Consider the following 60948-nt stretch of genomic DNA (forward strand, 5'->3'; position numbering starts at 1 on the left):
TATTCCTCTCCCATAATAAACCCGTTCCGTCACGTTTTAAGTAGCCGTTCCCCTCCCGCTTTAACTCCATCCCTTATCTTCGGCTACCCCCGGAATGAAATCCTAGTCGAAGGAACCTCTCCTTGTACCTCGGGCACGCAGATGCTGGCAAACTTCTGCGAAAACTTCCCTGAACTCGTTCTAGTTTAACATCTTTCCAATAGCAAAGTGGCCGAACCTAGTTAAGGACTGAAGATTAATTATTGAGTTGGATTGTTTCTTACGTTGAGGCAACGGCGCCAGGGCGAGGAACAGCAACATCCTCTCTCCGGAATCCCTCTCTGTGTTGTGAGAGGCAGCGACTGGGGAGAAAACGCCGCATCAGGGCCGCGCCCCTTCCGGGCACATTGCTGCCTGCGTCACCAATCCGGAACACGGGAAATGCGGAAGGAGGTGGGTCAAAGACTCAAACGACATTTCCTTATCTACGCCCAGACCTGCTGAGTTCTTACAACAATGTGTGTGCGTGTGTGTGTGTGTGTTTGTGTGTGTGTGTGTGTGTGTGTGTATGCGTGTGTTGACTCGGCTGTACTGCATCCGGAGACTTTCATGTCTTTAGCGGCAAGTAAACTCAACCAGCTCCCTCACGAATTTATTTCCGTTTTTATTTACATTTACTGTAATTTATCATATATTTGAGTTATTGCACAACAAATTTTACGATACGTACCATTGGAAATATCCCGGTTTCCAGTTCTGATAATGATTCGCCAACCCTCCTCTTGAGATTGGCGGCCTGGTCGCCTGGAGAATAGGGACTGGAGTTGTAGGAGGAGCAGAGGGTGACGTCTCTCTCTCAGAGGGAGGCATCTGGAGCGTGGAATCAGCGGAGAAGACCTGTAAATGCAAGCCAATATAGTTTGTCTCGGGCTGGATTTCCAAACATTTTTTTAAACGTCATGGACGAATTTCACGAAGCGAGGGGTCGGTGGTCTCCGTCTGTGGTTAATATCGCTGATTAAGGACCAGTTTAGGCTGACTTTGCCGGTTCGCATACAGAGCGGAAGAACGGGTCTGTCATTCCGGAATTCCGCAATTTGAGACCAGGAGTTGAAACATCAAGAGGAGCGCATTGAAAACATTAAATTTGGGTTAGTTAGTCAACCAGTGTCTGTCCCCTGCTGCTCTGTTTCTCCAGTAAGGGAGCACGTGGTGTAGAATTATTTCATTTTATCCATCCGTCCAGCGGAGGGCGCTATCGCACCCTCTACCAGATAATGAAATACATCCACGGCTTCGCGAAGGGGATTTCTAATTGGCCCATATCCAGTGGGTACCTGTCCCTCTACACATAGCCAACCGTCCAGATACCATCCAAAAGTCGACAAACCTCGCTGTATTCATAGATTCACACAGATATAAAGCAGTGCCTCCAGCAATCGGTATCCATCTCTGAGGACCCTCGCCAACCCGGACCATTTCCTCTTCTCTTCCGACCAGCGCAGAGGAGGCACGGGAGCCCGAAGAGCGAAAGGTCCTCGAGCAAGCTCTTCCCCTCCGCCATCAGAGGTCTGAAAGGTCCGTAACCCGATAGACTGCGTTGTCATTCCGCTCTCACTGTTTCACTCGCTCTCCTCTCTCTGTCTCTCTCCGTGCTAATCGCCCTGAGACACCCCTCTGACCGTTAATTCGCGGTTTCCTGGGTATGTGCTTTGTTTGTTATCTGGCTGTTCTGAAAAATAAAAAAATCAAAGCGCTTCTGAACCTCAAATCCCAAACTGCCTCACGCCTCCTCGGAGAAATCCCCGGCCGATCTCACACACTGCTCGGCCCGCAGCCAGTGAAGCAGAGCGCAGCCGCTCCCTCTATTCCGCTCTGCCCACCCCGATCCCGCCCTTCAGAACGGGAGGAGCAAATCAGCCAATAGCAGTGTGAGGACGTCCGTCCATCAGGCCGGAAAGGGCGGGGCCTCCTGTCCGAACTCATTTCACTCTCGAAGGCCTCTCGGAAGCGTGAAGTCAAACCTTTGAGTGAAATATGCTGCAGTTTCTCCAGTTGATAATCTGGCTTCACGGTAAAATGTCGACCTCGTTTAATAATTCCACAACCTATTATCTATCGTTTTCGTTCGATCTCCACCCTCATTTTTTTCATCTCCCTTTCTATATGCCGTTCCTATTTTTTATCCACTGTTGTGTTTTTGCCCTATTGTATTTCAATCATCAAACATGTTTTGTTGTTTTCTTCCCTTCCTTATCCACTTGACGTATTCATCCCTTTCCATTCTCTGTCTGTACCCATCTGCCCTTTTCTCCCTTTCCCTTTCTCCCTTTCTCACTCTCCCTTTCTCCCATACTCTTCTTCCCTTTCTCTGTCTTTCTATCTCATTTTCGCGATTTATCTGGGCAATATTTTATCTCTGTATCTTCGTCTTCATCTGCTCTTCTTAGTTCTCTGACTCTCTTCCCCTCTTGACCTGACATTTCTCTGCCTTTGTCCAATTCTTATTACAAATCTCCCTTTCAAATTTAACTCTGCCCCTCTCTCGTTCTGTCTCTCTCTCACATTATCTCTCTCTCTTCCCCCCCCTCTCTCCCTCTCTCTCTCTCTCTCGCTCTCTCAACCTGATTCCCCCTGTCAGTCTAATCACTCTACCTATCGTATTGTCTGTCTTCAGGACCTAGTGCTTTTGTTTCACAGATATCCAACCATCCTTCAATTTACTGACCGTTCCCATATATCTCTTCCGCTCTCCACCTATTTCGCCTCTCCACGCGGTCGGTCTATCCCCACACTCCAGCCGCTCCTCGCTCCTCGGTTTTCCCGAATCTTCTCCCGTTCTGTAGATTATTGACCTTCCCTTCTCCCCGTCTCAGTTCCAGGTGTGAACCCGCAGGCCATCGTTCAGACTCCTCCGGCCCTCACCGAGCATCCCGGGGAAAGTGTGACTTTGAGGTGCGTCAGAAAGGGTAGCAGCAGCAGTAACGCCTTCTACTGGTACAGACAATACCCGGGGAAGGAGATTCACAACCTCTTTTACTCCAGGGCTGTCAACACCGTCTATCCTCAGGGGGCCGTGGACGGATTCACCGCCAGGAGACCGGGTGCCGAGACGTTCATTCTAACCTCTCCCGGCCTGCTGCCGAACCACTCGGCCGTCTACCTCTGCGGGTGGAGTCTTCACAGCGACTCGGGGACACAGCGGCGCTCAACATAAACCTTCTAACGTGACAGGAAACAGCTGGCGGTGGGTTTGGCCAGGAATAAGCATTTACTGTTTTCGCTATCTCTCTCTCGTACTTTCTCTCTTTTTTCTTTCTCGCTCTCACCTTTCCCTACTCTTCCCTCTCTTCCCGAGTTTCCTCTCCGCGGGTTGCAGTCTTACCCAAACTCAGTGGATAAGGCCTGTTTGTATTTACACTAAATACTCTGTAGACGTTGTGATCAAAGCAACACTTTCAGTACGCTGGATGAACTCAGCAGGTCGGGCAGCATCAGTCACAAATGATGAGTCGACGTTTCGGGCCGCAACCCTTCGTCAGGACTGAAGAATGAAAGATGGGGAAGGATTTGAAGAATGCTTGTAGCTTCAGTTGAAAGACCAGCAACTTGAAAGACAAAGGGGTGGGGGCGGGGAAGCATTGACGTCGTAGTCCTGAAAACAATGGGTAGTAGAAGAAGGAGGCGGAAACATGTGGAAGCTAGGGGACGGCTAGAGTTAAATAGACACAGAGGAAGGGAAGGGGAGGGAATTACCGAAATTTGGAGAATTCTATGTTCATACAAATGGGCTGGAGACTACCTAGACAGTTAATGAGGTGCTGCTCCTCCAACCTGAGTTTAACCTCATGGCAGTAGAGGAGGCCATGTATGGCATATCTGAATGGGAATGGGAAACTTTGTTGAAGTGGGTGGCTACCGGGAGCTCCTGTCGGTTGTGGCGGACTGAGTGGAGGTGCTTGACGAAGCGGTCCCCCAATCTGCGTCGGGTTTCACCGATGTAGAGGAGGCCGCACCGGGAGCACTGGATGCAATAGATGACCCCAACAGACTCACAAGTGAAGTGTTGCCTCACCTGGAAGGACTGTTTGGGGCCCTGAATGGTGGCAAGAGAGGAGGTGTAGGGACAGGTGTAGCACTTGCACTTACAGGGATAATTGCCGGTTGGGAGATCCGTGGGGAGGGTCGTGTGGACCAGGGAGTCGCGGAGGGACCGATCCCTGCGGAAGGCGGAGAGGGGTGGAGAAAGAAAGATGTGCTTGGTGGTGGGGTCCTGTTGAAGGTGGCGGAAGTTGCGGAGGATAATGTGCTGGATCCGCAGGCTGGTGGGGACAAGGGGAACTCTGTCCCTGTTGTGGTTGCGGGCTTTTCAGGCAGCACTGCTCTCTGCATAATGAAACTTGCCCCGCACATCTTGGACAAGAACTGTTCGGAAGGGAAGCAGCCGCTTCCCCAAGGCCATATGACTACTGAACTCTCTGCCGCCACCAAGGTCTCATCACGCATGAAGCGTCAGTAGCGTTGCATCGTTTACTATCTTACGTCGTGTTGTCAATGAGCCTCTGTCGTATCTGCCTTCAACACCATTACCACCCCTCGCAACAAATTCCAGCCTCCCACCACACTCTGTGTTGAAAATGCGAACAATTTGCCCCGAAAAATTCATTTGATCACATCGTCATTGTAAGAAAATGTTCATATTTTATTGGCTTTATTGAGGGAAACAGCACGGTAGCAGGCCTCCCGGCTCATGTTATCAGTCCCACCCACCCGCACGTCTTTAAAATGTAGGAAGCTGTGTGAATGTGTGATTAAACAGGAGGACGCCCAAGAGGTTACCTGGAGAGTGTGCAAACTCCTTCCAGACAGCCGCGGAACTGAATCGGAGAGCAGAAACAGCGTCTCGTTCACCGTAACGCCACTCCACCGTGCCGGCACTTTCCACCCTCCACTCCCATGTGAGAATACGTTTCTCCAGATCACTGTCCCGTCAGCTAGCAAGAGCTCCATTAGTGGTCTGTCTCCATCCAGGCAGCATCCTCGTCAATCTCCCTCTCTCTCAGCTCAGTGGCATCTTTCGCTACAGCGGGGCGTCCAAACATTAACACTGTACTCCAAGTGCGAACTCACCGAAGTCTTGTACAATTATAACATAACCTCCCGCCTGACGTACTCAGTGTCCTGACTGACGAGGATCTGCGTGTAAACGCCTTCCTCGTCGCCCCGTCTACATGTGACTCCACCTTCCATGAACCTTTTATCTCCTCTCCATGGTCCGTCTGTTCCACAACACTACCCAGTTCTCCAACATTCACGTTGAAAATCATATCCTATTCTAACTTCCCAAAATTTCTGCCCGTTTCGCCAGCTTCCCTTGTTTTGTCCGGCCCTGTAATTGATTTTCACTTTGATCAAACCGTCTCAGTCAGTCTTTGTAACGTACGAATGTTTGCGATTATGCGGGAAAACCAGAGGGAGACCGCGTGGTCACGGCGGAAATGAATGCGAGCGCTATAATATCGTCACGTTGCCCGCTGCGCTCCTTTACCGTGCTGCCCGGACGCTTCACCACTCCCATGTGAGGATCCGTTTCCTCAATTCACTGTCTCCTCATCTGGCAACAGCTCGATAGGTCGTTTTCATCCTCGCCCCTCGAGTTAATCTGGAACGATACCACTGCTTCTCAGTATCACCGGCAGACTTGCTAATGATGCCTTGCACGTGTTTTTCAAGAATCTTGTGCGTGTTCAGTGCAATTCAGATCAATGGTTCTCAGATATCACCTGCTTCCTGTCGCCGGCGAAGGTTTTTGTCGGGTCCCGGCGTGTCTCTGAGCCACTGTGAGTACTCCAGGCGCAGTAGTAGACAGCCGACTGGTCCGGGCGCAGGCTGGTGGAGTTGAGAATGAACGTGTTTGCGTCGCGTCTCCGGGCGATGAAGCCGTCCACAGCCCCCTCCGGAAAAACCGTGGTACCCGTGGAGTGAAACAGGTACTGAATCTCCCTGCCCGGATACTGTCGGTACCAGTAGAGATAATTGCTAGCGCTACCGCCGTCCAGGATGCATTCCAGCTCCACGCTCTCGCCGGGAGATTTGGAGAGAGCCGGCGTGTCCTGGCGAACGGACTGCGACGTCCCACCTGAGGAAGTGAACGGGAAGAGAAATGAGTTAAATGTACCGGAAGACCAAAGTAGGTGGGATGTTTTGTTAAAGAGGAGGGCGGGATGTCGGGAAAAACGAACGTCACTGAGGGATATGGAATGGACACTCGTTCATACCGACACTGTTTACCGCCGAGCTCGTTCCATCTTCGGGTGTCCGGTCAAAAGACCTGTAAACCTCTCTAATCCAAGATTTCATGTGTAAGCAGATGCAGTTTATACTTCCCCAATATGTCCGCCGGTATTTCAGGAACCTGCTTCGATAGGAGTCATCATCCGCTGATATCCGCTATAATTAGTCCTCTCCTATAATAAACCCGTTCCGTCACGTTTCAAGTACCCGTTCCCCTCCCGCTTTAACTCCATCCCTTATCTTCGGCTACCCCGGAATGAAATCCTAGTCGAAGGAACCTCTCCTTCTACCTCGGGCCACGCAGATACTGGCAAAATTTTGCGAAAACTTCCCCGCACTCGTTCTAGTTTAACATCTTTCCAATAGCAAAGTGGCCGAACCTAGTTAAGTATTAAAGATTAATTATTGAGTTAGATTGTTTCTTACGTTGAAGCAACGGCGCCAGGGCGATTAAGAGCAACATCGTCTCTCCGTAATTCTTCTGTGCGACGCGACTGGGGAGAAAACACCGCATCAGGGCCCCGCCCCTTCCGGACACATTGCTGCCTGCGTCCAATCCGGAACACGGAAAATGCTCAAGAGGTGGGACACTGCTCCAATCCGGAACACGGAAAATGCCCAAGAGGTGGGACATTGCTCCAATCCGGAACACGGAAAATGCTCAAGAGGTGGGACAAAGCGCGAAACGTCATTTCTATGTCTGCACCCAGACCGGCTGAGTTCTTACAACAATGTGTGTGTGAGTGTGTGTGTGTGTGTGTGTGTGTGTGTGTGTGTGTGTGTGTGTGTGTCTGTGTGTCTGTGTGTCTGTAGATTCGGATGTACAGCCTATGGAGACTTTGAGGTCTTTAGCGGATAGTAAACTCAACCAGCTCCCTCATGAACAGTAGCACCCCCGCCCCCGGCATCGAGGACATCTTCAACAGGCGAAACCTCAGTAAGGCAGCATCAGTCATTGTCGACCCCCAACACCCAGGACATGCCCTGTTCTCATTACTACCATCAAGGGGGATGTGAAGGAGATTGCGGACCCACACTCAACGATTAGGGGACAGCTTCTTCCCCTCCGCCATCAGATTTCTGATCGGCACATGAACCCATGAAAACCACCTCAGTGGTTTTTCCCTCTCTTGTTTGCCCCACATTGTTTGTGTGTGTGTGTGTGTGTGTGTGTGTGTGTCTGTCTGTGTGTGTGTGTGTGTGTGTGTGTGTGTGTGTGTGTGTAGCACAATCTGTTTAAGCCTACATCTGCTTTTTAATCTATTTATTAAATTCCATATTAGTCTATTTCTATATTTCACTGCTATTTATTGTCTGCGCAGTCGTGCGTTTATTACTTATTTGCCTATTTATTTACATTTACTGTAATTTATCACTTTTTTGATCTATTGCACAATAAATTTTACGACATGTACCACTGATAGTAAACCGGTTTCCGGTTCTGATAATGATTCACCAACCCTCCCCTTGAGATTGGCGGCCTGGTCGCCTGGAGTCCAGGGGCTGGAGTTGTAAGAGGAGCAGAGGGTGACGTAATGAGAAAGGGGAGGCATCTGGAGCGTGGAATCAGCAGAGAAGACCTGTAAATGCAAGTCAATATAGTTGGTCCCGGGCTGGATTTCCAAACATTTTTTTCATGTCATGGACCAATTTCATGAAGCGAGGGGTCGGTGGTCTCCGTCTGTGGTTAATTTTGCTGATTAAGGACCAGTTTGGGCTGTCTTTGCGGGTTCGCAACAAGAGCGGCAGAACGGGTCGGTCATTCCGGAGTTCCGCAATTTGAGACCAGGAGTTGAAACATGGAGCGGAGAGCATTGAAAACATGAAATTTGGGTTAGTTAGTCAACCAGTGTCTGTTCCCTGCTGCTCCATGTCACTAGTGAGGGAGCACGTGGGGTAGAATTATTTTATTTTATCCATCCGTCCAGTGGAGAGCGCCATCGCAACATCTACCAGGTAATGAAGGACATCCACGGCTTCTCAAAGAGGATTTCTAATTGGTCCCTATCCAGTGGGTACCTGTCCCTCAACGCATTCTGTCCTTCTATCAATAACAAAGCCAGCCGTCCAGATACCATCCGAAAGTCGACAAACCTCGCTGTATTCATAGATTCACACAGATATAAAGCAGTGCCTCCAGCAATCGGTATCCATCTCTGAGGACCCTCACCACCCGGGCCATTTCCTCTTCTCCTTCCGACCAGCGCAGCGGAGGCACGGGAGCCTGAAGAGTGAAAGGTCTTCGAGCAAGCTCTTCCCCTCCGCCAGCAGATGTCTGAAAGGTCCGTAATCCGATAGACTACGTTGTCATTCCGCTCGCTATTTCACACGACCTGTATCGTTCCCATCGCAACCGACTTCGACGAGGAAGTGGAAGAGTGGGTAGATAAACTTGCAGGAAACGCGAAGCTTGGTTGTGTTATGGGAAGGGCAGAACTCTACAGTGGGTCATTGGTAGGATGCAGACCTGGACAGAGAAGAGTTGGATAGAGTCCAACCAACCAAGACAAAGGAAGCATGCGGAAGACTTGTCACAACCGGGGAGTCAGATGCGCACCAGATTCGATAATTATGCTCATGCATATTCCCATTTAAACAATGTGAATATTCAATGTGAATATACATTTAAACAACTTCCCTTGGGATCAATAAAGTATGACTATGACTATGACTACGTCAGTTAATTATTCAATTATGGCGGTATTGAACTCCCTGCCTTTCTTTGTAGCGCTCCCGATTCTTGAGCAAAGCACGGCAACTTTATGATGCCGGCTTGCATTCGGCCGTTCCTCAAAACAGTGGACTGACACTGAGGAAGAGCAGAATTTGATTTATATTTAGATATTCCTTTCTGAAGCGGTGTTCACTCCTAGTTTATTGCAAAAGAGCTTTGGCCAAGCGTTTGTTTTATGATTTCCCGTAAAATGCTGATCGCATTAAAGTTCCGCCTTTGTCTCTCTCTCCCTCTCTCTCTCTCTCCCTCTCTCTCTGTCTGTCATCTCCCTTTCTCCTCTCTCTCTGTTCTCACTCTCTCTCTTTCTCTCAATCTCCATCTCTCCTCTCTCTCTCTGCTCGCTCTCTCTCTCTCTCTTTCTCTGTCTCTTCCTCGCCGTCCTTATTTGCCTGGGGAACCCCTCTGACTGCTAATTCATGGACTCTTCGGTATGTAGTTTGCATCTTTACTTGCTGATCTGAGACAGAAAAGTCAAAATACCTCTGCTCCTCAAATCCCGAATCGCCATGCACCTCTTCAGAGAAACCGTCAGCCAATCTCAGAGACAGCGCCGGCCGCAGGCAATGACGGAGAGCGCAGCCTTTCCCTCTGTTCAGCTCCGCCCACCCCGACCCTGCCCTTCAGAAAGGGTGGAAGATATCGGCCAATACCAGCGTGGGGACGTCCGTCCATCGGGGGAAGGGGCGGAACCTCCCAGCCTCACTCATTTCACTCTCGAAATCGTGAAGACAACCTTCCAGTGAAGTATGCTGCTGCTGCTTGAGCTGATAATCTGGCTTCACGGTAAAATGTCGACCCTTTTTAACAATTAAGCAACTATCCACCTATTCCCCTTTGCTTGCCATCACCTCCCTCATCTTTTCAACACTCTTTCTTTCTGCCGTTTCTATTTTCTGTCCACTATTGCGTTTTTTGTTCTTGCATTTCAATCACTAATTTTTTTTATTCATCTCTTATCCTCGTTATCCACATGACGCCGGCATCACTTTTCATTCTCTGTCAGTACCCTCTGCGAATTTCTCACCCAACCTCAGTGGATAAACCCTGTTTGTATTTACACTATCTGCATCCGAGCTGCGAACAAGCACAAGGATCGCCACGCCTTTTGAACAACGTCACGCCAATTCGCATTCTCCGCAGATCATTGGACGACGACGAGCCAATCACATCCCGGGTTTGCTGACATTGTCTACCCTTGGCCACAGTCCACATTCTGCGTCGATCGGGTGGGGGCTGGACTGAGATCTCAGCCAGCTCACTCACTCCGCGCTTCTCCTAGTCTACTGAGATCAGACACTGAGACAAGAGCCCACGTCGGGCGCACACGCGGCAGCCAAGGCCCCAAAATGAGATTCCTCGCCCTTTTTCTGGGTCTTATTTTCAACTACCCTGGTATGTAACTTCCACCTCAAATACTCCACCTTTCAGCCAAGGATTTCTTGAATTCCACAACTCTTTAAGATTTACATTTCGATCCAATTCCATCATCGCCTGAATATTTGATATTTCAGTACACCAAAATGTTTCTTGGCTTCAAGAGTAGCTTGAGAAATAAATAATGCCTTGGCCAGTCTACATCTACATCTAAGCAGGGGCTAGCAAGTAGCTGCGGACCGAATAGAGAGCAGGTGCTCTTTTGCGCGGTCGTCCCTCTGCTTTCCCTCATTCACCCCTCGTTAACCATTTCTTTTCATATCCCTCTCCGGCCCCCCATGCTCACTGACTGTTCTCTCCTCCCTTTCCTTGTGCCACAGGCGAATTCGCAGAAGATCCATCAGACTCCGCAGGCTGTCTCCGCGCCTCCAGGGAAGGATGTCCGACTGAGCTGCATGCTATCCGGAGGCAGTAGCGATCCATACATGTACTCGTACCGGCAATACGCGGGAGAGGCTCCACAGTACCTGTTCGAATCTGCTGGCACGAACTTTGCAACTCCGGGCAAAACCATGGAGGGATTCATCGCCAAGAGGCCTGAGGAAATGACTTTGAATTTGACAACCGACAAGATCTGGGCCAATCAATCGGCCCTGTACGTCTGCGCCTGGAGCTGACACAGTGACTGAGAGAAATGGGCCGACGCGACAAAAACCTCCACCGTCCACAAGGTGGCGAGAACAGGAAATGACGTTTGCCGCTGTGGTCACGTCACGCGCAAAAGTCGTATGGTTGACCGCAGAGGAAATTTCGAGTACAGGAAATGTAAATTAAGCTAAGCCCATCTGCTAAGACCGGCCAACGGGAAGGAGGTGAATGGAGCAAAGAAATAATAAACCGACGGGTCCTGCATGTAAAAGGCCACAAGGCAAGGAGACATAAGATCAAAGGCCATTCGGCCAATCCAGTCTGTTCAACCGTTCCAACAGGAGTGATTTACTTCCCTCTCAACCCCGTTCCTTTGCCTTCTCCCCATAAACTTTGATGCCCTAACTAAGAACCTATCAAATTCCACCATAGATATATTCCATTACGACATCCACAGCCGTCTGGAGGCAAAGAATTCCACTGATCCATTACCCTCTCGTTAAATGAAACCCGCTTCATCTACATCCCGCAGGGACGTCCCTCCATTGTGAGGCTGTGCCCTCTGATCCTAGACTCCGACATGATGGGAGAGTTCCTCTTCAGGTCCTCTCTACCTCGGCCTTTCAATATTAGATAGATTTAAATTAGATCCCACCTCATTCAAACAACCACAAGCGAGTCCAGACCCAGAGCCATCAAAGGTCGGGAGGTTATGTTGCATCTGCGTGAATTATTTGGTCACTCCTGAGACGAGATCTGAAGGATTATTCAATATGGACGGTTCCTTTAGGAAGGGAGAGAGAGCGGAGAGCGCGCGTGAGTGAAAGAGCAACAGAAACCTGTGAGTTGCCTTGGAAACGGCAAGGCGGAGCTACATGATGGACAGCCGGTGTTCAGCTGCGGTGGAATATATACAAGGTGAACTGGCTTTGTAATCAGACACACCAGAGACCCGGAAGACACTGACACTGGTTGGGTTTGTGTGCCGACGACAAAGGTCGGGATTTTGCTCACAGTGTGGACAAAGGGGTGACCGGTGGAAAGCGATCGGTGTGTTTAACCCTCGCCTGGGTTGATAGCTGTACCGGGTGAAAACGGTGTTCTCTTCTGTGTGGTCACAGTCGGTGAGTTTCAGATGTTTCGGGAGCAGGAGGACGACGTGGAAGACTCGACGGCATCGTCTCTGGGAAGACAAAACATCTCTCTCTCCACTCTACTCAATTCAATATCCAGAACTGAACTGACTTTGCCTATACCATCGTAAGACCGTATCATTGATCACCTGAGCTGGGAGAAGTTAGGGAACTTTATTTACATACTTATGTATGCAAACACTCTGCTAACCTGTTTGCCTTGTCTGGTTTTATATTACCTTATCACGTAATGATTAATAAAATAGTGTTTATAACGAGAGACTCAGACTCCAGGTGGGTTCATCTCGCAGCGCGCACGGTTGATAAGATCCCAACATCCCATGTCTCCTGTGCATCTGACATTCCTGCGTCACGGCGGGGGAAGATAAGGACTGTTTCACCGTCGACAAGGCGTAGCTGGAGCTAGAAAATGACGTTTGTTGTGGCGATTACGTCACACGTAGAATTCGCACGCTCGGCCACGGAGGAACGTACAAGATGGAACAGTACAATGCAGAAAATGATGGGCTACCTCTGTACTGCAGGAATCCGGGACCCTAAAATCGGGATGTGGTCGAGAACTCTCAGCAGACCTGATGACATCTGAGAAGGGATCCCTGGGCCTAGCTGGGGAGGAACAAAGTGTCCCCAGGATGTACCCGTCTCTCCCATTTCTGTTGGCCTCTCGTTCCATATACTTGCCAGCACCTGCGTTAAAAATGGCCCCTTCAGACCCTTTTTGGGTCGCTCCCATCTCATAGTGAACCGATGCGTTGTAATGTATTATTTCCTTAGCATTCACTGTCCCTGTGCATCTCAAGATTTTTTTCATGCGTCTTTCGAGTTATCAGTATCGAGTTTACAATTCCGCAATCGATAGAGTTCTATATCACCACCTCTCCAATTAACTCAGTCCCTCGAGTCCTGGCACCTTCCTGCTAAAACATTCTTCCGGGTTTTCCAGCTGAATGACGTATTTCCTGTTGCAGGTTAGCCCGAAGTGCACACAGATTCCAGGTACAAGATCACTAAATTCTTGTACGGTTGAAGCGAACTTATCTCTGTCTCTTTGAACTGTGTCCTTGAGGCCGCCTCAATACCCTCCTCTGCAAGTCGTTCCATACACGGACCACTCTCCAGGAGAAAAGATGTCTCGGCTCCACGCTTGAATCTCTTCCTAATCTCAAAACCGTGCTCTCTAGTTCTTGATTTACGACACATCCTACCCGGGTACGGGGGCACATTCACACTATCTGAGACCCTCCTGGTTTTATACACCTGTGTAAGATCAACCCTGGCCCAATTTCTTTTCCATAACGTAGTCCTTCGAGACCAGGCAGCATCCTCGTAACTCTTGCTCTGCACTCTTTCCGGCTCAGTGGCATCTTTCCCTACAGCAGGACGACCAAACATGAACACCGTCCTCCAAGTGCGGCCTCACCGACGTCTTGTACAACTGCAAATTGACCTCCCGACTCCCGTACTCAGTGCCCTGACTGACGAGGGTCTGAGTGTCAAATGCTTTCCTCGTCGCCGTGTCTGCTTGTGACTCCACTTTCCTGGAAGCATTTACCTCTGCTCCATGGTCCCTCTGTTCTGCAACGCTCACCAGTTCTCCAACATTCACGGCGAAAATCATATCCCGTTCTAACTTCCCAAAACCTCTGCGCGTGTCTCCAGCTTCTCTTGTTCTGCCCGGCCCCAGAATTGATGTTCACTTTGATCTAACCGTCTCAGTCAGTCTTTATAATCCACGAAGATTTGCGAATACGTGGGAAAACCGGAGGAAGCCCAGAAGGTCACGGCGGAAATGAATGCGAACGCGTTAATATCCTGACGTTACCCGCTACGCTCCTCTACCGTGCCGCCCCGTACGGAGTAAAACAGGTTCTGTATCTCTTTTCCCGGATACTGTCGGTACCAGTATAGATAATTGCTAGCGTTACCGCCGTCTGGGATGCATTTCAGCTCCACGCTCCCGCCGGGAGATTTGGAGAGAGCCGGCGTGTCCTGGCGAGCGGACTGCGACGTCGCACCTGAGGTAGGGAACGGGAAGTGAAGAGAGTTAAATTAACCGGAAAACCCGAGTACGTGGGATCATTTGTTAAAGGGGAAGGCGAGATGTCGGGAAAAACGAACATCATTGAGGGATATGGAATGGAAACTCGTTCACACCGACACTGTTTACCGCCGAGCTCGTCCCATCTTCGGGTGTCCGGTCAAAAGACCCGTAAACCTTCTAATCCAAGAACTCATCTGTAAGTAGATGAAGTTTAAACTTCCCTAATATGTCCGCCAGTATTTCAGGCAGCTGCTTCGAACGAGTCGTCATCCGCTGATATCCGCTATAATTATTCCTCTCCCATAATAAACCCGTTCCGTCACGTTTTAAGTAGCCGTTCCCCTCTCACTTTAACTCCATCCCTTATCTTCGGCTACCCCGGGAATGAAATCCTAGTCGAAGGAACCTCTCCTTGTATCTCGGGCACGCAGAGACTGGCAAAATTCTGCGAAAACTTCCCTGAACTCGTTCTAGTTTAACATCTTTCCAATAGCAAAGTGGCCGAACCCAGTTAAGGACTGAAGATTAATTATTGAGTTGGATTGTTTCTTACGCTGAAACAACGGCGCCAGGACGAGGAACAGCAACATCCTCTCTCCGGAATCCCGCTCTGTGTTGTGCGAGGGAGCGACTGGGGAAAAGCCCCGCCCATTCCGGGCATATTGCCGGCTGCGGTCACCGTCTGATGTGGCGGGGCCAATCCGCGGTATGAAGAGGTGGGACTCGGCCCGAAACGTCGACGATATGTTCGCTTCCATATCTGCGCCCTGACCCGCTCGGTTCCCGCAGCACTTCCATCATTTGCAGACTTCCACGTGTTTCGAGCGTGATAAACTTCACCTAATCCATCAACAACTGCAGCTTCCCCAGCATCGAAGACAGCTTCAACAGGCGGACCTCAGTAAGGAAGCATCCAGCATCGACGACCCCCGCCGCCTAGGACGGGTCTCTTCTCATTACTATCATCAAGGAGGAGGTACAGGGGTCTGAAGACACATATTCATCGATTCAGGAACAACTTCTTCCCCTGCTTTCCGATTGGCGCTTGAACCCATGAACACTATCCCGTTAGTTTGCACTACATTGTTTCTGTGTGTGTGTGTGTGTGTGTGTGTGTGTGTGTGTGTGTGTGTGTGTGTGTGTGTGTGTGTTTTGTATCTGTCTGTCTGTCTGTTTAATGACATAGGTGTCTCTTTCTCTAACGATTTATTTATTTACTTCCGCATTGGTCTATTTCTGTATTTATTTGCTATTTATTGTTTGTTTGTTTGTTGATCTACGTAGTCGTTTATTTATTTATAATTGCTGTCATTTACAGTATATTTCATCTATTGAACGGGACTGCTGCCAAACCAACAATGGATCGGCGGGCCGGCCGCCAGGAGAGCGGGAGCAAGTGTTGCAGGAGGAGCGGATGGTGACGGAATCTGATAGAGTCGGGAGTGGGGGTGGATTCAGCGGAGAAGAGCTGTCAGTGCCAGTCGATGTTGATCGCCCCGGACTCTTCACCGCTCCCATGTGAGGATTCGTTTCCTCAATTCACTGTCTCCTCCTTTGGCAACAGCTCGATAGGTCGTTTTCACCCTCGCACCTCGAGTTAATCTGGAACGATACCACTGCTTCTCAGTGTCACCTGCAGACTTGCTAATGATGCCTTGCACGTGTTTTTCAACAACCTTGTGCGTGTTCAGTGCAATGCAGATCAATGGTTCTCACACATCACCTGCTTCCTGTCGCCTGCGAAGGTTTTTGTCGGGCCCCGGCTTGTCTCTGAGCCACTGTGAGTACTCCAGGCGCAGTAGTAGACAGCCGACTGGCCCGGGCGCAGGCTGGTGGAGTTGAGAATGAACGTGTTTGCATCGGGTCTCCGGGCAGTGAAGCCGTCCACAGCCTCCTGCTTACTGACGGTTTGGGTCGTTATGGAATGAAACATGTACTGAATCTCCTTTCCCGGATATTGTCTGTACCAGTAGAGATAATTGCTAGCGATACCGCCGTCCAGGATGCATTTCAGCTCCACGCTCTCGCCGGGAGATTTGGACAGAGCCGGCGTGTCCTGGCGAACGGACTGCGACGTCGCTCCTGGGGAGGGGAACGAGATGTGGAGAGAGTTAAATGAACAGAAAGACCCGTGTACGTGGGATCTATGGTTAAAGGGGAGGACAGAGTGTAGGGGAAAACGAACAAGGCGATCAGTTTGAGCAGATTTCGAGGAATTCGGTCAGTGGTAAATAACGCGAAAGAATTTGTTAAAAATAGCAATATATACGTTCTAAACAGCATAAAATATTAATATGATAATTATCTCTAAGTTCCTTGACTCATTCGGTATCCAAACGACAGGTCATGGATTACTGCAGTTCAGCAACACCGGGACCATCTTGATCTTTTTAAACTGAAACAGAACTGGTTTGACCTTTAGTCGTGAATGGTTTATATTGACGTCATTATTCCCCGTGAATGTTGCTCGTCTGGTGTTCTGTGCATTTGATACTGCCGCCCGTAAGTTGGTCAAACACAATAAACTCGACATTAACTTTGACATCGCCATGGGAACGGACCCCTTCAGCCGAACCCGGCCATGGTGTCACTGTTTACAACCGAGACCGTCCCAGCTGACCGTGTCCAGCCAATCGCCCTGTGACCCTCTCCTATCGATGCACTTCTGTATAAGTAGATGATATTTAAACTTTGTTAACATGTCCGTCATTATTTCTAGCAACAACTAACCATCATCATCTGATGTCCCCTTTCAATCTCTCGACTCCCATTCATAATCCCGTGCCGTCCCGTTTTAAGTACAGTACAGTTCCCGTCCCATTTTAAATCTGTGTCCGCATCCTCGATTTTGCTGGGAATGAAATCCTAGTCCGGGCAATTTCTCCTTGATTCTTGGACACTCAGACCATTGCATTACCCTGGTAAATCTTTTCTGCACTCGTTCTATTTTAACATCTTTACGATAATATAGTGACCCAAACCTGCTTAATGATTGAAGATTAATTGTTGTGTTAGATTATTTCTTACGTTGAAGCAACGGCGCCAGGACCAGTAACAGCAACATCCTCTCTCCGGAATCCCTCTCTGTGTTGTGCGAGGTGGCGACTGGGGAGAAACGCCTCGTCTATGCCCCGCCCCATCCGGGCAAATTGCCGCCTGCAGTCACCGTCTGGTGTGGAGGGGCCAATCGGCAGTATCGGAAAATGCTGAAGAGGTGGGTGTCTGCAGGAAACGTCAACTGTCTGTTCATTTCCATGTCCGCGCTCAGACCTTCTCATATTATGTGTGTTGATTCAGATTTTCAGCATCAGCAGTTTCCGGTGTTTAGACAGTGGTGAACGCAATCAGCTCCGTCATCAACAATAGCCTCTCCAGCATCGAGGGCATCTTCAAGGGGAGAACCCTCAAAAAGGCAGCAACCATCACTAGCGACCCCAACCACCAAGGATATACCCTCTTCGCAGTGCTGCCATCGAGGAGGGGGTACAAGAGACTGAAGACACATACTCAGCGATTCAGGAACAGCTTCTGCCCCTCCGCCATCTGATTTCTGATCGAAAAATGAACATATAAACACGACCTCAGTATTTTTCCCTCCGGTGTTTGCAATACATTTTGTGTGTGTGTGTGTGTGTGTGTGTGTCTGTGTGTGTGTGTGTGTGTGTGTGTGTGTGTGTGTGTGTGTGTGTGTGTGTGTCTGTTTCTGTATGTGTTTGTGTGTGTATGTGTGTGTGTGTGTGTGCGCGCGCGCGCGCAGGTGTTTTTCATACAATGTTTCTGCTTAATTGTTTCCGCGTTTTTTTTTTCATCTGACTGTTTATTTATCTCGGTTTTTGTCTACTTATTGTTTGTTTAGCTGCGCGGTCGTCCGTTGATCTAATGTTTATTTATATTTATATTTGTTGTCTTTTTTTTAGTAAATTTGATCTATTAAAGCGGATTTCTAGCTTCAACTAACCATCATCATCTGATGTCCCCTTTAAATCTCTCGCGTCCCATTAATAATCCCGTGCCGTCCGGTTTAAAGTATCAGTCCCCGTCCCGTTTTAAATCTGTGTCCTCATCCTCGACTTTGCCGGGAATGAAATCCTAGCCCAGACAATCTCTCCTTGATTCTTTTCCATCATTTCCATCATTTGCAGCATTTCCATCATTTGCAGACTTCCACGTGTTTCGAGCGTGATAAACTTCACCTAATCCATCAACAACTGCAGCTTCCCCAGCATCGAAGACAGCTTCAACAGGCGGACCTCAGTAAGGAAGCATCCAGCATCGACGACCCCCGCCGCCTAGGACGGGTCTCTTCTCATTACTCTCATCAAGGAGGAGGTACAGGGGTCTGAAGATACATATTCATCGATTCAGGAACAACTTCTTCCCCTGCTTTCCGATTGGCGCTTGAACCCATGAGCACCACCTCGTTTGTTTGCACTACATTGTTTCTGTGTGTGTGTGTGTGTGTGTGTGTGTGTCTTGTATCTGTCTGTCTGTCTGTTTAATGACATAGGTGTTTCTTTATCTAACGATTTATTTATTTACTTCCGCATTGGTCTATTGATGTATTTATTTGCTATTTATTGTTTGTTTGTTTGTTGATCTGCGCAGTCGTTTATTTATTTATAATTGCTGTCATTTACAGTATATTTCACCTATTGAACCGGACTGCTGGCAAGCCAACAAAGGATCGGCGGCCCGCCAGGAGAGCGGGAGCAAGTGTTGCAGGAGGAGCGCATGGTGACGGGATCCGATAGAGTCGGGAGTGGGGGTGGACACAGCGGAGAAGGGCTGTCAGTGCCAGTCGATTCTGATCGTCTCGGGTATGCACTTTGTAACACGCACACAATGCCGGAGGAACAACATCTTATACTCCTCTGGGTAGCCTCCAGCCTGATGCATGAATATTGATTTCACTGACTTCCGGTAATGACACCACCCTCTCCCGCCCCCACCTGAACCACTCCGCATCTCCTTTTCCCTGGACTTTGAGCACAGGAGATGAAGCATTATGTTATAGTTATATAAGGCGTTGATGAGGCTACTCGCAAGTAATGTGCGCATTTGTCAGGGGAAGGGGTTGTGGCAGTGCCTTAGTAACTTTGAGGAAGCAAGTGGAGCGGGGAGCATTGGGGAATTCCGGTTCGCTTGTTGGCACGTTTGGGCCAGTATCTGTGCCGTTCTGATTTATGACTCTACTTGGGGAGCAAGTGGGTTAGAATTTACTTGATTTTATACATCCGTCCAGCGGAGGGCGCTATAGCACCGTGCCCAATGCAATGAAGGTGACCCATAGCTTCTCAAAGGGGATTTCTATTTGGTCCCTATCCTGTCCCTCTGCACATTATGTCCTTCTATCAAAAAGAATGCCAAACGTCCGACACCATCCAAAAGTCGACAATCCTTGTATTCTCAGATTCACGAGGATGTAAAGCAGTGACTCACACCAGCGGTATCGATATCTGAGAGAAACGCGAAGCTTGGTTGTGTTGCGGGAAGTGCAACAGGTTGTCATTGCTTACAACGGGTCATGGTTAGAATGAAGAGCTGGACAGAGGAGAGTCCGATAGGTTTCCACCAAACAAGGCAAAGGAAGGATGCGGGAGCCCTGTCACAACCAGGACTCGGTTGCACAGCAGATTCGATAATTGTGCTAGTGGATATGTACATATCAGATAATTACCTTATCACGGCGATATTTAACTCCCTACTTGTCGTTGTAGCTCTTGTCGATACTCGAGCAAAGCACAGCAACGCTACTCTGCCGGCTTGCATTTGGCCTTCCGTGAGAACAGTGGACTGACTCTGAGGACCTGAGGTATTCTGTTTGCGCTTGGATATTCGTTTCGGACGCGGTGTTCGCATCTCGTTTCATGTGTGAGAGTTTTAGTTAATAGCTCTGTTTTACCTTGCGTTCATGCTTTTCTGTTCTTTCCTTAAAATACTGTTCGCATTAAAGCCGCGTCTTTGTTTCCAGCTCTCTCAATCTCCCTCTCTCCACCCTCTCTCTCTCCATCAATCTCTCTATCTCTCACAATCTCTGTACCCTCTCTCTCTCTCTCTCTCCCGTCTCTCTGCCTCTTTCTCTCCGTCCTAATCGCCCTGAGACAGCCCTCTGACCATTAATTCGTGGTTTCCTGGGTATGCGCTTTGTTTCTTATCTGGCTGATCTGAGAAATAAAAATCAATATTCTTCTGTTCCTCAAATCACAAACCGCCTCGCCCCTCCTCAGAGAAATCCCCGGCCGATCTCACACACTGCTCGGGCCGCAGTCAGTGAAGCAGAGCGCAGCCGCTCCCTCTACTCCGCTCCGCCCACCCCGATCCCGCCCTTCAGAACGGGCGGAGCAAATCAACCAATAGCAGTGTGAGGACGTCCGTCCATCAGGCCAGAAAGGGCGGGGCCTCCTGTCCGAACTCATTTCACCCCCGAAGGCCTCTCGGAAGCGTGAAGTCAAACCTTTGAGTGAAATTTGCTGCTGTTTCTCCAGTTGATAATCCTGCTTCACGGTAAAACGTCGACCTCTTTTAGTTATTCCACAACCTATTATCTTTCGTTTTCGTTGGATCTCCACCCTCATTTTTTCATCGTGTTTTCTTTCTACCGTTCCTATTTTTTTGTCCACTGTTGTGTTTTTTTCCTTATTGCATTTCAATCACCAAACATGTTTTATTGTTTTCTTCCCTTCCTTATCCACTTGACGCAGTCATCCCTTTCCATTCTCTGTCTGTACCCATCTGCCCATTTCTCCCTCTCCCTTTCTCCCTTACTCTTCTTCACGTTCTCTGTCTTTCTATCTCATTTTCGCGATTAATCTGGGCAATATTTTAACTCTGTATTTTCCTCTTCATCTGCTCTTCTTTATTCTCTGACTCTCTTTCTCTCTTGCCTTTGTCCAATTCTTACTACATATCTCTCTTTCAAATTTAGCTCTCGCCCCTCACTCTCGTTCTCTCTCTCTGTCTCTCTCTCTCTCTCTCTCTCTCTCTCTCTCTCAAACTGATTCCCCCTGTCAGTCTTATCAGTTTACCTATCATATTGTCTGTCTTCTGGACCCAGAGCTTTTGTTTCACAGATCTCCAACCATCCTTCAATTTACTGACCATTCCCATGTATCTCCTCCGCTCCTCACCTATTCCGCCTCTCTACGCGGTCCGTCTAACCCCACCCTCCATCCGCTCCCCGCTCCTCGGTTTTCCCGAATTATTTCCCGTTCTGTAGATTATTGACCTTGCCCTTCTCCCCGTCTCAGTTCAGGTATGAGCCCGCAGGCCATCGTTCAGACTCCTCCGGCCCTCACCGAGCATCCCGGGGAAAGTGTGACTCTGAGGTGCCTCAGAAAGGGCAGCAGCAGCGGTAACGCCTTCTGCTGGTACAGACAATACCCCGGGAAGGAGATTCACAACCTCTTTCACTCCGCGGGTGTCAACACCGTCTCCCCTCAGGAGGCCGTGGACGGATTCACCGCCCGGAGGCCGGGTGCCGAGACGTTTATTCTGACCTCTCCCGGCGCGCTGCCGAACCACTCGGCCGTCTACTTCTGCGGGTGGAGTCTTCACAGTGACTCGGGGACACAGCGGCGCTGAATAAAAGCCTTCTAACGTGACAGGAAACAGCTGGCGGTGGGTTGGCCAGGAACAAGCATTTACTGTCTTCGCTATCTCTTATCACACTCTCTTGTTCTTTCTCTCTTTTTTAGTTTTCGCTCTCACCTCTCGCTATTCTTCCCTCGCTCCCCGAGTTTCCTCTCCATGTCACCTCGGGTTGTAGTCTCACCCAACCTCAGTGGATAAACCCTGTTTTTATTTACACTATCTGCATCCGAGCGGCGACCAAGCACAGGGAGCGCCACGCCTTTGAAACAACCTCACGCCCATTCGCATTCTCCGCAGATCATTGGGCGACGGCGAGCCAATCACATCCCGCGTTTGCTCACATTGTCTGCGCTTGGCCGCAGCCCACATCCTGCGTCGATCGGGTGGGGGCTGGACTGAGAGCTCATCTCGCTCACTGACTCCGCGCTTCTGCTAGTCCACTGAGATCAGACACTGAGACAAGAGCCCACGTCGGGTCCACACGGGGCAGCAAATCCCCGAAATGAGATTCCTCGCCCTTTTTCTGGGTCTTATTTTCAAATACCCCGGTAAGTAACTTCCACCTCGAATATTCGACCTTTCAACCAAGGATATCTGGAATTCCACAACTCTTTAAGATTTACATTTCGATCCAATTCCGTCATCGCCTGAATATTAGATATTTTAGTACAATAAAATGTTTATTGTGTTCAAGAGTAGTTTGAGAAATAAATAATGCCTTGGCCAGTCTACATCTACAGATAACCAGGGGCTAGGAAGTAGTCGCGGACCGAATGGAGAGCAGGTGCTCTTTTGCGCGGTCGTGCCACCGCTTTCCCTAACTCACCTCTCGCTAACTATTTCATCTCTCCTCTGTCTCCGGCTCCCTCTGCTCACTGACTGTTCTCTTCTCCCTGTGTTTGGCCAGAGGCGATTTCACAGAAGATCCATCAGACTCCGCAGGCTGTCTCCGCGCCTCCAGGGAAGGATGTCCAACTGAGCTGCACGCTATCCGGAGGCAGTAGCAACCCATACATGTTCTGGTACCGGCAATACGCGGGAGAGGCTCCACAGTACCTGTTCGAATCGGCTGGCACGAACTTTGTAACTCCGGACAGAGCCGTGGAGGGCTTCATCGCCAAGAGGCCCGAGGAAAAGACATTAATTTTGACAACCGACAAGATCTGGGCCAATCAATCGGCCCTGTACCTCTGCGCCTGGAGCTGACACAGTGACTGAGAGAAATGGGCCGACGCGACAAAAACCTCCACCGTCGACAAGGTGGGGAGAACAGGAAATGACGTTTGCCGCTGCGGTCACGTCACGCCCAAAAGTCGTATGGTTGACCGCAGAGAAATTTACGAAACGGAACAGTACAGGAAATGATGTAAATTAAGCTGAGCCCATCTGCATACGGTCCATGTTCCTCCATTCCCTACTCGCTCAGGTATCTGTCCATCTGTCTCTTATCACACCCGACACCTCCACCACCACTATCAGGGCTTTTCAGGCAGCTCTGCACATCAGCAAATGTTAGGCAGGGAAACAGGTCCTTCTCCAAGGCCGTATGACCACTCAACTCTCTGCCGCCACCAAGGTCTCATAACCCATGAAGCGTCAGTAGCGTTACATTGTTTACTATCTGAACTCGTGTTGTCAAGGTGCCGCTGTCGTATCTACCTTCAACACCATTACCACCCCTCGCAGATAATTCCAGGCACCCACCGCACTCTGTGTTGACAATGGAAACAACTTGCCCCGCATAACTCATTTGATCTCACCGTCATTGCAAGAAGATGATCATATTGTATCGGATTTATTGAGGGAAACGGTGCGGTGGCAGGCCTCTCGGGACATGTGATCAGTCCTACCCACCCGAACGTCTTTGAAATGTAGGAAGCTGTGTGAATGTGTGATCAAACCGGGGGACGACCAAGAGGTCACGTGGAGAACGTACAAACTCCTTATAGACAGCCTCGGAATTGAATCGAAGTGCTGTAACAGCGTCTCGTTGACCGTAACGCCCCTCTCGCATGTGTAAATATGTTTCTCCGGAACAGTATCCCGTCATTTGGCAAGATCTCGATGGGTGGTTTTGATCCCCGCACCTCGCGCTAATCTGGAACGATCCGTTCCTAATGATACCTTCTACGTGCTTTTTAACGAACAAGTGCGTGTTCCGTGCAGCATAGACCAATGGTTCTTACAAAACACCTGCTTCCTGTCGCCGGCGAAGATTTTTGTTGGGCCCCGGCGTGTCTCTGAGCCACTGTGAGGACTCCAGGTGCAGTAGTAGACGGCCGACTGGTCCGGGCGCAGGCTGGGGAGTTGAGAATGAACGTGTTTACATCGGGTCTCCGGGCGGTGAAGCCGTCCACCCCGTCCTCCGGAATTACTACGTTGGTAGCCGTAGAGTAAAACAGTTGCTGAATCTCGCTACCCGGATATTGTCGGTGCCAGTAGAGAACATTGCCAGCGCTACCGCCGTCCAGGATGCATTTCAGCTCCACGCTCTCGCCGGGAGATTTGGAGAGAGCCGGCGTGTCCTGGCGAACGGACTGCGACGTCGCACCTGAGGAAGGGAACGGGAAGTTAAGAGAGTTAAATGAACCGGAAGACCCGCGTACGTGGGATTATTTGTTAAAGGGGAGGACGGGATGTAAGGGAAAACAAACATCATTGAGGGATATGGAATGGAAACTCGTTCATACCGACACTGTTTACCGCCGAGCTCGTCCCATCTTCGGGTGTCCGGTCAAAAGATCCGTAAACCTCTCTAATCCAAGAACTCATGTGTAAGAAGATGCAGTTTATACTTCCCTAATATGTCCGCCAGTATTTCAGGCAGCTACTTCAATATGAGTCATCTTCCGCTGATATCCGCTATAATTAGTCCTCTCCCATAATAAACCCGTTCCGTCCCGTTTCTTACAACAATGTGTGTGTGTGTGTGTATGTGTCTGTGTGTGTGTGTGTGTGTGTGTGTGTGTGTGTTGATTCGAAGACTTTCACGTCTTTAGCGGGTCGTACGCTCAACCAGCTCCCTCCAAGATGGATTCTTAGAACAGCTTGTACTGGAGCCTACCAGAGAAAACGCAATTCTAGATTTAGTGTTGTGCAATGAACCGGATTTCATCAGGGACCTCGAGGTAAAGGAGCCATTACGAGGTAGTTACCATAATATGATAGGTTTAAATCTACAATTTGATAGGGGGAAGGGAAACTCGGAAGTGTCAGTATTATATTTGAACAAAGGGAACTACGGTGCTATGAGGGAGGAGCTGGCCAATGTTCAATAGTACATGGGAACAGCAATGGCAAGTGTTGCTGGGAATAATGCGGAAGGTGCAGGGTCATTTCATTTCAAAGAGGACGAAAGGGGAGGCCATGGCTGACAAGGGAAGTAATGGACAGTATAAAAATAAAAGAGAAGTATAACATAGCAAAGACGAGTGGGAAGCCGCAGAATTGGGAAACTTTTGAAGAGCAACAGAAGGTAACTAAAAAGCAATACGCGGAGATAAAATGAGGTACGAAGGTAACCTAGCCAAGAACATAAAGGAGGATAGTAAAAGCTTCTTTAGGTATGTGAAAAGCAAAAAAAAAAAAAAAAAGTTAAGACCAAAATTAGGCCCTTGAAGACAGAAACGGGTGAATTTATTATGGAGAACAAGGAAATGGCAGACGAGTTGAACAGGTGCTTTGGATCTGTCTTCACACGGGAAGACACAAACAATCTCCCAGATATAATAGTGCCAAAGTACCTAGCGTAATCGATGAACTGAAGTAAATTTATATTAGGCAGGAAATGCTTCCTCAAAGTTACTATGAAACTGCCTCCATTCCTTCCCCTGGCAAGTCGTTCTACAGGCTCGTCACCTTCTCCCGACCGTTATAAATGTCTTCCCTCTCACCGTAAACCTCTGACATTCCATCAAGCTGTGGACTCCCCTTCCCTGCAGAATAAAGACTGCCATCGACCACCTTATCCACAGTGCGCCTGTCATTATTATTCTGCATTCCTCTCGGGTCACGAGTCATTCTCAGAGACGCCAAGGGATAAGGACCTAGCCTGCAGACGTCTCACTGTAAGTGAGGACGTCTTGTCGTGACAACATATTTTCTGCACTCTCTCTCTAGCTCAATCCTGTTTTCCTGCAACAGTGTGACAAAATGATAAGAATCTCTGCATGAAAGCTCCTCTTTCTCTGACGACTCAAGGATGCATTCGTCTCCGTGGAACTGTTGACCTTCATTCACGATGACATCTTCCCTGCACTCTCTGGGGATTAAGCACGTTTTCCAACAACAGGGTAACAAAAATGCGCACATTACTTGAGAGTGGCCTTGTCAACGACTTATATAACTGCAACAAAATGTTTCAACTCCTGTGCTCAAAGTCCAGATTCCGTCCACTGTTCTCATCGAAGGCCGAATGCAGGTCGGCAGCGTAGCGTCGCTGTGTTTTGTTCGAGTATGCACAAGAGCTACAACGACAAGTAGGGAGTTAAATATCGCCATGATAAGGTAATTATCTGATACGTACATATCCACTAGCACAATTATCGAATCACAACCAAGCTTCGCGTTTCCCTAAGATATCGATCCCGCTTGTCTGAGTCACTGCTTTACATCCTCGTGAATCTAAGAATAAAAGGATTCTCGACTTTCGGATGGTTTCGGACGTTTGGGTTTCTTTTTGACAGAAGGACATGATGTGCAGAGGGACAGGATAGGGACTAAATAGAAATCCCCTTTGAGAAGCTATGGGTCACTTTCATTGCATTGGCCACGGTGCTATAGCGCCCTCCGCTGGACAGATGTATAAAATCAAGTAAATTCTAACCCACTTGCTCCCCAAGTAGAGTCATAAATCAGAACAGCGCAGATTCTGGCCCAACCGTGCCAACAAGCGAACCGAAATTTCCCAATGCTCCCCGCTCCACTTGCTTCCTCAAAGTTACTAAGGCACTGCCACAACCCCTTCCCCTGACAAATGCGCACATTACTTGAGAGTAGCCTCATCAACGCCTTCTATAACTACAACATAATGTTTCATCTCCTGTGCTCAAGTCCAGGGAAAGGAGATGCGGAGTGGTTCAGGTAGGGGCGGGAGAGGGTGGTGTCATTAACGGAAGTCAGTGAAATCAATATTCATGCATCAGGCTGGAGGCTACCCGGAGGAGTATAAGATGCTGTTCCTCCGGCATTGTGTGCGTGTTACAAAGTGCATACCCCGAGACGATCAGCCCTTCTCCGCTGGTTCCACCCCCACTGCCGACTCTATCAGATCCCGTCACCATCCGCTCCTCCTGCAACACTTGCTCCCGCTCTCCTGGCGGCCGGGCCGCCGACCCATTGTTGGTTTGCCAACAGTCCGGTTCAATAGGTGAAATATACTGTAAATGACAGCAATTATCAATAAATAAACGGCTGCGCAGATCGAAGCAAACAAGCCATAAATAGCAAATAAATACATAAATAGAGCAATACGAAAATAAATAAATAAATCTTTAGAGAAAGAAACACCTATGTCATTAAACAGACAGACAGACAGATACAAGACACACACACACACACACACACACACACACACACACACACACACACATACACAGAAACAATGTAGTGCAAACAAACGAGGTGGTGTTCATGGGTTCAAGCGCCAATCGGAAAGCAGGGGAAGAAGTTGTTCCTGAATCGATGAAAATGTGTCTTCAGACCCCTGTACCTCCTCCTTGATGAGAGTAATGAGAAGAGACCCGTCCTAGGCGGCGGGGGTCGTCGATGCTGGATGCTTCCTTACTGAGGTCCGCCTGTTGAAGCTGTCTTCGATGCTGGGGAAGCTGCAGTTGTTGATGGATTCGGTGAAGTTTATCACGCTCGAAACACGTGGAAGTCTGCAAATGATGGAAATGCTGCTGGAACCGAGCGGTTCAGGGCGCAGATATGGAAACGAACATATCGGCGACGTTTCGGGCCGAGTCCCACTTCTTCATACCGCGGACTGGCCCCGCCACACCAGACGGTGACCGCAGCCGGCAATATGGCCGGAATGGGCGGGGCTTTTCCCCAGTCGCTACCTCGCACAACACAGAGCGGGATTCCGGAGAGAGGATGTTGCTGTTCCTCGTCCTGGCGCCTTTGCTTCAGCGTAAGGAATCACCTAAGACAATAATTAATACTCAATCCTTACCCGGGTATGGGTCACTCTGTTATCGGAAAAATGTTAAACTAGAGCCAGTGCAGAAAAGATTTACCAGCGTAATGCAATGATCTGAGCGTCAAGAATCAAGGAGAGATTGTCTGGGCTAGGATTTCATTCCCAGTAAAGTCGAGGATGAGGACACAGATTTAAAACGGGACGGGGACTGATACTTTAAACCGGACGGCACGGGATTATTAATGGGAAGCGAGAGATTGAAAGGGGACATCAGATGATGATGGTTAGTTGAAGCTAGAAATGCGCTGTAATAGATCAAATTTACTAAAAAAGACAATACATATAAATATAAATAAACGAATAGATAAACGGACGACCGCGCAGCAGAAACATTGTATTAAAAACGCGCGCGGGCGCGCGCGCACACACACACATACACACACAAACACATACAGAAACAGACACACACACACACACACACACACACACACACACACAAAGTATTGCAAACACCAGAGGGAAAAATTACTGAGGTCGTGTTCATACGTTCATTTTCCGATCAGAAATCTGATGGCGGAGAGGCAGAAGGTGTTCCTGAATCGCTGAGTATGTGTCTTCAGTCTCCTGTACCCCCTCCTCGATGGCAGTACTGCGAAGAGGGTATCTCCTTGGTGGTTGGGGTGGCGAGTGATGGTTGCTGCCTTTTTGAGGGTTCTCCCCTTGAAGATGCCCTCGATGCTGGAGAGGCTATTGTTGATGACGGAGCTGATTGCGTTCACCACTGTCTAAACACCGGAAACTGCTGATGCTGGAAATCTGAATCAACACACATAATATGAGAAGGTCTGGGCGCGGACATGGAAATGAACAGACAGTTGACGTTCCCCCTCTTTCCCTTTAACCATAGATCCCACGTACACGGGTCTTTCTGTTCAGTTCACTCTCTTCACATCCCGTTCCCCTCCCCAGGAGCGACGTCGCAGTCCGTTCGCCAGGACACGCCGGTTCTCTCCAAATCTCCCGGTGAGAGCGTGGAGCTGGAATGCATTCTGGACGGCGGTAGCGGTAGCAATAATCTCTACTGGTACAGACAATATCCGGGTAGGGAGATTCAGTACATGTTTTATTCCGGGTATACCGACATCGTAAATCCGGAAGGGGCTGTGGACGGCTTCATCGCCCGGAGACCCGATGCAAATAGATTCATTCTCAACTCCACCAGCCTGCGCCCGAACCAGTCGGCCGTCTACTACTGCGCCTGGAGTACTCACAGTGGCTCAGAGACACACCGGGGCCCGACAAAAACCTTCGCAGGCGACAGGAAGCAGGTGAGTGTGAGAACCATTGATCTGCATTGCACTGAGCACGCACAAGATTGTTGAAAATCACGTGCAAGGCATCATTAGCAAGTCTGCAGGTGACACTGAGAAGCAGTGGTATCGTTCCAGATTAACTCGAGGTGCCAGGATCAAAACGACCTATCGAGCTGTTGCCAAAGGAGGAGACAGTGACTTGAGGAAACGAATCCTTACATGGGAGTGGTGAAGACTCCGGGGCGGCACGGTAGAGGAGCGTAGCGGGTAACGTGAGGATATTAACGCGCTCGCATTTATTTCCGCCGGGACCTTGTGGGCTTCCTCCGGTTTTCCCACATATTCGCAAACATTCATACATTACCAAGACTGACTGAGACGGTTTGATCAAAGTGAAAATCAATTGCGGGGCCGGACAAAGCAAGAGAAGCTGAGAAACGGGCAGAAGTTTTGGGAAGTTAGAGTGGGATATGATTTTCAACGTGAATGTTGGAGAACTGGGTAGTGTTGTGGAACAGAGGGACCATGGAGAGGAGATAAAAGGTTCATGGAAGGTGGAGTCACAAGTAGACGGGGCGGCGAGGAAGGCGTTTGACACGCAGACCCTCGTCAGTCAGGACACTGAGTACTGAAGGCGGGAGGTTATGTTGCAATTGTACAAGGCTTCGGTGCGTTCGCACTTGGAGTACAGTGTTAATGTTTGGACGTTCCGCTGTAGCGAAAGATGCCACTGAGCTGAGGGAGAGGGAGATTTACGAGGATGCTGCCTGGATGGAGACAGACCACTAATGGAGTTCTTGCCAACTGACGGGACAGTGATCTGGAGAAACGTATTCTCACATGGGAGTGGAGGGTGGAAAGTGCCGGCACGGTCGAGTGGCGTTACGGTGAACGAGACGCTGTTTCTGCTCTCCGATTCAGTTCCGCGGCTGTCTGTAAGGAGTTTGCACACTCTCCAGGTAACCTCTTGGGCGTCCTCCTGTTTAATCACACATTCACACAGCTTCCTACATTTTAAAGACGTTCGGGTGGGTAGGACTGATCACATGAGCCGGGAGGCCTGCGACCGTGCTGTTAAAATAAAACCAATAAAATATGATCATCTTCTTACAATGACGATATGATCAAATGATTTTTGCGGGGCAAGTTTTTTGCATTTTCAACACAGAGTGTAGTGGGAGGCTGAAATTTGTTGCGAGGGGTGGTGGTGGTGTTGAAGGCAGATACGACAGAGGCTCATTAACAACACGAGTCCAGATAGTAAGCAATGCAACGCTACTGAAGCTTCATGGGTGATGAGATCTTGGTGGTGGCAGAGAGTTCAGTAGTCATATGGCGTTGGGGAAGGAGCTGTTTCTCTTCCGAACAGTTCTTGTCCAAGATGTGCGGGGCAAGTTTCATTGCACAGAGAGCGGTGCTGTCTGAAAAGCCCTGATAGTGGTGGTGGAGGTGTCGGGTGTGATAAGAGACAGATGAACATATACACGAACGAGGAGAGAATGGAGGAACGTGGACCGTATGCAGACAGGCTTAGCTTAAGTTGCATAATTTTCTGTACTGTTCCGGTACGAAATTTCTTCTGCGGTCAATCATACGACTTTTGGGTGTGCCGTGACCGCAGGGCAAACGTCATTTCCTGTTCTCCCCACCTTGTCGGCGGTGGAGGTGTTTGTCGCGTCGGCCCATTTCTGCCAGTCACTGTGTCGACTCCAGGCGCAGAGGTACAGGGGCGATTGATTGGCCCGGAGGTCGTCGGTTTTCAGAATGAACGTTTTTTCATCAGGTCTCTTGGCGATGAATCCCTCCACGGCTTTGTCCGGAGTTACAAAGTTCGTGCCAGCCGATTCGAACAGGTAACGTGGAGCCTCTCCCGCGTATTGCCGGTACCAGAACATGTATGGATCGCTATTGCCTCCGGATAGCGTGCAGCTCAGTTGGACATCCTTCCCTGGAGGCGCGGAGACAGCCGGCGGAGTCTGATGGAACTTCTGCGAATTCGCGTCTGGCCAAAGACAGGGAGAAGAGATCGGTCAGTGAGCAGGGGCAGCCGGAGACAGAGGAGAGAAGAAATGGTTAACGAGGGGTGAATAAGGGAAAGCAGAGGGCCGACCGCGCAAAAGAACACCTGCTCTCCATTCGGTCCGCGACTACTTGCTAGCCCCTGCTTAGCTGTAGATGTAGACTGGCCAAGGCACTATTTATTTCTCAAGCTACTCTTGAAGCTAATAAACAGTTTAATGTACTAAAATATCAAATATTCAGGCGATGACGGAATTGGATGGAAATGTAAATCTTAAAGAGTTGTGGAATTCAAGATATCCTTGGCTGAAATGTCGAGTATCGAGGTGGAGGTACTTACCGGGGTAGTTGAAAATAAGACCCAGAAAAGGGGCAAGGAGTCTCATTTTGGGAATTTGGTTGCGGCGTGTGCGTCCGACGTGGGCTCTTGTCTCAGTGTCTGATCTCAGTGGACTAGGAGAAGCGCGGAGTCAGTGAGTTGGATGAGCTCTCAGTCCAGACCCCACCCGATCGATGCAGGATGTGGGCTGCGGCCAAGCGCAGACAATGTGAGCAAACGCGGGATGTGATTGGCTCGCCGTCGCCCAATGATCTGCGGAGAATGCGAATGGGCGTGAGGTTGTTTCAAAGGCTCCTTGTGCTTGTTCGCCGCTCGGATGCAGATAGTGTAAATACAAACAGGGTTTATCCCCTGAGGTTGGGTGAGACTACAACCCGAGGTGACATGAAGAGGAAACTCGGGAAGCGAGGGAAGAATAGCGAGAGGTGAGAGCGAAAGCTAAAAAAGAAAGAAAGAACAAGAGAGTGTGAGATAGATAGCGAAGACAGTAAATACTTGTTCCTTTCCAAACCGATCGGCAGCTGTTTCCTGTCACGTTAGAAGGTTTTTGTTGAGCGCCGGTGTGTCCCCGAGTCACTGTGAGGACTCCACCCGCAGAAGTAGACGGCCGAGTGGTTCGGCAGCACGCCGGGAGAGGTCAGAATGAACGTCTCGGCATTCGGTCTCCGGGCGGTGAATCCATCCACGGCCTCCTGAGGGGAGACGGTGTTGGCAGCCCCGGAGTAAAAGAGGTTGTGAATCTCCTTCCCAGGGTATTGTCTGTACCAGTAGAAGGCGTTACCGCTGCTGCTGCCCTTTCTGAGGCACCTCAGAGTCACACTTTCCCCGGGATGCTCGGTGAGGGCCAGTGGAGTCTGAACGATGGCCTGCGGGCTCACACCTGGAACTGAGACGGGGAGAAGGGGAAGGTCAATAATCTACAGAACGGGAGAAGATTCGGGAAAACCGAGGAGCGGGGAGCGGATGGAGGGTGGGGTTAGACGGACCGCGTTGAGAGGCGGAATAGCTGAGGAGCGGAAGTGATATATGGGAATGGTCAGTAAATTGAAGGATGGTTGGAGATCTGTGAAACAAAAGCTCTGGGTCCAGAAGACAGACAATACGATAGGTAGACTGATAAGACTGACAGGGGGAATCAGGTTGAGAGAGAGAGAGAGAGAGAGAGAGAGAGAGAGAGAGAGAAAGAGAGAGAGAGAGAGAGAGAGAGAGAGAGAGAGAGAGAGAGAGAGAGAGAGAGAGAGAGAGAGAGAGAGAACGAGAGAGAGGGGCGAGAGCTAAATTTGAAAGAGAGATATGTAGTAAGAATTGGACAAAGGCAAGAGGGAAAGAGAGTCAGAGAATAAAGAAGAACAGATGAAGAGGAAGATACAGAGATAAAATATTGCCCAGATAAATCGCGAAAATGAGATAGAAAGACAGAGAAAGTGAAGAAGAGTAAGGGAGAAAGGGAGAAAGGGAGAGGGAGAAATAGGCAGATGGGTATAGACAGAGAATGGAAAGGGATGACTGCGTCAAGTGGATAAGGAAGGGAAGAAAACAATAAAACATGTTTGGTGATTGAAATGCAATAAGGAAAAAAAACACAACAGTGGACAAAAAAATAGGAACGGTAGAAAGAAAACACAATGAAAAAATGAGGGTGGAGATCGAACGAAAACGATAGATAATAGGTTGTGGAATTATTAAAAGAGGTCGACATTTTACCGTGAAGCCAGATTATCAACTGGAGAAACTGCAGCATATTTCACTCAAAGGTTTGACTTCACGCTTCCGAGAGGCCTTCGAGAGTGAAATAAGTTCGGACAGGAGGCCCCGCCCTTTCCAGCCTGATGGACGGACGTCCGCGCACTGCTATTGGCTGTTTTGCTCTTCCCGTTCTGAAGGGCGGGATCGGGGAAGGCGGAGCGGAGTAGAGGGACCGGCTGCGCTCTGCTTCACTGACTACGGGTCGAGCAGTGTGTGAGATCGGCCGGGGATTGCTCTGAGGAGGGGCGAGGTGGTTTGTGATGTGAGGAACAGAAGAATATTGATTTTTATTTCTCAGATCAGCCAGATAAGAAACAAAGCACATACCCAGGAAACCACGAATTAATGGTCAGAGGGCTATCTCAGGGCGATTAGGACGGAGAGAAAGAGGCAGAGAGAGGGGAGAGAGAGAGAGAGAGAGAGAGAGAGAGAGAGAGGGTACAGAGATTGTGAGAGATAGAGAGATTGATGGAGAGAGAGAGGGTGGAGAGAGGGAGATTGAGAGAGCTGGAAACAAAGACGCGGCTTTAATGCGAACAGTATTTTAAGGAAAGAACAGAAAAGCATGAACGCAAGGTAAAACAGAGCTATTAACTAAAACTCTCACACATGAAACGAGATGCGAATACCGCGTCCGAAACGAATATCCAAGCGTAAACAGAATACCGGTGGTCCTCAGAGTCAGTCCACTGTTCTCACGGAAGGCCAAATGCAAGCCGGCAGCGTAGCGTTGCTGTGCTTTGCTCGAGTATCGACAAGAGCTACAACGACAAGTAGGGAGTTAAATATCGCCGTGATAAGGTAATTATCTGACACGTACATATCCACGAGCACAGTTATCGCATCTGCTGTGCAACCGAGTCCTGGTTGTGACAGGGCTCCCGCATCCTTCCTTTGTCTTGTTTGGTGGAAACCTAACGGACTCTCCTCTGTCCAGCTCTTCATTCTAACCATGACCCGTTGTAAGCAATGACAACCTGTTGCACTTCGCGCAACACGGCCAAGCTTCGCGTTTCCCTCAGATATCGATACCGCTTGTCTGAGTCACTGCTTTACATCCTCGTGAATCTGAGAATACAAGGATTGTCGTCTTTTGGATGGTGTCGGACGTTTGGCATTCATTTTGATAGAAGGACATAATGTGCAGAGGGACAGGATAGGGACCAAATAGAAATCCCCTTTGAGAAGCTATGGGTCACCTTCATTGCATTGGGCACGGTGCTGTAGCGCCCTCCGCTGGACGGATGTATAAAATCAAGTAAATTCTAACCCACTTGCTCCCCAAGCAGAATCATAAATCAGAACGGCACAGATACTGGCCCAACCGTGCCAACAAGCGAACCGGAATTTCCCAATGCTCCCCACTCCACTTGCTTCCTCAATTTTACTAAGGCACTGCCACAACCCCTTCCCCTGACAAATGCGCACATTACTTCAGAGTAGCCTCATCAACGCCTTATATAACTACAGCATAATGTTTCATCTCCTGTGCTCAAAGTCCAGGGAAAAGGAGATGCGGAGTGGTTCAGGTGGGGGCGGGAGATGATTGTGTCATTACCGGAAGTCAGTGAAATCAATATTCATGCATCTGGCTCGAGGCTACCCAAAGGAGTATAAGATGCTGTTCCTCCGGCATTGTGTGCGTGTTACAAAGTGCATACCCGAGACGATCAGCATCGACTGGCACTGACAGCCCTTCTCCGCTGAATCCACCCCCACTCCCGACTCTATCAGATCCCGTCACCATCCGCTCCTCCTGCAACACTTGCTCCCGCTCTTCTGGCGGCCGGGCCGCCGAGCCATTGTTGGTTTGCCAGCAGTCCGGTTCAATAGGTGAAATATACTGTAAATGACAGCAATTATAAATAAATAAACGACTGCTCAGATCAACAAACAAACAAACAATAAATAGCAAATAAATACATCAATAGAACAATGCGGAAATAAAGAAATGAATCGTTAGAGAAAGAAGCACGTATGTCATTAAACAGATAGACAGACAGATAGAAGATACACACACACAAACACACACACACACACACACACACACACACACACACATATACAGAAACAGACACACACACACACACACACACACACACACACACACAAAATGCATTGTAAACGCGTAGAGGGAAAAATACTGAAGCAGTGTTGATACGTTCATTTTCCGATCAGAAATCTGATGGCGGAGGGGCAGAAGGTGTTCCTGAATCGCTGAGTATGTGTCTTCAGTCTCCTGTACCCCCTCCTCGATGGCAGCACTGCGAAGAGGGTATCTCCTTGGTGGTTGGGGTCGCGAGTGATGGTTGCTGCCTTTTTGAGGTTTCTCTCCTTGAAGATGCCCTCGATGCTGGAGAAGCTATTGCTGATGACGGATGTGATTGCGTTCACCACTGTCTAAACACCGGAAACTGCTGATGCTGGAAATCTGAATCAACACACATAATATGAGAAGGTCTGGGCGCGGACATGGAAATGAACAGACAGTTGACGTTTCCTGCAGACACCCACCTCTTCAGCATTTTCCGATACTGCCGATTGGCCCCTCCACACCAGACGGTGACTGCAGGCGGCAATTTGCCCGGATGGGGCGGGGAATAGACGAGGCGTTTCTCCCCAGTCGCCACCTCGCACAACACAGAGAGGGATTCCGGAGAGAGGATGTTGCTGTTACTGGTCCTGGCGCCGTTGCTTCAACGTAAGAAATAATCTAACACAACAATTAATCTTCAATCATTAACCAGGTTTGGGTCACTATATTATCGGAAAGATGTTAAAATAGAACGAGTGCAGAAAAGATTTACCAGGGTAATGCAATGGTCTGAGTGTCCAAGAATCAAGGAGAAATTGCCCGGACTAGGATTTCATTCCCAGCAAAATCGAGGATGCGGACACAGATTTAAAATGGGACGGGAACTGTACTGTACTTAAAACGGGACGGCACGGGATTATGAATGGGAGTCGAGAGATTGAAAGGGGACATCAGATGATGATGGTTAGTTGTTGCTAGAAATAATGACGGACATGTTAACAAAGTTTAAATATCATCTACTTATACAGAAGTGCATCGATAGGAGAGGGTCACAGGGCGATTGGCTGGACACGGTCAGCTGGGACGGTCTCGGTTGTAAACAGTGACACCATGGCCGGGTTCGGCTGAAGGGGTCCGTTCCCATGGCGATGTCAAAGTTAAATTCCAGTTTATTGTGTTTGACCAACTTACGGGCGGCAGCATCAAATGCACAGAACACCAGACGAGCAACATTCACGGGGAAAAACGACGTCAATATAAACTATTCACGACTAAAGGTCAAACCAGTTCAGTTTCAGTTTAAAAAGATCAAGATGGTCCCGGTGTTGCTGAACTGCAGTAATCCATGACCTGTCGTTTGGATACCGAATGAGTCAAGGAACTTAGAGATAATTATCATATTAATATTTTATGCTGTTTAGAACGTATATATTGCTATTTTTAGCAAATTCTTTCGCGTTATTTACCACTGACCGAATTCCTCGAAATCTGCTCAAACTGATCGCCTCGTTCGTTTTCCCCTACACTCTGTCCTTCCCTTTAACCACAGATCCCACGTACACGGGTCTTTCTGTTCATTTAACTCTCTCCACATCCCGTTCCCCTCCCCAGGAGCGACGTCGCAGTCCGTTCGCCAGGACACGCCGGCTCTGTCCAAATCTCCCGGCGAGAGCGTGGAGCTGAAATGCATCCTGGACGGCGGTAGCGCTAGCAATTATCTCTACTGGTACAGACAATATCCGGGAAAGGAGATTCAGTACATGTTTCATTCCACAACGATCAAAACCGTCAGTACGGAGGAGGCTGTGGACGGCTTCACTGCACGGAGACCCGATGCAAACACGTTCATTCTCAACTCCACCAGCCTGCGCCCGGACCAGTCGGCTGTCTACCACTGCGCCTGGAGTACTCACAGTGGCTCAGAGACAAGCCGGGGCCCGACAAAAACCTTCGCAGTCGACAGGAAGCAGGTGAGTGTGAGAACCATTGATCTGCATTGCACTGAACACGCACAAGATTGTTGAAAAACACGTGCAAGGCAGCATTAGCAAGTCTGCAGGTGACACTGAGAAGCAGTGGTATCGTTCCAGATTAGATCGAGGTGCGAGGGTGAAAACGACCTATCGAGCTGTTGCCAAAGGAGGAGACAGTGAATTGAGGAAACGAATCCTCACATGGGAGCGGTGAAGAATCCGGGGCGGCACGGTAAAGGAGCGTAGCGGGTAACGTCACAATATTAACGCGCTCGCATTCATTTCCACCGTGACCACACGGGCTTCCTCCGGTTTTCCCGCATAATCGCAAACATTCGTACATTACAAAGACTGACTGAGACGGTTTGATCAAAGTGAAAATCAATTACAGGGCCGGACAAAACAAGAGAAGCTGTCGAAACGGGCAGAAGTTTTGGGAAGTTAGAATGGGATATGATTTTCAACGTGAATGTTGGAGAACTGGGTAGTGTTGTGGAACAGAGGGACCATGGAGAGGAGGTAAAAGGTTCATGGAAGGTGGAGTCACAAGTAGACGGGGCGGCGAGGAAGGCGTTTACACGCAGACCCTCGTCAGTCAGGACACTGAGTACGGCAGGCGGGAGGTTATGCTGCAATTGTACGAGACTGAGGTCAGTTCGCATTTGGAGTACAGTGTTAATGTTTGGACGTCCCGCTGCAGCGAAAGGTGCCACTGAGCTGAGGGAGAGGGAGATTGACGAGGATGCTGCCTGGATGGAGACAGACCACTAATCGAGCTCTTGCCAGCTGACGGGACAGTGATCTGGAGAAACGTATTCTCACATGGGAGTGGAGGGTGGTAAGTGCCGGCACGGTGGAGTGGCATTACGGTGAACGAGACGCTGTTTCTGCTCTCCGATTCAGTTCCGCGGCTGTCTGTAAGGAGTTTGCACACTCTCCAGGTAACCTCTTGGGCGTCCTCCTGTTTAATCACACATTCACACAGCTTCCTACAATTTAAAGACGTGCGGGTGGGTAGGACTGATCACATGAGCCGGGAGGCCTGCTACCGTGCTGTTTCCCTCAATATAACCAGTAAAATATGAACATCATCTTACAATGACGATGTGATCAAATGATTTTTGCGGGGCAAGTTGTTTGCATTTTCAACACAGAGTGTGGTGGGAGGCTGAAATTTGTTGCGAGGGGTGGTGGTGGTGTTGAAGGCAGATACGACAGAGGCTCATTAACAACACGAGTCCAGATAGTAAGCAATGCAACGCTACTGAAGCTTCATGGGTGATGAGATCTTGGTGGTGGCAGAGAGTTCAGTAGTCATATGGCGTTGGGGAAGGAGCTGTTTCTCTTCCGAACAGTTCTTGTCCAAGATGTGCGGGGCAAGTTTCATTGCACAGAGAGCGGTGCTGTCTGAAAAGCCCTGATAGTGGTGGTGGAGGTGTCGGGTGTGATAAGAGACAGATGAACATATACACGAACGAGGAGAGAATGGAGGAACGTGGACCGTATGCAGACAGGCTTAGCTTAAGTTGCATAATTTTCTGTACTGTTCCGGTACGAAATTTCTTCTGCGGTCAATCATACGACTTTTGGGTGTGCCGTGACCGCAGGGCAAACGTCATTTCCTGTTCTCCCCACCTTGTCGGCGGTGGAGGTGTTTGTCGCGTCGGCCCATTTCTGCCAGTCACTGTGTCGACTCCAGGCGCAGAGGTACAGGGGCGATTGATTGGCCCGGAGGTCGTCGGTTTTCAGAATGAACGTTTTTTCATCAGGCCTCTTGGCGATGAATCCCTCCACGGCTTTGTCCGGAGTTACAAAGTTCGTGCCAGCCGATTCGAACAGGTAACGTGGAGCCTCTCCCGCGTATTGCCGGTACCAGAACATGTATGGATCGCTATTGCCTCCGGATAGCGTGCAGCTCAGTTGGACATCCTTCCCTGGAGGCGCGGAGACAGCCGGCGGAGTCTGATGGAACTTCTGCGAATTCGCGTCTGGCCAAAGACAGGGAGAAGAGATCGGTCAGTGAGCAGGGGCAGCCGGAGACAGAGGAGAGAAGAAATGGTTAATAAGGGAAAGCAGAGGGCCGACCGCGCAAAAGAACACCTGCTCTCCATTCGGTCCGCGACTACTTGCTAGCCCCTGCTTAGCTGTAGATGTAGACTGGCCAAGGCACTATTTATTTCTCAAGCTACTCTTGAAGCTAATAAACAGTTTAATGTACTAAAATATCAAATATTCAGGCGATGACGGAATTGGATGGAAATGTAAATCTTAAAGAGTTGTGGAACTCAAGATATCCTTGGCTGAAATGTCGAGTATCGAGGTGGAGGTACTTACCGGGGTAGTTGAAAATAAGACCCAGAAAAGGGGCAAGGAGTCTCATTTTGGGAATTTGGTTGCGGCGTGTGCGCCCGACGTGGGCTCTTGTCTCAGTGTCTGATCTCAGTGGACTAGGAGAAGCGCGGAGTCAGTGAGTTGGATGAGCTCTCAGTCCAGCCCCCACCCGATCGATGCAGGATGTGGGCTGCGGCCAAGCGCAGACAATGTGAGCAAACGCGGGATGTGATTGGCTCGCCGTCGCCCAATGATCTGCGGAGAATGCGAATGGGCGTGAGGTTGTTTCAAAGGCGTGGCGCTCCTTGTGCTTGTTCGCCGCTCGGATGCAGATAGTGTAAATACAAACAGGGTTTATCCCCTGAGGTTGGGTGAGACTACAACCCGAGGTGACATGAAGAGGAAACTCGGGAAGCGAGGGAAGAATAGCGAGAGGTGAGAGCGAAAGCTAAAAAAGAAAGAAAGAACAAGAGAGTGTGAGATAGATAGCGAAGACAGTAAATACTTGTTCCTTTCCAAACCGATCGGCAGCTGTTTCCTGTCACGTTAGAAGGTTTTTGTTGAGCGCCGGTGTGTCCCCGAGTCACTGTGAGGACTCCACCCGCAGAAGTAGACGGCCGAGTGGTTCGGCAGCACGCCGGGAGAGGTCAGAATGAACGTCTCGGCATTCGGTCTCCGGGCGGTGAATCCGTCCACGGCCTCCTGAGGGGAGACGGTGTTGGCAGCCCCGGAGTAAAAGAGGTTGTGAATCTCCTTCCCAGGGTATTGTCTGTACCAGTAGAAGGCGTTACCGCTGCTGCTGCCCTTTCTGAGGCACCTCAGAGTCACACTTTCCCCGGGATGCTCGGTGAGGGCCAGTGGAGTCTGAACGATGGCCTGCGGGCTCACACCTGGAACTGAGACGGGGAGAAGGGGAAGGTCAATAATCTACAGAACGGGAGAAGATTCGGGAAAACCGAGGAGCGGGGAGCGGATGGAGGGTGGGGTTAGACGGACCGCGTTGAGAGGCGGAATAGCTGAGGAGCGGAAGTGATATATGGGAATGGTCAGTAAATTGAAGGATGGTTGGAGATCTGTGAAACAAAAGCTCTGGGTCCAGAAGACAGACAATACGATAGGTAGACTGATAAGACTGACAGGGGGAATCAGGTTGAGAGAGAGAGAGAGAGAGAGAGAGAGAGAGAGAGAGAACGAGGGAGAGGGGCGAGAGCTAAATTTGAAAGAGAGATATGTAGTAAGAATTGGACAAAGGCAAGAGAGAAAGAGAGTCAGAGAATAAAGAAGAACAGATGAAGAGGAAGATACAGAGATAAAATATTGCCCAGATAAATCGCGAAAATGAGATAGAAAGACAGAGAAAGTGAAGAAGAGTAAGGGAGAAAGGGAGAAAGGGAGAAGGAGAAATAGGCAGATGGGTATAGACAGAGAATGGAAAGGGATGACTGCGTCAAGTGGATAAGGAAGGGAAGAAAACAATAAAACATGTTTGGTGATTGAAATGCAATAAGGAAAAAAAACACAACAGTGGACAAAAAAATAGGAACGGTAGAAAGAAAACACAATGAAAAAATGAGGGTGGAGATCGAACGAAAACGATAGATAATAGGTTGTGGAATTATTAAAAGAGGTCGACATTTTACCGTGAAGCCAGATTATCAATTGGAGAAACTGCAGCATATTTCACTCAAAGATTTGACTTCACGCTTCCGAGAGGCCTTCGAGAGTGAAATAAGTTCGGACAGGAGGCCCCGCCCTTTCCAGCCTGATGGACGGACGTCCGCGCACTGCTATTGGCTGATTTGCTCTTCCCGTTCTGAAGGGCGGGATCGGGGAAGGCGGAGCGGAATAGAGGGACCGGCTGCGCTCTGCTTCACTGACTACGGGTCGAGCAGTGTGTGAGATCGGCCGGGGATTGCTCTGAGGAGGGGCGAGGTGGTTTGTGATGTGAGGAACAGAAGAATATTGATTTTTATTTCTCAGATCAGCCAGATAAGAAACAAAGCACATACCCAGGAAACCACGAATTAATGGTCAGAGGGCTATCTCAGGGCGATTAGGACGGAGAGAAAGAGGCAGAGAGAGGGGAGAGAGAGAGAGAGAGAGAGAGAGAGAGAGGGTACAGAGATTGTGAGAGATAGAGAGATTGATGGAGAGAGAGAGGGTGGAGAGAGGGAGATTGAGAGAGCTGGAAACAAAGACGCGGCTTTAATGCGAACAGTATTTTAAGGAAAGAACAGAAAAGCATGAACGCAAGGTAAAACAGAGCTATTAACTAAAACTCTCACACATGAAACGAGATGCGAATACCGCGTCCGAAACGAATATCCAAGCGTAAACAGAATACCGGTGGTCCTCAGAGTCAGTCCACTGTTCTCACGGAAGGCCAAATGCAAGCCGGCAGCGTAGCGTTGCTGTGCTTTGCTCGAGTATCGACAAGAGCTACAACGACAAGTAGGGAGTTAAATATCGCCGTGATAAGGTAATTATCTGACACGTACATATCCACGAGCACAGTTATCGCATCTGCTGTGCAACCGAGTCCTGGTTGTGACAGGGCTCCCGCATCCTTCCTTTGTCTTGTTTGGTGGAAACCTAACGGACTCTCCTCTGTCCAGCTCTTCATTCTAACCATGACCCGTTGTAAGCAATGACAACCTGTTGCACTTCGCGCAACACAGCCAAGCTTCGCGTTTCCCTCAGATATCGATACCGCTTGTCTGAGTCACTGCTTTACATCCTCGTGAATCTGAGAATACAAGGATTGTCGTCTTTTGGATGGTGTCGGACGTTTGGCATTCATTTTGATAGAAGGACATAATGTGCAGAGGGACAGGATAGGGACCAAATAGAAATCCCCTTTGAGAAGCTATGGGTCACCTTCATTGCATTGGGCACGGTGCTGTAGCGCCCTCCGCTGGACGGATGTATAAAATCAAGTAAATTCTAACCCACTTGCTCCCCAAGCAGAATCATAAATCAGAACGGCACAGATACTGGCCCAACCGTGCCAACAAGCGAACCGGAATTTCCCAATGCTCCCCGCTCCACTTGCTTCCTCAATTTTACTAAGGCACTGCCACAACCCCTTCCCCTGACAAATGCGCACATTACTTGAGAGTAGCCTCATCAACGCCTTATATAACTACAGCATAATGTTTCATCTCCTGTGCTCAAAGTCCAGGGAAAAGGAGATGCGGAGTGGTTCAGGTGGGGGCGGGAGATGATTGTGTCATTACCGGAAGTCAGTGAAATCAATATTCATGCATCTGGCTCGAGGCTACCCAGAGGAGTATAAGATGCTGTTCCTCCGGCATTGTGTGCGTGTTACAAAGTGCATACCCGAGACGATCAGCATCGACTGGCACTGACAGCCCTTCTCCGCTGAATCCACCCCCACTCCCGACTCTATCAGATCCCGTCACCATCCGCTCCTCCTGCAACACTTGCTCCCGCTCTTCTGGCGGCCGGGCCGCCGATCCATTGTTGGTTTGCCAGCAGTCCGGTTCAATAGGTGAAATATACTGTAAATGACAGCAATTATAAATAAATAAACGACTGCTCAGATCAACAAACAAACAAACAATAAATAGCAAATAAATACATCAATAGAACAATGCGGAAATAAAGAAATGAATCGTTAGAGAAAGAAGCACGTATGTCATTAAACAGATAGACAGACAGATAGAAGATACACACACACAAACACACACACACACACACACACACACACACACACACACACACATATACAGAAACAGACACACACACACACACACACACACACACACACACACACACAAAATGCATTGCAAACGCGTAGAGGGAAAAATACTGAAGCAGTGTTGACATGTTCATTTTCCGATCAGAAATCTGATGGCGGAGGGGCAGAAGGTGTTCCTGAATCGCTGAGTATGTGTCTTCAGTCTCCTGTACCCCCTCCTCGATGGCAGCACTGCGAAGAGGGTATCTCCTTGGTGGTTGGGGTCGCGAGTGATGGTTGCTGCCTTTTTGAGGTTTCTCTCCTTGAAGATGCCCTCGATGCTGGAGAAGCTATTGCTGATGACGGATGTGATTGCGTTCACCACTGTCTAAACACCGGAAACTGCTGATGCTGGAAATCTGAATCAACACACATAATATGAGAAGGTCTGGGCGCGGACATGGAAATGAACAGACAGTTGACGTTTCCTGCAGACACCCACCTCTTCAGCATTTTCCGATACTGCCGATTGGCCCCTCCACACCAGACGGTGACTGCAGGCGGCAATTTGCCCGGATGGGGCGGGGAATAGACGAGGCGTTTCTCCCCAGTCGCCACCTCGCACAACACAGAGAGGGATTCCGGAGAGAGGATGTTGCTGTTACTGGTCCTGGCGCCGTTGCTTCAACGTAAGAAATAATCTAACACAACAATTAATCTTCAATCATTAACCAGGTTTGGGTCACTATATTATCGGAAAGATGTTAAAATAGAACGAGTGCAGAAAAGATTTACCAGGGTAATGCAATGGTCTGAGTGTCCAAGAATCAAGGAGAAATTGCCCGGACTAGGATTTCATTCCCAGCAAAATCGAGGATGCGGACACAGATTTAAAATGGGACGGGAACTGTACTGTACTTAAAACGGGACGGCACGGGATTATGAATGGGAGTCGAGAGATTGAAAGGGGACATCAGATGATGATGGTTAGTTGTTGCTAGAAATAATGACGGACATGTTAACAAAGTTTAAATATCATCTACTTATACAGAAGTGCATCGATAGGAGAGGGTCACAGGGCGATTGGCTGGACACGGTCAGCTGGGACGGTCTCGGTTGTAAACAGTGACACCATGGCCGGGTTCGGCTGAAGGGGTCCGTTCCCATGGCGATGTCAAAGTTAAATTCCAGTTTATTGTGTTTGACCAACTTACGGGCGGCAGCATCAAATGCACAGAACACCAGACGAGCAACATTCACGGGGAAAAACGACGTCAATATAAACTATTCACGACTAAAGGTCAAACCAGTTCAGTTTCAGTTTAAAAAGATCAAGATGGTCCCGGTGTTGCTGAACTGCAGTAATCCATGACCTGTCGTTTGGATACCGAATGAGTCAAGGAACTTAGAGATAATTATCATATTAATATTTTATGCTGTTTAGAACGTATATATTGCTATTTTTAGCAAATTCTTTCGCGTTATTTACCACTGACCGAATTCCTCGAAATCTGCTCAAACTGATCGCCTCGTTCGTTTTCCCCTACACTCTGTCCTTCCCTTTAACCACAGATCCCACGTACACGGGTCTTTCTGTTCATTTAACTCTCTCCACATCCCGTTCCCCTCCCCAGGAGCGACGTCGCAGTCCGTTCGCCAGGACACGCCGGCTCTGTCCAAATCTCCCGGCGAGAGCGTGGAGCTGAAATGCATCCTGGACGGCGGTAGCGCTAGCAATTATCTCTACTGGTACAGACAATATCCGGGAAAGGAGATTCAGTACATGTTTCATTCCACAACGATCAAAACCGTCAGTACGGAGGAGGCTGTGGACGGCTTCACTGCACGGAGACCCGATGCAAACACGTTCATTCTCAACTCCACCAGCCTGCGCCCGGACCAGTCGGCTGTCTACCACTGCGCCTGGAGTACTCACAGTGGCTCAGAGACAAGCCGGGGCCCGACAAAAACCTTCGCAGTCGACAGGAAGCAGGTGAGTGTGAGAACCATTGATCTGCATTGCACTGAACACGCACAAGATTGTTGAAAAACACGTGCAAGGCAGCATTAGCAAGTCTGCAGGTGACACTGAGAAGCAGTGGTATCGTTCCAGATTAGATCGAGGTGCGAGGGTGAAAACGACCTATCGAGCTGTTGCCAAAGGAGGAGACAGTGAATTGAGGAAACGAATCCTCACATGGGAGCGGTGAAGAATCCGGGGCGGCACGGTAAAGGAGCGTAGCGGGTAACGTCACAATATTAACGCGCTCGCATTTATTTCCACCGTGACCACACGGGCTTCCTCCGGTTTTCCCGCATAATCGCAAACATTCGTACATTACAAAGACTGACTGAGACGGTTTGATCAAAGTGAAAATCAATTACAGGGCCGGACAAAACAAGAGAAGCTGTCGAAACGGGCAGAAGTTTTGGGAAGTTAGAATGGGATATGATTTTCAACGTGAATGTTGGAGAACTGGGTAGTGTTGTGGAACAGAGGGACCATGGAGAGGAGGTAAAAGGTTCATGGAAGGTGGAGTCACAAGTAGACGGGGCGGCGAGGAAGGCGTTTACACGCAGACCCTCGTCAGTCAGGACACTGAGTACGGCAGGCGGGAGGTTATGCTGCAATTGTACGAGACTGAGGTCAGTTCGCACTTGGAGTACAGTGTTAATGTTTGGACGTCCCGCTGCAGCGAAAGGTGCCACTGAGCTGAGGGAGAGGGAGATTGACGAGGATGCTGCCTGGATGGAGACAGACCACTAATCGAGCTCTTGCCAGCTGACGGGACAGTGATCTGGAGAAACGTATTCTCACATGGGAGTGGAGGGTGGTAAGTGCCGGCACGGTGGAGTGCCATTACGGTGAACGAGACGCTGTTTCTGCTCTCCGATTCAGTTCCGCGGCTGTCTGTAAGGAGTTTGCACACTCTCCAGGTAACCTCTTGGGCGTCCTCCTGTTTAATCACACATTCACACAGCTTCCTACAATTTAAAGACGTGCGGGTGGGTAGGACTGATCACATGAGCCGGGAGGCCTGCGACCGTGCTGTTTCCCTCAATATAACCAGTAAAATATGAACATCTTCTTACAATGACGATGTGATCAAATGATTTTTGCGGGGCAAGTTGTTTGCATTTTCAACACAGAGTGTGGTGGGAGGCTGGAATTTGTTGCGAGGGGTGGTGGTGGTGTTGAAGGCAGATACGACAGAGGCTCAGTAACAACACGAGTTCAGATAGTAAACGATGCAACGCTACTGACGCTTCATGGGTGATGAGACCTTGGTGACGGCAGAGAGTTCAGTAGTCATATGGCCTTGGGGAAGGAGCTGCTTCCCTTCCGAACAGTTCTTGTCCAAGATGTGCGGGGCAAGTTTCATTATGTAGAGAGCGGTGCTGCCTGAAAAGCCCGCAACCACAACAGGGACAGAGTTCCCCTTGTCCCCACCAGCCTGCGGATCCAGCACATTATCCTCCTCAACTTCCGCCACCTTCAACAGGACCCCACCACCAAGCACATCTTCCTTTCTCCACCCCTCTCCGCCTTCCGCAGGGTTCGGTCCCTCCGCGACTCGCCCGTACACACGACCCTCCCCACGGATCTCCCAACCGGCACTTATCCCTGTAAGCGTAAGTGGTACACCTGTCCCTACACCTCCTCTCTTGCCACCATTCAGGGCCCCAAACAGTCCTTGCAGGTGAGACAACACTTCACTTGTGAGTCTGTTGGGGTCATCTATTGCATCCAGTGCTCCCGGTGCGGCCTCCTCTACATCGGTGAAACCCGACGCAGATTGGGGGACCGCTTCGTCGAGCACCTCCACTCCGTCCGCCACAACAGACAGGATCTCCCGGTAGCCACCCACTTCAACTATACTTCCCATTCCCATTCAGATATGTCTATACATGGCCTCCTCTACTGCCATGAGGTTAAACTCAGGTTGGAGGAGCAGCACCTCATTAACTGTCTAGGTAGTCTCCAGCCCGTTGGTATGAACATAGAATTCTCCAAATTTCGGTAATTCCCTCCCCTTCCCTTCCTCTGTCTCTATTTCACTCTAGCCCTCCCCCAGCTTCCACATGGTTTCGCCTCCTTCTTCTACTACCCATTGTTTTCAGGACTATGACGTCAATGCTTCCCCACCCCCACCCCTTTGTCTTTCAAGTTACTGGTCTTTCAACTGAAGCTACAAGCATTCTTCAAATCCTTCCCCATCTTTCATTGTTCAGTCCTGACGAAGGGTTGCGGCCCTAAACGTCGACTCATCATTTGTGACTGATGCTGCCCGACCTGCTGAGTTCATCCAGCGTGCAAACAGCCGTCGGTGTCCTCCGGGGCTGGGAGCAGTGTGTCCCGATGTTCTTCTGTGCGCTGGCGACGGCCCGCCGAAGTGCTTTCCTGTCGGCTGTGGTACAATTGAGACCTCTGCCAGATCTCCGTGCTCCCCAGGATGGAAGTCCCCGTCCCTTCCACCTTTCCCTGAGGCTCGGGTCCTCAGATGGAGTCTAATCCAGGTCAAGGTGAGGTGCCACACCTCGGCAGGGCAAGCAGACAATAGGGGCAGGAGTAGGCCATTCGGCCCCTTTGAGCCAGCACCGCCATTCACTGTGATCATGGCTGATCATCCACAATCAGTATCCAGATTCTGCCTTATCCCCATAACCTTTGATTCCACTATCTTTAAGAGCTCTATCCATCTCTTTCTTGAAAGCATCCAGAGACTTGGCCTCCACAGCCTTCTGGGGCAGAGCATTCCACATATCCACCATTCTCTGGGTGAAAAAGTTTTTCCTCAACTCCGTTCTAAATGGCCTACCCCTAATTCTTAAACTGTGGCCTCTGGTTCTGGACTCCCCCAATATGCTTCCTGCCTCCAGCGTGTCCAAATCCTTAAATAATCTTGTATGTTGCAATCAGATCCCCTCTCAGCCTTCTAAGTTCCAGCGTACGCAAGCCCAGTCGCTCCCATCTTTCAACATATGACAGTCCCGCCATCCCGGGAATTAACCTTGTGAACCTCCCCTGCACTCCCTCAATGGCAAGAATCTCTTTCCTCAAATTTGGAGACCAAAACTGCACACAGTACTCCAGATGTGGTCTCACCAGGGCCCTGTACAGCTGCAGAAGGACCTCTTTACTCTTATACTCAATTCTCCTTGTTATGAAGACCAGCATGCCACCTGTGGGATCCCTCAGGACTCTCCCTCACCTCATCTGCCCGAGCAACCTCACGCCTTGTTTTCGCCCTCCCGATTTCCCTCCGGACTGTCCTCCTGCATTCCTCTGGCCTGCTCTGGTCTTGCTCTGGCCTTGCCTAGGCCTGCTGAGGCAGGCCTCAATAATCGCTTGAAGACCAGGCTCTCCGTGAGGCACAGGAGAAGAATTAGGCCGTCACTCAGTCGAGGCCGATCCTTTTCCTCCCCTCCATCTCCTCCTCAACCCCAGTTCCCGGCCTTCTCCTCCGTAACCTTCGATGCCTTGCCCAAACCAAGAAGCTATCCCTCTCTGCCTTAAATACACCCAACCATCCACAGCTGCCTGCTGTAAGAAATTTCACAAATTCACCAACCCCCTGGTTGCTGGTGTTGTAGATAGTGTAGAGGATTGTCAAAGATTGCAGAGAGATATTGACAGGATGCAGAAGTGGGCTGAGAAGTGGCAGATGGCGTTCAACCCGGAGAAGTGTGAGGTGGGACACTTTGGAAGGACAAACTCCAAGGCAGAGTACAAAGTAAATGACAGGATACTTGGTAGTGTGGAGGAGCAGAGGGATCTGGGGGTACATGTCCACAGATTCCCTGAAAGTTGCCTCACAGGTGGATAGGGTAGTTAAGAAAGCTTATGGGGGGTTAGCTTTCATAAGTCGAGGGACAGAGTTTAAGAGTCGCGATGGAATGATGCAGCTCTATAAAACTCTGGTTAGGCCACACTCGGAGTATTGTGTCCAGTTCTGGTCACCTCACTATAGGAAGGATGTGGAAGCATTGGAAAGGGTACAGAGGAGATTTACCAGAAGAGAAGGAGTGAGGGGAGAGGGAGGGAGAGAGGAGGGGAGAGGGGGGGGAGAGGGGGAGAGACAGGGGGCGAGAGGGGGGAGGGGGGAGAGGGGAGAGAGAGGGGGAGAGGGGGAGAGAGAGAGAGGGGGAGAGAGAGAGGGGGAGAGAGAGAGGGGGAGAGAGAGAGGGGGAGAGAGAGAGGGGGAGAGAGAGGAGGGAAGAGAGAGGGGGAGAGGGGAAGGGGAGGGGGGGAGAGAGGGGGAGGGGGAGGGGACAGGGGAGAGGGGGGAGGGGAGGGGGAGAGGGGACAGGGGAGAGGGGGGAGGGGAGGGGGAGAGGGGAGGGGGGGAGAGTGGGGGGGGAGAGGGGGAGAGAGAGGGAGAGAGGGGGAGGGGAGAGGGGGGAGAGGGGGAAAGTGGGGGAGAGAGTGGGGAAAGAGAGTGGGGGAGAGCACGGAGCAAGGGGAAAGAGGGGAGAGAGAGGGGACAGAGAGGGGCGAGAGGGATCTCACCTGATTTTCTGTGCCTCCAGCTCCTTCACGGCCTCCCTCAGCCGCTCGGCTGCTCCCTCGGCCTCCCGGCGCCCCTCCTCCTCCTCGGCGGCCGCCCTCCGGGCCTCGGCTGCCTCACCCTGCGCCTCCCTCAGAGCCTCCTCGGCCTGCCGGGCGGCGTCCCGGGCCCGCGACACGTCTGCCGTCAGCGAGGATTACAGCGTCTACAGAGTATTTAGTGTAAATACAAACAGGCGTTATCCACTGAGTTTGGATAAGACTACAACCCGCGGAGAGGAAACTCGGGAAGAGAGGGAAGAGTAGGGAAAGGTGAGAGCGAGAAAGAAAAAAGAGAGAAAGTACGAGAGAGAGGTAGCGAAGACAGTAAATGCTTGTTCCTGGCCAAACCCACCGCCAGCTGTTTCCTGTCACGTTAGAAGGTTTATGGTGAACGCCTGTGTGTCACCGAGTCACTGTGAGGACTCCACCCGCAGAGGTAGACGGCCGAGTGGTTCGGCAGCAGGCCGGGAGAGGTCAGGATAAACGTCTCGGCATTCGGTCTTCGGGCGGTGAATAATACGATAGGTAGAGTGATTAGACTGACAGGGGGAATCAGGTTGAGAGAGCGAGAGAGCGAGAGAGAGAGAGAGAGAGAGAGAGAGAGAAAGAGAGAGAGAGAGAGAGAGAGAGAGAGAGAGAGAACGAGAGAGGGGCAGAGCTAAATTTGAAAGGGAGATATGTGATAAGAACTGGACAAAGGCAGAGAAATGTTAGGTCAAGAGGGGAAGAGAGTCAGAGAACTAAGAAGAGCAGATGAAGACGAAGATACAGTGATAAAATATTGCCCAGGTAAATCGCGAAAATGAGATAGAAAGACAGAGAAAGGGAAGAAGAGTATGGGAGAAAGGGAGAGTGAGAAAGGGAGAAAGGGAAAGGGAGAAAAGGGCAGATGGGTACAGACAGAGAATGGAAAGGGATGAATACTTCAAGTGGATAAGGAAGGGCAGAAAACAACAAAACATGTTTGATGATTGAAATACAATAGGGCAAAAACACAACAGTGGATAAAAAATAGGAACGGCATATAGAAAGGGAGATGAAAAAAATGAGGGTGGAGATCGAACGAAAACGATAGGGAATAGGTTGTGGAATTATTAAACGAGGTCGACATTTTACCGTGAAGCCAGATTATCAACTGGAGAAACTGCAGCATATTTCACTCAAAGGTTTGACTTCACGATTTCGAGAGGCCGTCGAGAGTGAAATGAGTTCGAACAGGAGGCCCCGCCCTTTCCGGCCTGATGGACAGACGTCCTCGCACTGCTATTGGCTGATTTGCTCCTCCCGTTCTGAAGAGCGGGTTCGGGGTGGGCGGAGCGGAGTAGAGGGAGCGGCTGCGCTCTGCTTCACTGGCTGCGGGCCGAGCTGTGTGTGAGATCGGCCGGGGATTTCTCCGAGGAGGCGCGAGGCAGTTTGGGATTTGAGGTTCAGAAGCGCTTTGATTTTTTATTTCTCAGAACAGCCAAATAACAAACAAGGCACATACCCAGGAAACCGCGAATTAACGGTCAGAGGGGTGTCTCAGGGCGATTAGCACGGAGAGAGACAGAGAGAGGGGAGCGAGAGAAAGAGTGAGAGAGAGAGAGAGAGAGAAGGAGAGAGATTGAGAGAGGGAGACATACATGAAGAGAGAGAGAGCAGCTGCGGAGATTGACAGAGCTTGAAAGAGAAAAACGGGGCTTTAATGCGAACAGTATTTCAAGGGGACAAACAGAAAGCAATAAACACTAGGCCAACCAGAGCTATTAACTAAAACTCTCACACATGAAACGAGATGCGAACACCGCGTCTGAAACGAATATCCAAGCGTAAACCGAACACCGCTGGTGTTCGGAGTCAGTCCACTGTTCTCAGGGACGGCCGAATGCAAGCCGACAGCGTAACGTTGCTGTGCTTTGCTCGAGTATAGACAAACACTATAACGACAAGCAGGGAGCTAAGTACCACCGTAATGAAGTAATTATCTGATCCCTACATATCCATGAGCACAATTATCGAATCTGCTGCGCAGCCGAGTCCTGGTTGTGACAGGGCTCCCGCATCCTTCCTTTGTCTTGGTTGTTTGCACCCTGCCGGACACTTCTCTGTCCAGGTCTGCATCCTACCAATGACCCATTGTAAGCAACGACAACCTGATGTACTTCCCGCAACACAACCAAGCTTCTCGTTCCCCGCAAGTGTACTACCCACTCTTCCACTTCCTCGTCGAAGTCAGTTGCGATGGAAACTATACAAGTGGTGTAAAAAGCGAGCGGAATGACAACGCAGTCTATCGGATTACGGACCTTTCAGACCTCTGATGGCGGAGGGGAAGAGCTTGCTCGAGGACCTTTCACTCTTCAGGCTCCAGTGCCTCCGCTGCGCTGGTCGGAAGGAGAAGAGGAAATGGTCTGGGTTGGCCAGGGCCCTCAGAGATGGATACTGATTGCTGGAGACACTGCTTTATATCTGTGTGAATCTATGAATACAGCGAGGTTTGTCGACTTTTGGATGGTATCTGGACGGTTGGCTATGTGTAGAGGGACAGGTACCCACTGGATATGGGCCAATTAGAAATCCCCTTCGAGAAGCCGTGGATGTATTTCATTACCTGGTAGATAGTGCGATAGCGCCCTCCGCTGGACGGATGGATAAAATGAAATAATTCTACACCACGTGCTCCCTTACTGGAGAAACAGAGCAGCAGGGGACAGACACTGGTTGACTAACTAACCCAAATTTCATGTTTTCAATGCGCTCCTCTTGATGTTTCAACTCCTGGTCTCAAATTGCGGAATTCCGGAATGACAGACCCGTTCTGCCGCTCTGGATGCGAACCCGCAAAGACAGCCCAAACTGGTCCTTAATCAGCGATATTAACCACAGACGGAGACCACCGACCCCTCGCTTAGTGAAATTCGTCCATGACATGAAAAAAAAGTTTGGAAATCCAGCCGGAGACAGACTATACTGACTTGTATTTAAAGGTCTTCTCCGCTGATTCCACGCTCCAGATGCCTCCCTCTGAGAGAGAGACGTCACCCTCTGCTGCTCCTACAACTCCAGCCCCTGGTCTCCAGGCGACCAGGCCGCCAATCTCAAGGGGATGGTTGGCGAATCATTATCAGAACCGGACACCGAGTTATTTCCAATGGTACATGTCCTAAAATTTATTGTGCAATAGATCAAATGTATGATAAATTACAGTAAATGTAAATAAAAACGGAAATAAATTAATAAACAGACGACTGCGCAGACAATAGCTGTCAAATAAACAAATAGACTAATATGGTATTTAATATATAGTCAGCTTAAAAACAGATGTACGCTTAAACAGATTGTGCTACACACACACACACACACACACACACACACACACACACACACAAACAAACAATGTGGGGCAAACAAGAGAGGGAAAAAACACTGAGGTGATGTTCATGGGTTCATGAGCCGATCAAAAATCTGATGGCGGAGGGGAAGAAGCTGTTCCCGAATCGTTGAGTGCGTGTCCCCAATCTCCCTCACCTCCCCCTTGATGGTAGTAATGAGAACAGGGCATGTCCTGGGTGTTGGGGGTCGACAATGAATGACGCCGCTTTACTGAAGTTTCCCCTGTTGAAGATATCCTCGATCCCGGGCGGAGGGGGGTGGGGTCGGGCTGCTGTTCGTGAGGGAGCTGGTTGAGTTTACTTGCCGCTAAAGACATGAAAGTCTCCGGATGCAGTACAGCCGAGTCAACACACACACACACACACACACACACACGCACACACACGCACACACACATACACACACACACACACACACACACACACACACACACACACACACACGCATACACACACACACACACACACACACACACACACACACACACACACACACACACACACACACACACATTGTTGTACGAACTCAGCATGTCTAGGCGCAGATAAGGAAATGCCGTTTGGGTCTTTGACCCACCTCCTTCCGCATTTCCCGTGTTCCGGATTGGTGACGCAGGCAGCAATGTGCCCGGAAGGGGCGGGGCCCTGATGCGGCGTTTTCTCCCCAGTCGCTGCCTCTCACAACGCAGAGAAGGTTTCCGGAGAGAGGATGTTTCTGTTACTCGCCCTGGCGCCGTTGCTTCAACGTAAGAAACAATCCAACTCAATAATTAATCTTTAATCCTTAACTAGGTTCGGCCAGTTTGCTATTGGAAAGATGTTAAACTCGAACGAGTGCGGGGAAGTTTTCGCAGTATTTTGCCAGTCTCTGCGTTCCCGAGATACAAGGAGAGGTTCCTTCGACTAGGATTTCATTCCCAGGGTAGCCGAAGATAAGGGATGGAGTTAAAGCGGGAGGGGAACGGGTACTTAAAACGTGACGGAACGGGTTTATTATGGGAGAGGAATAATTAAAGCGGATATCAGCGGATGACGACTCGTTCGAAGCAGCTGCCTGAAATACTGGCGGACATAGTGGGAAAGTTTAAACTTCATCTACTTACACATGAGTTCTTGGATTAGAAGGTTTACGGGTCTTTTGACCTGGCACCCGAAGATGGGACGAGCTCGGCGGTAAACAATGTCGGTATGAACGAGTTTCCATTCCATATCCCTCAGTGACGTTCGTTTTCCCCGACATTCCGCCCTCCTCTTTAACAAATGATCCACGTACTCGGGTTTTCCGGTTCATTTAACTCTCTTCACTTCCCGTTCACTTCCTCAGGTGCGACGTCGCAGTCCGTTCGTCAGGACACGCCGGCTCTCTCCAAATCTCCCGGCGAGAGCGTGGAGCTGAAATGCATCCTGGACGGCGGTAGCGCTAGCAATTACCTCTACTGGTACCGACAGTATCCGGGAAAAGAGATACAGAACCTGTTTTACTCCGTGGGTACCACGGCAATTCCGGAGGAGGGTGTGGACGGCTTCACCGCCCGGACACCCGATGCAAACACGTTCATTCTCAACTCCACCAGCCTGCACCCGGACCAGTCGGCCGTCTACTACTGCGCCTGGAGTCCTCACAGTGGCTCAGAGACAAGCCGGGGCCCGACAAAAACCTTCGCAGTCGACAGGAAGCAGGTGATGTGTGAGAACCATTGATCTGCATTGCACTGAACACGCACAAGATTGTTGAAAAACATGTGCAAGGCATCATTAACAAGTCTGCAGGTAACACTGAGAAGCAGTGGTATCGTTCCAGATTAATTCGGGGTGCGAGGATCAAAATGACCTATCGAGCTGTTTCCAAATGACGAGACAGTGAATTGAGGAAACGGATCCTCACATGGGAGCGGTGAAGAGTCCGAGGCGGCGCGGTAGAGGAGCGTAGCGGGTAACGTGAGGATATTAACGCGCTCGCATTCAGTTCCGCCGTGACTTTCTGGGCTTCCTCCGGTTTTCCCACGTATTCGCAAACCTTCGTGGATTATAACGACTGACTGAGACTGTTTGATCAAAGTGAACATCAATTCTGGGGCCGGGCAGAACAAGAGAAGCTGGAGACAGGCGCAGAAGTTTTGGGAAGTTAGAACGGGATATGATTTTCACCGTGAATGTTGGAGAACTGGCGAGCATTGTAGAACAGAGAGACCGTGGAGCAGAGGTAAATGCTTCCAGGAAAGTGGAGTCACGTGCAGACAGGTCGACGAGGAAAGCATTTGACACGCAGACCCTCGTCAGTCAGGGCACTGAGTACGGGAGTCGGGAGGTCAATTTGCAGTTGTACAAGACGTCGGTGAGGCCGCACTCGGAGGACGGTGTTCATGTTTGGTCGTCCTGCTGTAGGGAAAGATGCCACTGAGCTGGAAAGACTGCAGAGGGAGATTTACGAGGATGTTGCCTGGTCTCGAAGGACTACGTTATGTAAAAAGATTGGGCCAGGGTTGATCTTACACAGGTGTATAAAACCAGGAGGGTCTCAGATAGTGTGAATGTGCCCCCGTACCCGGGTAGGATGTGTCGTAAATCAAGAACTAGAGAGCACGGTTTTGAAATTAGGAAGAGATTCAAGCGTGGAGCCGAGACATCTTTTCTCCTGGAAAGTGGTCCGTGTATGGAACGACTTGCAGAGGAGGGTATTGAGGCGGCCTCAAGGACGCAGTTCAAAGAGACAGAGATAAGTTCGCTTCAACCGTACAAGACTTTAATGATCTTGTACCTGGAATCCCTGTGCACTTCCGGCTAACCTGCAACAGGAAATACGTCATTCAGCTGGAAAACCCGGAAGAATGTTTTAGCAGGAAGGTGCCAGGACTCGACGGACTAAGTTAATTGGAGAGGTGGTGATATAGAACTCTATCGATTGCGGAATTGTAAACTCGATACTGATAACTCAAAAGACGCATGAAAAAAATCGTGAGATGCACAGGGACCGTGAATGCTAAGGCATTAAAACATTACAACGCATCGGTTCACTATGAGATGGGAGCGACCCAAAAAGGGTCTGAAGGGGCCATTTTTAACGCAGGTGCTGGCAAGTATATGGAACGAGAGGCCAACAGAAATGGGAGAGACGGGTACATCCTGGGGACACTTTGTTCCTCCCCAGCTAGGCCCAGGGATCCCTTCTCAGATGTCATCAGGTCTGCTGAGAGTTCTCGACCACATCCCGATTTTAGGGTCCCGGATTCCTGCAGTACAGACGTAGCCCATCATTTTCTGCATTGTACTGTTCCATCTTGTACGTTCCTCCGTGACCGAGCGTGCGAATTCTACGTGTGACGTAATCGCCACAACAAACGTCATTTTCTAGCTCCAGCTACGCCTTGTCGACGGTGAAACAGTCCTTATCTTCCCCCGCCGTGACGCAGGAATGTCAGATGCACAGGAGACATGGGATGTTGGGATCTTATCAACCGTGCGCGCTGCGAGATGAACCCACCTGGAGTCTGAGTCTCTCGTTATAAACACTATTTTATTAATCATTACGTGATAAGGTAATATAAAACCAGACAAGGCAAACAGGTTAGCAGAGTAGTTGCATATATAAGTATGTAAATAAAGTTCCCAAACTTCTCCCAGCTCAGGTGATCAATGATACGGTCTTACGATGGTATAGGCAAAGTCAGTTCAGTTCTGGATATTGAATTGAGTAGAGTGGAGAGAGAGATGTTTTGTCTTCCCAGAGACGATGCCGTCGAGTCTTCCACGTCGTCCCCCTGCTCCCGAAACATCTGAAACTCACCGACTGTGACCACACAGAAGAGAACACCGTTTTCACCCGGTACAGCTATCAACCCAGGCGAGGGTTAAACACACCGATAGCTATCCACCGGTCACCCCTTTGTCCACACTGTGAGCAAAATCCCGACCTTTGTCGTTGGCACACAAACCCAACCAGTGTCAGTGTCTTCCGGGTCTCTGGTGTGCCTGATTACAAAGCCAGCTCACCTTGTATATATTCCACCGCAGCTGAACACCGGCTGTCCATCATGTAGCTCCGCCTTGCCGTTTCCAAGGCAACTCAGAGGTTTCTGTTGCTCTTTCACTCACGCGCGCTCTCCGCTCTCTCTCCCTTCTTAAATGAACCGTCCATATTGAATAATCCTTCAGATCTCGTCTCAGGAGTGACCAAATAATTCACGGGGATGCAACATAACCTCCCGACCTTTGATGGCTCTGGGTCTGGACTCGCTTGTGGTTGTTTGAATGAGGTGGGATCTAATTTAAATCTATCTAATATTGAAAGGCCGAGGTAGAGAGGACCTGAAGAGGAACTCTCCCATCATGTCGGAGTCTAGGATCAGAGGGCACAGCCTCACTATGGAGGGACGTCCCTAAGGGATGTAGATGAAGCGGGTTTCATTTAACGAGAGGGTAATGGATCAGTGGAATTCTTTGCCTCCAGATGGCTGTGGATGCCGTAATGGTATATATCTATGGTGGAATTTGATAGGTTCTTAGTTAGGGCATCAAAGTTTATGGGGAGGAGGCAGAGGAACGGGGTTGAGAGGGAAGTAAATCACTCCTGTTGGAACGGTGGAACAGACTGGATTGGCCGAATGGCCTTTGACCTTATGTCTGCTTGCCTTATGGCCTTTTACATGCAGGACCCGTCGGTTTATTACTTCTCTGCTCCATTCACCTCCTTCCCGTTGGCCGGTCTTAGCAGATGGGCTTAGCTGAATTTACATTTCCTGTACTCGAAATTTCCTCTGCGGTCAACCATACGACTTTTGCGCGTGACGTGACCACAGCGGCAAACGTCATTTCCTGTTCTCCCCACCTTGTCGACGGTGGAGGTTTTTGTCGCGTCGGCCCATTTCTCCCAGTCACTGTGTCAGCTCCAGGCGCAGAGGTACAGGGCCGATTGATTGGCCCAGATCTTGTCGGTTGTCAAATTCAAAGTCATTTCCTCAGGCCTCTTGGCGATGAATCTCTCCACGGTTTTGCCCGGAGTTGCAAAGTTCGTGCCAGCAGATTCGAACAGGTACTGTGGAGCGTATTGCCGGTACGAGTACATGTATGGATCGCTACTGCCTCCGGATAGCGTGCAGCTCAGTTGGACATACTTCCCTGGAGGCGCGGAGACAGCCTGCGGAGTCTGATGGATCTTCTGCGAATTCGCCTGTGGCACAAGGAAAGGGCGAAGAGAACAGCAGTGAGCATGGGGGGCCGGAGAGGGATATGAAAAGAAATGGTTAACGAGGGGTGAATGAGGGAAAGCAGAGGGACGACCTCGCAAAAGAGCAGCAGCGGTCCATTCGGTCCGCAACTACTTGCTAGCCCCTGCTTAGATGTAGATGTAGACTGGCCAAGGCATTATTTATTTCTCAAGCTACTCTTGAAGCCAATAAACATTTTACTGTGCTGAAATATCAAATATTCAGGCGATGATGGAATTGGATCGAAATGTAAATCTTAAAGAGTTGTGGAATTCAAGATATCCTTGGCTGAAAGGTCGAGTATTCGAGGTGAAATTTACTTACCGGGGTAGTTGAAAATAATACCCAGAAAAAGGGCGAGGAATCTCATTTTGGGGCCTTGGCTGCCGTGTGTGGGCCCAACGTGCGCTCTTCTCTCAGTGTCTGATCTCAGTGGACGAGCAGAATCGCGGAGTGAGTGAGCTGGATGAGCTCTCAGTCCAGCCCCCACCCGATCGACGCAGGATGTGGGCTGTGGCCAAGGGCAGGCAACGTCAGCGAACGCGTGATGTGATTGGCTAGACGTCGTCCAATGATCTGCGGAGAATGCGAATGGGCGTGACGTTGTTTCAAAGGCGTGGCGCTCCTTGTGCTTGTTCGCCGCTCGGATGCCGATAGTGTAAATACAAACAGGGTTTATCCACTGAGGTTGGGTGAGACAACAACCCGTAGTGACGTAGAGACGAAAATCGGGATGAGAGGGAAGAGATGAGAGCGAGAACGAAAAGGGAGCGAAAGTACGAGATGCTGCGAGAGAGCTACTGAAGACAGCAAATGCTTGTTCTCGGCCAAACCCACCGGCAGCTGTTTCCTGTCACGTTAGAAGTTTTTTGTTGAGCGTCGCTGTGTCCCTGAGTTACTGTGAAGACTCCACCCGCAGAAGTAGACGGCCGAGTGGTTCGGCAGCACGCCGGGAGAGGTCAGAATGAACGTCTCGGCACCCGGTCTCCGGGCGGTGAATCCGTCCACGGCCTCCTGAGGATAGAGAGTGTTGGCAGCCCCGGAGTAAAAGAGGTTGTGAATCTCCTTCCCGGGGTTTTGTCTGTACCAGTAGAAGGCGTTACCGCTGCTGCTGCCCTTTCTGAGGCACCTCAGAGCCACGCTTTCCCAGCAAGCTTTCTGAGGGCCGGAGGCGTATGAACGATGGCCTGCGGGCTCACACCTGGAAGAGAGGCGGGGAGAAGGGCAAGGTCAATAATCTGTAGGACGGGAGGAGTTTGGTGAAAAATTAGGAGCGGGTCTAGTGTCGGGTTATACGGACCATCTAGAGAGAGAGAGAAATTGGCAGAGTGTACTGCCAGAGAATGAGAAGTGATGACGACATCAAGTCGATAACGAGGATAAAAGAAGAGTAAAACATGTTTAGTGATTGAAATGCAAGAACAAAAAACGCAATAGTGGACAGAAAATAGAAACGGCGGAAAGACAGGGCGTTGAAAAGGTGAGGGAGGTGAAGGCAAGCAAAGGGAAGGGAATAGGTGGACGGTTGCTTAATTGTTAAAAGAGGTCGACATTTTACCCTGAAGCCAGATTATCAGCTCGAGCAGCAGCGGCATTTTTCACTCGAAGGTTCGCTTCACGATTTCCAGAGTGAAATGAGTTAGGCTGGGAGGTCCCGCCCCTTCCCCCCTTGATGGACGGACGTCCCCACGCTGCTATTGGCCGATATCTTCCACCCTTTCTGAAGAGCAGGGATGGGGTGGGCGGAATTGAGCAGAGGGAGAGGCTGCGCTCTACGTCATTTCCCCCGGACCCAGTCGTCTCTGAGATTGGCCAAGAGTTTCTCTGAGGAACTACATGGCCGTTCGGGATTTGAGGAGCAGAATTATTTTGACTTTTCTGTCTCAGATCAGCAAGAAAAGAAAGAAAGCACATCCCCAAGAGTCCATGAATTAACGGTCAGAGGTGTTTCTCAGGCAGATAAGGACGGAGAGGAAGAAACAGAGAGAAGACAGAGATAAGGAGACAGAGACAGAGAGAGAGAGACAGAGAGGGACAGAGAGAGAGCAGGCAGAGGGACAGAGAGAGTGTGTGAGTGCAGAGAGAGAGGAGAGAGGGAGATTGAGAGAGAGAGAGAGCTGCGACTTTAATGCCATCAGTATTCTAAAGGAAAATATAAAACACACGCTTGGCAAAAACTCTTACACAGGAAACTAGGTGTGAACACCGCGTCTGAAAGGAATACCCAAAATATAAATCAAACTCTGCTCGTCCTCGGAGTCAGTCCATTGTTCTGAGGGAAGGCCGAATGCAAGCCGACATCATAACTTTGCTGTGCTTTGCTCAAGTGTCGAGAAGTTTTTGACTGAAGGACAGAATGCGTTGAGGGACAGGTGCACACTGGATAGGGACTAATCAGAAATCCTCTTTG

General features: G+C 49.8%; 9 gene segments (V, D, J or C); 5 read left to right on the plus strand and 4 right to left on the minus strand.

Annotated features, from left to right (window-relative positions):
• Window positions 1–15926: 15926 nt before the first annotated feature.
• LOC140208110 (T cell receptor beta variable 30-like) lies at window positions 15927–17305 on the minus strand. The segment is given in 2 exon segments: window positions 15927–16306; window positions 17252–17305. Coding segments are annotated over 2 exon segments (417 nt in total).
• A 122-nt stretch (window positions 17306–17427) lies between these two features.
• LOC140208111 (T cell receptor beta variable 30-like) lies at window positions 17428–21805 on the plus strand. The segment is given in 2 exon segments: window positions 17428–17438; window positions 21472–21805. Coding segments are annotated over 2 exon segments (345 nt in total).
• A 336-nt stretch (window positions 21806–22141) lies between these two features.
• LOC140208112 (T cell receptor beta variable 30-like) lies at window positions 22142–23020 on the plus strand. The segment is given in 2 exon segments: window positions 22142–22362; window positions 22722–23020. Coding segments are annotated over 2 exon segments (345 nt in total).
• A 7838-nt stretch (window positions 23021–30858) lies between these two features.
• LOC140208114 (T cell receptor beta variable 30-like) lies at window positions 30859–31674 on the minus strand. The segment is given in 2 exon segments: window positions 30859–31271; window positions 31629–31674. Coding segments are annotated over 2 exon segments (459 nt in total).
• Window positions 31675–32164: 490 nt separating this feature from the next.
• On the minus strand, window positions 32165–33371 carry LOC140208115 (T cell receptor beta variable 30-like). The segment is given in 2 exon segments: window positions 32165–32514; window positions 33333–33371. Coding segments are annotated over 2 exon segments (387 nt in total).
• Window positions 33372–36024: 2653 nt separating this feature from the next.
• On the plus strand, window positions 36025–38303 carry LOC140208116 (T cell receptor beta variable 30-like). The segment is given in 3 exon segments: window positions 36025–36075; window positions 37021–37379; window positions 38286–38303. Coding segments are annotated over 3 exon segments (414 nt in total).
• A 654-nt stretch (window positions 38304–38957) lies between these two features.
• Window positions 38958–39762, minus strand: LOC140208117 (T cell receptor beta variable 30-like). The segment is given in 2 exon segments: window positions 38958–39370; window positions 39717–39762. Coding segments are annotated over 2 exon segments (459 nt in total).
• A 4289-nt stretch (window positions 39763–44051) lies between these two features.
• LOC140207414 (T cell receptor beta variable 30-like) lies at window positions 44052–46330 on the plus strand. The segment is given in 3 exon segments: window positions 44052–44102; window positions 45048–45406; window positions 46313–46330. Coding segments are annotated over 3 exon segments (414 nt in total).
• A 5407-nt stretch (window positions 46331–51737) lies between these two features.
• On the plus strand, window positions 51738–55035 carry LOC140208118 (T cell receptor beta variable 30-like). The segment is given in 3 exon segments: window positions 51738–51798; window positions 54003–54080; window positions 54659–55035. Coding segments are annotated over 3 exon segments (516 nt in total).
• The last annotated feature ends 5913 nt before the right edge of the window (window positions 55036–60948 follow it).

The sequence above is a fragment of the Mobula birostris genome, chromosome 13 (genome assembly GCF_030028105.1).
Source record: "Mobula birostris isolate sMobBir1 chromosome 13, sMobBir1.hap1, whole genome shotgun sequence".
NCBI classification, from domain to species: Eukaryota; Metazoa; Chordata; class Chondrichthyes; order Myliobatiformes; family Myliobatidae; genus Mobula; species Mobula birostris.